The sequence below is a fragment of the Gouania willdenowi genome, chromosome 10 (genome assembly GCF_900634775.1).
Source record: "Gouania willdenowi chromosome 10, fGouWil2.1, whole genome shotgun sequence".
Classification (NCBI taxonomy): domain Eukaryota; kingdom Metazoa; phylum Chordata; class Actinopteri; order Blenniiformes; family Gobiesocidae; genus Gouania; species Gouania willdenowi.
This window is the reverse complement of record NC_041053.1, coordinates 5037158-5109246: the sequence shown is the minus strand read 5'-3', so window position 1 is coordinate 5109246 and position 72089 is coordinate 5037158. Positions and strand designations below refer to the sequence as shown.

The window sequence follows — 72089 nt, the reverse complement described above, 5'->3', positions numbered from 1 at the left end:
TGAAAAGAACCGAGACTCCTCTTTGCCTGGAATTGAAACACGAATTATATATTTTGTTAAAATTTGAGTCTGTCAGAGATTTTTCTTCTGATTGAAGTAAGTGAGTTTCTTGAAAGAAAACAATGTCTGCATTTAATCTTGATACATAATCAAATATCTTGATCTTTTTAGCCTGCGAGCGAATGCCACGCACATTCCAAGATGTTACTGTAAACTGAGACATGGAAAGGAGTGTGGTTTAGTCCTTACAATTGCGAGCATAACCAAGAGTCTGTGAGCATTTGTGCACAGCTGGGTCGTGATAGACTTCGATGCAAGAAAGAAAGAGAAGAAATGCTTATCATGCGATACCACCACAGGGTAAGGGGCTGGGTTGAGAAGGTTACTGAGAAGCACAAACACAACAACAACAACCAGTACCAAAAGAATAAAACACGCAACGGGTAATTATATAAAGCGTAGGAAGGGGGGGGGGGGGGTATTGAGTGGATGTGAAAGAAAGAAAAAGGTTAGGGGTTGGAGAAGGAAAGAGGTGACATGGGGGTAGAGAGTGTCCTGTGAAACTGTACGAGCCTATACGTGTTTACCAACATCTGAGCAAGCATACACACACATACATACACACACACTTAGTATATATACACATATCCATGATTTTATTTAATTTATCTTTTGAATTATTTCAATTATTTTAGATATATATATATATATATATATACATACATACATTTGGAATTATTATTGTTTATATTTCTTTTTTTTTTTTTTTTAATTTTGTTAACACATAGATATATATGGATATACATACACATAGAATACATATATACATATACACCCACACACATTTTACCTTTTAAATAGTGCTACCTTAACTTTTTTGTTTTTCTTTATATGTTTCATTTTATTTTTCTTAGTAGAGCCAGGGGGTGATGTTAGAATCCCTAAAAAGTTGGCCATCAATATAAAGCTTGTCTACGACCAGTTTGGAATTACGGCCTCTCCGTCGGTTTTCTTTGAAGATGGGGTATAAGGTTTTTCGGCGTTCATTTATTTCTCGAGGGAATTGATCATTCATGCCGAATTGCGTACCTTTAAGTTCCCTACCTTTACTTTTAACCTGGATTTTCTGTTGAAAGTGTTCAAATTTGGCAATGATAGGGCGTGGGTGGTTACCTTTGCGTGGACCGAGATGATGGACACTGTGAAAGGTGATGTTTTTCACGGTTTCTGCTGAGATTTTAAGCTCAGAAGACATGATGTTTTTCAGCAGAGCCTCTGGGTCGTCGTTGGGGGTTTCTGGAATACCTGAGAATATTACGTTGTCTCGCATACTGCGAGATTAGATATCCAGGACTGTCTCTTTAAGAAGCTTGTTTTCATTTTTTAGCTCTTTTACCTCCATGGTCACCGCAGATAAAGCCAAATGGATGTCTTGATTAACTTTCTGTAAGTCCTGAATTTGTTGGTATGCAAATTCCAGGCTGGTTTTCATTTCCTGAAAATCTTGGTGCAGCAAGTCGACCACACCCAGCCTCTTATTGATGGATTTTAGGACCTCGATGTGGGATTCTGCCTCCAGATCTGACGTGTCTGCTGATGTCGATTCATTTTTTTGGCGTTTTGCGGACTTACCTGATGTGCTCGGGGCTTTCGGTCCGGATTCCATTTTGTACTCGGCGTAATATCGGTCGATGAAGTCTTCGAGGTCCTCCACTCTGGCTGGTGAGAGGGCACGTGGTCGGCTCTCGTTTTCTGGCGTGGATTAAACGGTAAGAACTGTTAATATGTGCCAATAAACAAAGTTGGTATGCTAGTCAAAGCAGCGAGCCGCCATGTTGAATTTTCACAGACTGTCACGTGACTCTCAGAACATCTCGCGTGACTTACCGTGACGTAAGTGATGTCTATATGTCCTATGTTGCACCACATATTCTAAAATGTTGCAATATACATTCTACTATGTTGCACAATACGCTAGAAAATATTGCACCATATGTTCTAATATGTTGCAGCATATGCTCTAATATGTTGCACCATATGTTCTAAAATGTTGCACCATATATTTTAAAATGTTGCATCATATGTTCTCATAAGTTTAACAACATGTTCTAACATGTTGCACCATATGTTCTAATATGTTGCATCATATGTTCTAATATGTTGCATCATACGTTCTAAAAAGTTGCACAATACGTTCAAAAATGTTGCAGCATACGTTCTAATATGTTGCAGCAAATGCTCTAATATGTTGAAACATATGTTCTAATATGTTGCATCATATGTTCTAATAAGTTGCACCATATGTTCTAATATGTTGCAGCATATGTTCTAACTTGTTGCAGCATATGTTCTAATATGTTGCACCATATGTTCTAATACGTTGCATTATATGTTCTAATAAGTTGCAGCGTATGTTCTAATACGTTGCATCGTATGTTCTAATATGTTGCAGCATATGTTCTAATATGTTGCACCACATGTTCTTATATGTTGCTCCACACGTTCTAATACGTTGCATCTTATGTTCTAATATGTTGCATCATATGTTCTAATAAGTTGCAGCATATGTTTTAATATGCTGCCTGATACGTTCTAAAATGTTGCACCATACGTTCCAATAAGTTGCACAATACGTTCTAATATGTAGCACCATATGTTTTAATATGTTGCAGCAAACGTTCTAAAATGTTGCACCATACGTTCTAATATGTTGCATCACATGTTCTAATATGTTGCACCATATGTTCTAATACGTTGCACCATATGTTCTAATATGTTGCAGCATATTTTCTAATATGTTGCAGCAAATGTTTTAATATGTTGCACCATATGTTCTATAATGTTGCAGCATATGTTCTAACTTGTTGCAGCATATGTTCTAATATGTTGCACCATATGTTCTATAATGTTGCAGCATATGTTCTAATATGTTGCAGCAAATGTTCTAATATGTTGCAGCATATGTTCTAACTTGTTGCAGCATATGTTCTAATATGTTGCACCATATGTTCTATAATGTTGCAGCATATGTTCTAATATGTTGCAGCAAATGTTCTAATATGTTGCACCACATGTTCTAATATGTTGCACCACACGTTCTAATACGTTGCATCATATGTTCTAATAAGTTGCAGCGTATGTTCTAATACGTTGCATCGTATGTTCTAATATATTGCAGCATATGTTCTAATATGTTGCACCACATGTTCTTATATGTTGCACCATATGTTATAATATGTTGCAGCATACGTTCTAATACGTTACATTATATGTTCCAATATGTTGCAGCATATGTTCTCATTTGTTGCACCACATGTTCTAATATGTTGCACCATATGTTCTAATATGTTGCACCATATGTTCTAATATGTTGCAGCATTTGTTCTAACTTGTTGCAGCATATGTTCTAATATGTTGCACCATATGTTCTAAAATTTTGCATCATACATTCTAATAATTTGCACAATATGTTCCAATATGTTGCACCATATGTTCTAATATGTTGCATCATATGTTCTAATAAGTTGCAGCATATGTTTTAATATGCTGCACGATACGTTCTAAAATGTTGCATCATACGTTCCAATAAGTTGCACAATACGTTCTAATATGTCGCACCATATGTTTTAATATGTTGCAGCAAATGTTCTAAAATGTTGCACCATACGTTCTAATATGTTGCACAATACGTTCAAAAATGTTGCACCATACGTTCTAATATGTTGCATCACATGTTCTAATATGTTGCACCATATGTTCTAATACGTTGCACCGTATGTTCTAATATGTTGCAGCATACGTTCTAATACGTTGCATCATATGTTCTAATATGTTGCAGCATATGTTCTCATTTGTTGCACCACATGTTCTAATATGTTGCACCATATGTTCTAATACGTTGCATCATATGTTCTAATATGTTGCAGCATATGTTCTCATTTGTTGCACCACATGTTCTAATATGTTGCACCATATGTTCTAATATGTTGCAGCATTTGTTCTAACTTGTTGCAGCATATGTTCTAATATGATGCACCATACGTTCTAAAATGTTGCATCATACGTTCTAATAATTTGCACAATATTTTCCAAAATGTTGCACCATATGTTCTAATAAGGTGCAGCATATGTTCTAATATGCTGCACCATACGTTCTAAAATGTTGCACCATACGTTCCAATAAGTTGCACAATACGTTCTAATATGTAGCACCATATTTTTTAATATGTTGCAGCAAACGTTCTATTATGTTGCACCATACATCCTAATATGTTGCGCCATACGTTCTAAAATGTTGTACCATACGTTTTAATATGTTGCACAATACGTTCAAAAATGTTGCAGTATCCATTGTAATATAGACCCAGAGGTGGAGTAAAAGCGTCCCTATACTGATGCATAGGCTGTAAAATCACCAGTTCATCATTTTACCTGTTGTTAGAGCTACTGTCTTTACCAGGGAGATAATATTTATTACTGGTTATTGTTTTCTGGAGTTTTACTGAGATTTTTACTGGTGATTAGTTCATATCTCTCTTGCTCTCCGCGGTCCAATCTGACATCGTAGCCAGACGCACACACACACCCACACACACACATATGAGTGTGTCACACACGCCACTCAGTCACATTAAGGAAGGTTGCGGTCATAATACTTGGTGTATTAAAGAATGAATAAAAGATTGTTTTATCCCGTTCTTCTCCGTGTTATTATCACATTATAAAAAAGTTTAAAAAGAGCAGGAATTAGTGCTGGTCTCGAACGGTCTTGACGGACAATCCCGAGTCCTGGCAGCCCGAGTTTGAGACAAGACCGAGTCAAAATGCTTCAGAGTCCGAGACGAGACCGAGACCTTTAAAATTTGGTCTCGAGACCAAGACCGGTCTCGACTACTACAACACTACACTAGGAATTAACGCACCATCATGTTTATACAATATACTTTGACTTTTCTCCTGCTGAGTTTACTCTACAGCTAAAAAACAAACAAATGTCGGTTACACTTTAGTTGAAGGGGTATACATAAGCCTGACATTACACTGTCATTATTATGACATGACACATGTCATTAGCATTAATAAGGTGTCATGAAGTCTGTCATTAAGTGTCATTCGCAAAATTATGACACCTTTGGAGCTATTGAGGGGCGAAACACACTGACAATACTCACACTCCCATTCACTCCTATGGAGCAATCTCAAAATTCCATTCAAGAAAATGGTTATGTTTTTACATTGTGGGAAGAAATCAGAGCGCCCAGAGGAAACCCAGGAAAACACTCCGCACAGAAAGGACATAAGAGTCCACCCTAGGGTTTCAACTTCGGACTTTGTAGCTGTGAGCCAAACATGCTAGCCACTAAGTCACCGTGTGCAACATTTTTAAACATTCATAAATTATTTTCAATTATATTTACTTTTATTACTTGCGGTTAGTGTCATTGATGTCATTAGACCATTATAACTGTAAAATGTCTCTTTTCCATGACCTGAAGTAAAGTGAAACCCTTTGGAATAGTAATGACAATGTCATTATGTGTTATAACACAGTCAGATAATGTTATGACAGTAAAATGTCTCTTTTCCATGACCTGAAGTAAAGTGAAACCCTTTAAAATAGTAACTAAGATGTCATTATGTGACACAGTCAGATAAAATCATATTAATACCTTAACAAAAGCAACAATGAAGTCATGAAACATCGTTTTATTATTCAACAATTTGAAACGCGGGTTTTCACTTAAGTGTACTTGTACACTATTGGGGGGAGTTTCCCCCCAATTTTAAACATGGGATGACTTACCACCCACAGAGGGCCCCAATAACAAATTAACATAGGCTAAAATAAACCATCCAAAATACTGAAAAACTGTTATAAAACTTACAACTTAACTCAATTAAAAAAAACCAAAAAAAAAAAAAAACAAACAAATCAATAACACTTGTTCTTCAAGGTGAACTTCTTAACATTAATATGGGTTGTCACTTAAGTGTACTTATACACTATTGGGAGGAGTTTACCCCCCTTTTTTTTTGGCTGTGATTGTTTCAGCCATCTCTTTGGTTATAGCTCTCCTACAGCATTCTGCAAATTCACTGATCTTAGTATGGTCTCCATCACCGAGAAGCCCCTTGTAAACATCTGGAAAGGTGATAGCAAGCTCAGCAATTATTGCTGTTCTTGCGATTGTGTTGCGGTCAACATTGATCGCAGAGAAGGCCCTTTTCATGGATCCACACTATTGGGAGGAGTTTCCCCCCCAATTTTAAACTCTACTTGACTAGATTTTTAATGTCATGGAAAATTCTGCCCAAGACACCATTACGATGGCATATAGCTAACCAGTAATGCCACTCTATCATTTTGAGGTGAATCTTCAGTGACTCAGGGGTGCGATTACCTCTATGTCTCCAAATGTCACACTTATATTTCTGCCATGCACGCTCAATATGCTGAGTATGAGCACCAGTCTCAGGGTCAACAAAGTTATTTTTATGGCAGACAGAATACTGGCTATATCCGTATCGGGAAAGCTGGCCCTAGTAGGCACGCCATTCATCGGTGAGAATGAATGTTCTGGGTCTGATGTGCTTTTGGATGTGGCCAATAAGGGTTTTCCTTGATCGTTCCTTCACGAGTCTCAGTATTGGTCTTCTGGAATTACGATCAACCTCCAACATCCCAAAAACCCACTGGCGATCACGGCGCCATGTGTTCCCACAACGACCACGATGGTACTGAAAAAGGAAAGAGAATATACAGATATTTGAATTATATTTAAAAAACAAAGGATTAACTGGTAAAGAAAATTGCTTCCTTTGTAACCAATAAGCTCTTGATCTTAAAATTCAGTTTCTGTGACCACATAAATATTTGTACTGTTTTTGCATCTTGAAAAATTAGCCTTTCATTTACTTTTAAAAGGAAGGTTGCACATGCAGTGTAAACGCAGTGTGGTTTGAGTTGGGCACCAGATCTAGTATGAAAATTGCGAACTCAATTCCCATTGCTAACAACATGATAAAGTTGGAATCTCTGTCCTTCGAGTCTTCATCTGGCCACCTGATGATACCCTCAGTTATTCCTTCCCTCTCTACCTCAGGCCAACATATGGTGAGGATTCGGTCTGAAACATTATATGTCATTATATGTTCAGACAACATTATACAACATCATATTATATTGTTGTATACTGTTATGTTACAGATGTATGTTTGAGGGGTTGCTATTTTTACTTCAGTCAAACAAGTGTTAAATAGCTATACAGCAATTATTAATCGTGTTTGAACAGTTCAGATCCAACGCTGTGTTTTGAGGCAAGTGAAACTAAATGCTCTGGTATCCTATTCCTGGTTTCAGCGTGCATTTTGCACTTTATTTAGTAAAGAAAGTAAACAGGATATCGTACAATTAAGATTCTCTTTCCTGCTGGGCAATGGGGTTGGGCACACATCCCATGCCAAGGAAGGCTGTTTGATTGTCATCTAACACTTTATATAAGTAAACGTAAGCTTACTTTTCGTTTGTGGGTGAATTTGCTCTCATCAACAACAACAAAGTGATGGTGACCACCAATTTTCATTCCTCTCTTCCTTAGCCGCTTGACGCCAGCAACACATCCCTTCAAATATAAAAATATAATATTAGAACCTGACAAGAATATTTTATAAATATTATGTTTGCAAAATTTTAAGAGCAAAGGAGGTATGCACATACTGTACTAGTCAAATATGTATTTGCATTGCATGTGTCACTGTACCAAATTAATGTGTTGTGATGTTCAATCTTATTTCCTACAATGGGTTTTAATTATCAGTAACTTAAATTAACACTTTTACATAAATCAACAATTAAAACAATTCTTGTTACAAGCATCTAGTATATAACAAAACAACCTTTCTCAAAACTTTTGTCATTCTCGTCAATGTCTTGGAACTCGCTGCAATGCCATCTGCAATCATGGTTAAATGCTTTAACTGCAAACCTTGTGCAAACCTGAAATAGGTACAATAATTATGAGTGCAGAAAAGTAGTCAGGAACACTGTTAAAGGCAACGCAGGTACAGAAACTGCCTAGTAATAATAATAATAATAATAATAATAATAATAATAATAATAATAATAATAATAATAATCAAATCCACATTTGATCTGCTTGATTTTCAAAAGTGTTACCTGACAATGAACTCCAGCCATTTTGCCAAAGGGGTGTGAGACCTGGCAAAAATCGATCCTCTGCGTACAGATGCAGTGGAGGTTTTATGATGTGCACATACCCTGGGTAAGAAATATGCAACATTCAGATAAACTATAATGTAAGCATATCAAGCATACCTTTAATGTATTTACATGCATCAATGACAAATATGATGAGGAAAAGATTTATGTCAGTGTCGTTGGTTTAAAATAAATAAATAAATAAATGATGTATTATTTTTTCATAGTCCCTTTGTCTCTAACTGGATGATTACATGTTTGGATGTATTGTGATGTATATAATTATATAGATATTTTATATGTATCTGTATATTTCTGAAAATGTGTGTATCTATGAAATGAAAAGCATGGCCTTGGCATGCTCTATTGTAAAGTGACGGGAGATATTCATTGATTTGATTGATACAGTAATGCAGTGTTCATTGCAAAAGCATGTGTCGTCTGGACGTTTTTTTTTTTTTTGTGGCGTTAATTGGTGGCTAATAAATGTCCGTAGACTGTATCTTTACACTTTCACTATGGGCTGAACACTATTTTTGGAAGACAAAAATGAATGTTCTATATTCTATATACCTGCATATCATCTCAAATACTGCATACAATATCATATCGATAAGTTTAAACGTTTGTTGTGTTACCTTCTAGCTGCTGATAAAACTATTAACGGTGAGAACAGTGAAAACCTCAGTTGGTACAATATTCCAACCCAACTTTAACGAATATGATGTGAGCCTTGATAACTACAATACATTAAAGCTAGCTATTAAGCGCTGAGCTATACTTACCACCGTAACCCATCGCTCCGACGATATATAACCAGATCCATGTTTCTGTAGCATTTTGCGCATTTCATCTTCCTTTTCAGGATACCCCATTTCTGCATCCATCTAACTATTCTCCTTTTGCTCATTGTAGTATTGGCACGTCTCGTATTTTTTACAAGTCCTTGTAATAGTCGAGACATTGCAGCCTTTAAGTGCTTCCTAACGCGCTGTCTCGTCTTCCCTCCCGATTAAGCCGCGGTCTAATCAGTCGATAGGTCTAATATAAATGTGTTACTTTAATTTGTCCACATCCACATTGTTACTGGTCATTTTGATGGGCGGGGCAATGAAAGCCAAGTGTATCAGAGGTAAACAAATCAAACTTACCTTGCTGAGCCTCTTTGCGCGCAAACACCTTCCCAGCATGCATTTGTGCGGAGAGAGAAAGAGAGAGAGATCCGAGATACCGAAGAGCGTCAAGTGGAAGTCGGTAAGGTAAGTTGAACATGTCATAACATTTCAAATGTATGTTTTATCATCCATAACTACGAGTGTTTTCAAGTTTTAAAGCTTCTTCCTCTCGTGAAACTAAATGGTTTATATGATTAAAAACGGAGGATGGTGGCGATACGTTTGTAAAAAAAACCCAGCTAGGCCGGTTCAAGACCTAAGTGTGGGTGTGACTAATACCTGGGAAATGGCCACCTTCTCTTGAAGTAATGAAAACGTTCAGTACTCCAGTAAATAGGACCAACAAGCGGAGCAGTTTGACAAGAAGACTACGTAATCTGCTCTGATAATTTCCGTGTCCTTTATATAAATACTTTTAGTGAAAAGTAAATGTAGCCAGATTTAAATAATATTGCGTTGCATACAATTGATAAACAACATGTTTCATGTGACCTAGGCTTGTTCCATTACAGAATCTACTTTTTTTAAATTTATTTTTTACATGCATTTCCATAACAGTTGATGGCCAGCAGTAAAAGATTTGTAAAAAACAAAAATAAAAAACAATTATATAATAAACATTTCCCCCTGCATTTCTTGATATTTTTGTCAGATTGGCTCTAAGACATTTTAGGCCTGAGCAATATATCAAGATGCAAGATATGATGTGACTTCCCCCCGAGATACAGAAAATTACAATATTGCCTATGTCGAAATTACTATTAGTTGTAGATTAACAAAAGTACACATCAGGACTACTCTCAAATACAGTAGAATGTAAATGCTACGCCTGTGTCTGTTCTATTTGGGTAAAAAAAAAAAACAATAAATGACTTTATAAAGCCATTTTGTAATATATCAATGTTTTGATCTGCCACAATAATGTAATTTAATTGAAAATACCAAGAGTTGAGGGCATTTATCAGCAATTTTTAGGTGTGATTAAATAAGAGATTAATTAGATTAATTACAGAGCATGAATAAATAATCGCACATTTTTATATTGCTTTGGACTCCTGTCCAGGAACTTATTGTTTCCCTCACCGTCCACTGTACATCTCACATCACTGATAGTTCTAAACGTAAGATATGCTCCTAATGCACATGTGACTTACTTCCATGAAAGTAAACTGCAGGACCATGAGTTTAATGTCGCTGAGATGTAATGGTGTTTCTTGCTGTTTTTTCACAACTTCATGTAGATGGAAACTCGTTTCAGTAAAAAAGCACATGTTGCAGAGATGGAAGCAAATGAAACCAGTCAAGACCTGACGGAAGAGGTTAAGAAAAATGTAGCTGAACAGCCACAAGATAAGGAAGATGTCCCTCCTCAATCAAAGAAGAGACTGAAAATCATAAAAGGTTCGCCAAGGAAAAAATGTAAGTCTATTATATTTAATATATCTTGACAAATTTACACCTGCCACCATCCCAGTAAATTAATAATTTGCAATGCTCTATAAATGTCTGAAAACATAAAATCATGTTGTTTACCAAAAAATGTGCACAGGGGCACCAACAGGGACTCTGGAGTTTGCCAAACTCAAAGAACGAGCCAAGAAGGATCAACAGACGATTAAAATTCTTGAAGAACGCATTGTATACCTGGAGGAGACCAACAGGGAGCTGAAAAAGGACAAGGACTTCCTTATGTCCCAATTAAAGGCACCCTCTCAGTCACCTGTATCTTCTCAAATGCCAGGTACTTTTTAATGCAGTCAGGTGATATTCATGCAGTACTAAATGTTCATAGACGGACTAGATGTTCAGAAAAGTAATTAAGGAGGGAGCATGATAGCTGTGCTTTTGGTACAGGAGCTACGAAATGTGTTTCACCATGCAGGAAAATGTAATCAGGACATGGTAATATTAACATATAATAACGTTACAATTAATTAATTTGTTTGTCCATAATATCTGTTCAAATATAATATTTTTTTTAAAAACTTGAATATTACAATTTCAGTTAATCACATGAAAGTAGATTATCTTACTAAGGGTTGTATTACAAGATAACTAGTTCATTTAGCAAACACTTTTAACCAAAGCAATGTACAGGATTAGCTTTTAGGGTTTTGCCTAACACCAATGTGAACCAGTGACCCTCCAATTACCAGCCCGCTTCCTTAACCGCTAGTCCACCACCACTAGGATCACAAGTATTTTTTTCATATAGAAAATACAAGTGTCAGAAGATCACAATAATTTTAATTGACCAAAATGTGGTTATGATGCCATACAATTATGTGTATGGCATCAGTTTCATTTTTATAAATGGGTTTATAATGTTTTTCCTTTAGTGATATACATCCCTTTAGCCTCATTCAGAGGGCCTAAAGGCAGGCATACACTGTGCGATTTTTGGCCCATTTTGAGCCGATTTTTGACTCGATTTTTGGGATCGGGCCGAGTTTATACTACATCGTGTGTTATGCATCGTGTCGTATACATGGGGTCTCAAGAAGCGATTAACACCTCACAACCAGCTCCCGATCAGCAACCGTAGGTTGTAAGGAAATCAAACATGTTTGAAATCCAGTTGCTCCTCGTGAGGGTATCTCACAGTTGAAGCAGTGCCACGGAACGGCTTACCTTGAACTCTCACACTGTGCATGTGCAAACACCGTAGGACCGCTGTAAAATTGACTGACTATACTGACCACGTCTGTCCAGCTAGCCTCTGGTCCATCGCTTCACCAACTTTTTTTTTTTTAAAAGCTCTTTTTGCTGAGTTTTGCTAGAGTCTCTCCACTTTCTTCTTCTTCTTCTTCTTCTTCTTCTTCTTCTTCTTCTTCTTCTTCTTCTTCTTCTTCTTCTTCTTCTTCTTCTTCTTCTTCAAATTTGTACATTGCATTTCCGGAAACAAGACTTGAATGTTTTGTGTATGGACGTACAGTGTGAGCAGTCAGATTGTGTCATAGTGTTGGTCTGTACAGAACGTGAATCTTGAGCAGCGCACATTCAGACTCAGATAAGTCGCACAGTTTGAGCTGGAGCTGAGGACAACCATGGAAAAAATCGCACATTGTATCCAAGCCTTAACTTGAAGAAGTTAATTTTCTTCCATCCCTTGCTATTCCACATTTTGTAAAACGTCAGCGCCAAACCAGTGAGTTGTTTTTTTTGCTCCACTTTGACGTCAAAGAGAAGCATGCCTCCTTTTGACACTCATTGCTCCTCCTACCCTGCTTAAGAATGTGAGCAAGGTAAGAGGAGTGTACACAGGTAAAACAAATAGCCCACAGTGTTTATTGGAAATAGGCCCTTTTGTCAGGTTTTTTACTTATAAAAGTTGTTCTCCAACTCCCACCTTTTACAGGATCTAGAAAGACGGCTGAGGTTCTTTCTTCATCTCCATCTTCAGGGTCTCCCGCCCCCTCCTCAAACTCCAGCTCCTTTTCTTCCTCCGAATTAGAGGAGATGGAGAAGAAGAAGAAAAAGAAAAAAAAGAAGTCCAAGGGACACATCGATGCTCAAAGCCGTTCAAGAAGTAAGCAGTCATTAATCATTTATACAAAAAATATTTGTTCCCACTTATGTGTAACCGTATTTTCATAAATGTTTTGTTATTTTTGTTTGTGTTATGTTACTTCACCCGATGGAGTCATTCGCCGCTACAAAAAAAGCAATGAAGAAATTTTCTAAATGTGGATCCATGAAAAGGGCCTTCTCTGCGATCAATGTTGACCACAACACAATCGCAAGAACAGCAATAATTGCTGAGCTTGCTATCACCTTTCCAGATGTTTACAAGGGGCTTCTCGGTGATTTTTAAAAAACCCTGAGGCTTCAGCTTGATTTGCATTTGTTGATCTAAACCTACAGCACCAAAAGTATAAAAAAAACTCTACAAAACTTATAAAGCAGTGGTCACCAACGTATCTAGATCTTTGAAACATTCTCTGTTGATCCTAAATGTATTGTAAATAATAGACATAAACTACATCCAGGCTGATTAAAGTTTTGCATGCACCTCTTTCTCTCTCGATCCACTGCTTGTATTTTTAAGCGTTAGTGGCTGCATTAAATTGACTAATTGGATCAATGAATGATTCAGACACATTAACTAAGGCTCTACCAGGCAGTGTTGTTTTCAGCAGCCATCTTAGTTTTAGTCTTATGGACAAAAACCTGTATTAGTTTTAGTCTTATTGGCTGAGAATGTTCTTAGTTCTATCTTTTTATATATTAATGCAACTTGAATGAAATGTGAGTGGATAAGCATAACAACTGATATGATCCATTTGTCTACCATTAACAAAATACTGTCCTCATATTAGTAAACATTAAAATAGGTCACATGCCTTTACTTTTGGTGTTGACATTAAATTGAATAATGAAAGTAGAATTGAAGTTGATGTGTTGTATAACTTTCAAAGCAAGACAGCTATGGCTGTTGATAATTTGTTAGTTACAGTGTTTACTTGGTTAAAAAATGTTGGACGAAAACATTTCATGCAATTCAAATACAAAAACCCTGAATAAAAGGCTGCATAATGCACGTCACCAAAGTGGTGGTCAAGGATCTTGGGCTTAAGAGTGAGATACTTACAATAGTGAGCAATGGCATTACTCTCTGACAGACAGAAGCCGTCATCTCCCTTGTAGGCAGGTACCTGAAATCCAACACACCCATGTAAAGTTTATGATTTAGGGTCATTTTTTCCAGTGACTAGTGCAGATGTGTAACAGAAAATACACAAAATGACAGTAAAATACACAAACAGCTAAAAATGAATCAATATCACTCCAAAAACACACAAGACTACAAAAGTAGCCAGAAATCTATAAAACAACAAAAATACAAAAAATAAAAACCATTAAAAACAGTTGATACGCTCCCGCTGATGGCTGGGCTGATGGCTGCAGTTACACTAACCACTAGGGATTCACTCAACTCCCGATACGATTCAATTCACGATACAGGGTTCACGATACGATTCTCTCACGATTTATTTTACAAAATGGGACTGTAGACAATTTTTTTTTTGGGAAAAAAACTAGAAAATACTGAATTATTTTCCTTTTATTTTTCATTGTCAAAAGAATCCCTTGATAAACTATTCAAAACAATGCAATTTAACTAAAAATAAATCATGAATGAAATAAATAAAGGAATAATTCAAATAAAAATTTAAAAATTTAAATTCTGGTTCTATAATAAAAAATGCAAAACTGCATTATAGTTCTTTTTCTTTTTAAAAGTGCAACTGAAAATGTATTTTGTACCTTAACAATTGGACTTTAAAAAAAAAAAAAAACCGTGATTACACTGATTTACGCCATATTTGTTTGGACCAGCAGAGGGCGCTGGTAACACAGTGGTCGGTTGGCATGCAGAAATTCTTGCAGTGAAGAAGAGAAGCTATGCTAGCAGACAGAGCTAATAGAAAAATGTGACTTTTACAGATATTCAAGTAATATTACAGATATTCTTTCGGTTCTAAAGGGGTAATGAATCATTTATTAACATATTTAAGAGTAGAAGGCAGCCAGAAAGAAAGTATTAGCAGACTCCGCCCGCCGCCTACACTTGTGGATAGCGCCCTCTGCTGGTTAAAAAAAGTACTGCAATTCAATTTTCAGAAAATCGATATCAACCGTGATACCTATGAATCGATTTTTAACTGCCTTACGATTAATCGTTACATCCCTACAAACCACTATGGAGTCTGATTTATAAATCCTGCCCTATGCTCCTTTAAGGATCCGTTGGAACCCTGTGAACATAATCTGTTTTTATTGGTACCCTTTGTTACAAAAAGTATTGATTGTGAATCAAGAATGAGTTTGAATCAAATCATCACCCCAAGAATCAGAATTGAATCAGAATTGAATCTTGAGTTGTTGGAAGATTAATTTTACATCATTAATAATTACTATCTAATCACAATATGGATCAATACAACTTCCAAGTGTAATGAAAATAATGAATCAGACCAAATCTACACCGTAACAGCCCTATGTACTTAAAAATGAATAGTACGGACTCACCTTTCCCAGAGAGAAGCTGTTAAGGAAGGCTGGGGTGCGGTTTGTCAGCCCAAAGGTGAAGGCAGGGTAGCTGCTGCCAACTTTGAGCTGAGCTCCGCTGTACTGGGCTGTGATCTGGGTCTTGAAGGCTCGCCAGTTCTCTGGGTAGGTGAAGAGAGTCTGAGAGGAGCAGGAAGACAGGGTTCAACATTTAAAACAAGCAAGGGTAAAAACTAAATCCAATGCATTAAAAATAAATATAATAAAAATCTAGACGGATGCATATTCAATCATCTTGCATTCTTTAAAATAACAGTCATTAAGGTTATTTAGCATCCAACAGCACCATGACTGAATGAATAAATGAACTGTTTGGTCATTCAATTCTAAAATGACTAAAAAGTGCAGCATCTATTGAATAAAAAACTAGCATACTTATCCATAATCCATACTGTTCATTATGGGATAGTTATATTAGCTGGAAACTCTTGTAAAGGGAAATACTTAGAAAACCTTCAGCATAGCTTTAAAAATGGCTAATTATTGGCTGCATTTCTTAAAGACTGTGGCTATTGATACGTTATATGTATCCATAGACTTCAACTCTATGCATACAAAGCCCCTCACTGGCCAGTTTAGGTCACGTGATAGATGCACTACGTGACTTAAAGGCTGCGTCCGAGTAATCCCTCCTATCTCCTTTCCTATCCACTTTTCTATAACCCCGTGGATGACGTCACAGGGTTAAGGAAAGGTGTTAGGAGAGGAGTTAGGAAAAGGTGATCACGTTTGTTTTGACGATCAGACGCACTTCCACTAGGTGATGTAATAATCCTACAGCCACGCCTCCTTTCATCATAAAATTCTAACGCTCTTTTATCATAAAAATCTACTGCTCTTTCATCATAAAAATCTAATCTTCTTTCATCATAAAAATCTAATGTTCTTTCATCATAAAAATCTAATGTTCTTTCATCATAAAATTCTAATGTTCTTTCATCATGGCCACCACCTTAAACACTTTCAGGGGTTAAAGAAAAGACACTATCTCTAGACACTTTCTTTCTTATAAAACTCACACAAAAAACATTATTTTGGGCTAGTAATGTCTATTACAATGCTGCTCTGGCTATAGAGCCTTTATCCATATCCTTACAGTCTCTTCCTCAGTTTCAAGGAATCTCTCATTCCGGTATGAATTTTAAATTGTCCCTTTATGCAGATGATTTGCTTTTATACGTTTCTGATCCTACTCTTAGGGTTCCCTCGATTAAATCGTTGTTGGAAAAATTCAGTTTACTCTCAGGATACATAGTTAATTTACTTAAAAGTGAATGCTATCCAGTAAATTTGTTAGCTTTTGAGTTGAACCAGACAGATATTCCATTCAAACTTAGCCCCTCTGGATTTAAATATCTAGGAATCAACATCACCCGCACTTTACCTTCCTTATACACAGCTAATTTCACCCCATTGATTAACCAAATTAAAGCAGAATTTCAGAGGTGGGGCTCCCTGCCCTTATCTCTTTTGGGTCGAATAAACACAGTTAAAATGATATTTTTTCCCCGGTTTCTCTTTCTATTTCAATGTATTCCGCTGTTTTTGCTCAAAAAGTTTTTTAAGACTCTCAACCATCTTATAATATCTTTTTTGTGAGAAGGCAAGAACCCCAGAGTGAGGAAATCTCTATTACAAAAGATGACATTTTGTGGTGGGCTTGCTTTGCCTAATTTCCTACATTATTATTGGTCATCTCACATTCATAAATTGACCTATTGGCTCCGGTCACAAGACTTGTTGTGGTGCAAACTTGAACACTTGTGTTGTTCCTCATTATCACTGGAAGCTCTGTTGTCTTCTTCTCTTCCAATTAATCCCTCTAAATATACATAAAGTCCTGTGGTACAGTCCTCTTTGAAAATATGGTCACAATACAGGAACCATTTTAAGTTTCTTTCAGCATCAATAACAATGCCAATCATGAAAACTCATCTGTTTCCCCCCAGTCTCACTGACGCTACATACATGCAGTGGAAAAATGCTGGCATCAAAACTTTTAAGGACCTCTATAAAAATGGTACCTTTTTAAGTTTTTCTGACCTATGCTCAGCAAGGGGACTTCCAGCCACTCATTTGTTCTGCTACTCTCATTTTTAGAGTTCATAAATGTATCTATACTTAGAGCCTGATACATTTTTTTTTTTATTGTGAATTGAATTAATTTGTGTTATTTTTATTTTATTTTTTTATTGACATTTTGACAAACCTTTTATTTTGTACGGATGCCTTTGTGGAAAATAAATTAAGTTCTAATTGTGGAAGATATAATTTTTTCTTTTTTTGGTTTCTACATGAGATGTTTACTGTATGTAAGAAAACCAACAATAACCGTGGGGGTGTAAGTAACTAATAACTTTTACTTTGATTACTATTTAATTGAGCTACTTTTTACTTTTACACGAGTAAAATGTTCATTAGTTTTCTATTGTTGTATCAGACGCTGCCTCATTGGTAGTAATTATGCCTGATGTAACAGTCCAGACATAAATCCACAATGAGGAGTAAAATGTGTGTGTGTGTGTGTGTGTTTGCATTATTTATTTTAATATATTTGATCTTCTGATGATAATATAACATACATTTAATCACAAAAGGCAGCTTCGAACAGATCAATGTTGACAGGTTGTCATGGCAACTCAGGCTAACATGGAAGCTCAATGTTGACAGGTTGTCATGGCAACTCAGACTAAAATGGAAGATACATGTTGACAGGTTGTCATGGCAACTCAGGCTAAGATGAAAGCTGCAGAATCTACACCAATCTACACTCCGTACACCGTCAGAAACTAATAAAGAAGCTTTAATAACATCGATTAACGTTGACCAGCAGATGTCATCAGTGAGCAACGTTTGAGCTCAAGGTGAGTTTCTAATAATAATGTCAACTTTAATGACTAATTTAGTGATTTTCCACAATCCAGTGTGTAAATACTGCTTGTTTTAATCTAAATGTATTTACATATATAGTCATAATCTTGTGTGAATGAGCTGATATTGTTAAGATCTTTGGAACGATTTTGTCATAAAAGCTCTATTTAAATCTGTTCGTTTTAACATTTAACATTTAGTCTGAATTGGATCATTATACACAGTGTGTGTGTGTGTGTGTGTGTGTGTGTGTGTGTGTGTGTGTGTTAGCGGCATATAATAACGGAATGTCTCACTGCATGTAAAGCTAGGGTTAAGAATGAATGAACCATTTGATTCCTTTTTTAGACAATCAACTTTTGCTTTTTAGAAAACGGAAATTGCATCTCAGGAAATGTGACTCGTAAATATAAAAATGAATAAAACACAAGCAGAATAACATAACTTTCTACTTCTGCCAAGTCCAAACATCTTCTCAGATATCTATAACTACATAGATATCTTTATTTGAGGAACATTGAAGATCACTTGAACTAAAGTTTAGACTTGGTGACGTGACGTTTTCCATATCTTTAACTTTCATTCTACCAAGTCCAAATGAGGTTTGAGATAAATGTGATGTTCATTTTGAAAAAAAAAACATAGGATTGAAGAGCAGATATTTCTAACCAGTTTCCAGGTTAGAGATTAAATGTGTAAACAGTTTGCCATTGGTTTCCATCATCTACCACCCACCACTAAAAGTCATGTGATGTGTGATATCATCGAAGAAAGGTCTCTACTGTTCATGGGGAATGTTTTTTTTAAATATAAATTAGCTGTGAATGGATTAAAAAAAAAACATTCGATTGCAAATCTGACTAATTAATCACAATTAATCACAACTTGTGAATTTCAATCATAAGTTACACTGAAATTACAATCAATCAATCAATCAATCAATCAATCAATCAATCTTTATTTGTATAGCGCCAAATCATAACCAATGGTATCTCAAGACACTTTACAGTAGAGCAGTCTTAAGGACGGACTCTTCATTTTATGGATACACACATATGCATATATACGTATATACACATACATATGTATCTCACACCCAACATGAATTCATCATGGCGGCAAGGAAAACCTTCTGTTAAGCAGCAGGAACCTTGTGTGGATCCCATTCCTATGATGAACAGCCATCCACGTTATGCTGTGTTGGGTGTGTGCAGAGGAAATGGTGGAAACAGAGTTGTTGAGACTCTGTAACTCCACACTGAGGATCCCACGGACCTGCAAGACAAAAGCCAGAAGGAGTAAAGGAGCAAACACACAAGGGAAGAAGCAGACATAGAGGGAGTGTTAGAGAGAGGAATGGGACCCTCTCCGGTCCCTCTCTAACCTAAATGACCTCTCTCTTAACGCCCTCTCCAACCTCTCTCCAACCGAGCATGCCAGACCCCCCCCAGGCAGTCTATGCCTATTGCATCTTAATTATGAGCTATGAGCTGGTTCCTAACTAAAAGCTTTACCAAAGAGGAATGTTTTGAGCCTAACCTTAAAGGTAGAGAGGGTGTCTGCCCCCCGAACCGTGGTTGGTAGATGGTTCCAGAGAAGTGGGGCCTGATAACTGAAAGCTCTTCCTCCTAAACTACTTTTAGAGACGAATGGAACAACGAGTAGTCCAGCATTTTGAGAGCGTAGTGTTCTGGGGGGATTGTATGGCACTACAAGCTCCTTGAGATAGACTGGTGCCTGTCCATTTAGGGCTTTATAAGTGAGAAGAAGAATCTTGAATTCTATTCTATATTTTATGGGAAGCCAATGCAGAGAGGCTAATACAGGAGTAATGTGATCTCTTCTCTTAGTTTTAGTCAGTACACGTGCTGCAGCATTTTGAATAAGCTGAAGTGTCTTAAGCGACTTGCTCGGGCAGCCTGCTAAAAGAGAATTACAATAATCCAGTCTAGAGGTAACAAAAGCATGGACTAGTTTTTCGGCGTCGCCCTGAGACAGGATAGATCTGATTTTAGCAATGTTACGGAGATGAAAGAAGGCAGTTCTTGAAGTTTCTTTTATGTGAGAGTTGAAGGATAAGTCCTGATCAAATAGAACCCCAAGGTTTCTAACAGTTGTGCTTTGCGCCAGAGTAATGCCATCTAGGGCAGTTAGGCTAGCATAGGTTTCTCTAAGGTGTCGTGGGCCCAGTACAATGACCTCAGTCTTGTCTGAGTTGAGAAGAAGAAAATTTTGGTCCATCCAGGCCCTAATGTCCTTTAGACAGGCCTCAAGTTTAGATAGCTGATTTGTCTCACCTGGCTTCATTGATACATACAGTTGGGTATCATCAGCATAGCAGTGAAAGTTAACAGAGTATTTTCTCATAACATTACCAAGGGGGATCATATAGATACAGAAGAGGATTGGACCTAGCACAGAGCCCTGAGGAACCCCGTAGCTTACTTTAGTGTACACAGAAGACTTATTATTCACGTGTACAAACTGGTACCTATCAGATAGGTAGGACTTAAACCAGTTTAGGGCAGTCCCTGTGATTCCAAGTAATTTCTCTAATCTCTCTTGTAGAATATAGTGATCTATAGTGTCAAAAGCTGCACTAAGATCTAATAAAACCAGCACTGAGAATCGTCCTTCATCTGAAGCCCAGAGTAGATCATTAGTTACTTTAACTAAAGCAGTCTCTGTGCTGTGTTGAGCTCTAAAACCTGACTGGAAGTCCTCGAACAGGCTGTTGTTTTGAAGAAATTCACAGAGCTGAGCTGCCGCAACTTTCTCAAGAATCTTTGAAATAAAAGGAAGATTATATATAGGCCTGTAGTTTGCTAAAGTGCTGGAATCAAGAGTAGGTTTTTTGAGAAGGGGTTTGATTACAGCTACTTTAAAGGACTGTGGCACGTAGCCTATTGATAGGGATATATTTATTGTCTCCAACAAAGATGGGCAGACTAGGGGAATAATTTCTTTAAACAGCTTAGTTGGGATCGGATCTGAAAGGCAGGTCGATGGTTTGGAGGATGAAATAATAGAGTTAAGTTCCTGAAGTCCTATATGCGTGAAACAGTTTAGGTTAGGCCTATTTACATTTAATGGTACAGCAGGCCCAGGTGAAGGCAGGGAGTGACTAATTTTATCTCTAATCTTATGAATTTTATTGTTAAAAAATGTCATAAAGTCCTCACAGCTGAGGGCTAGAGGAATCATGGGCTCAATAGAGCTCTGACTTTGTGTTAGCCTGGCTACAGTGCTGAAAAGGTACCTCGGATTATTTTTATTTTCTTCAATTAGTGAGGAGTAGTATGTAGATCGACTATGTCGTAAGGCTGTCATGTATTTACTATGGCTTTCTTGCCAGAGTATTCGTGACTCCTCTGTTTTATTGGAGCGCCACATTCTCTCTAATTTACGGGTTGTTTGTTTGAGTGTGTGAGTTTCAGAGCTCAACCACGGAGCTTTCCTCTGATGTTTAATAGTTTTTTCCCTCAATGGGGCAATTGAGTCTAAGGTGGATTTTAGTAGACTAGCAGAGCTATCGACAAGCAGATCCAGTTGAGAGGGGTTATAATTAATGTCATAGTTATTTATTGGATGGTGCACTGAGTTTAAGGCAGCAGGAATGGCCTCTTTAAATTTAGCCACAGCACTATTGGACAGATTTCTACTCGTAACTATTTTATTGCACAGTGCGAGATCCTCTAGGATAATGTTAAAAGATATTAAAAAGTGATCTGATCGCAGAGGATTTTCAGGGTAGACTTTTAGTTCATTAATATCAAGGCCATATGTTAGAACAAGATCAAGAGTATGATTTAAATGATGAGTAGCTTCATTAATAGTTTGAAAAAAGCCAACTGAGTCTATTAGGGTCATAAAGGCTGAGCTCAGGCTATCACTATCTTTGTCCACATGGATATTAAAATCTCCTACTATCAGTATTTTATCAGAACTGAGGACTAAGTTTGATATAAACTCAGAGAATTCTGATAGAAATTCAGAATAAGGGCCTGGAGGACGGTAAATTATCGCAAATAAGACTGGCTGGCAGGTTTTTGATTCGGTATGAGATAAATTTAGAACCAGGCTTTCAAAGGAAGTGTAACTGGCCTTTGGTTTAGGATAGATTAGGAGAGAGGAATGATAAATAGCTGCTACACCACCTCCACGGCCTATGTCTCGTGGCATATGAGTATTTAAATGACTGGGAGGAGTGGCTTCATTTAAACTAACATATTCATCTTGATACAGCCATGTTTCGGTTAAACAGAATAAATCAAAGTTATTTTCTGAGATAAGGTCATTTACTAGTAGAGATTTGGATCTCAGTGATCTAATATTTAATAGAGCACATCTAATGGTTTTATGTTTTGGTGTTTCTAGATTTGAGAGTTTAATTTTTTTCAGATTTTTATAATTGATAGCTCTTTTATTTGATTTTATGTTAAAATCATTGTGAAATTTGGGTCGGGGGACTGACACCGTCTCCATAAAATAATATTCATCACCATCACAGCAGTTGCCATGGCGATGAACACAGCTATCATAATAGCAATGGGAGGGAAACTGTCCTAAGGCAAGCGCAGAGGGGCGTGGAGGACTCCCCCTCTGTAACATGGTCTCATTCATGAGATGTCATAACAGTGACTGTGCCATGTTTTCTGATAGTAGAGATGCTCCCTCCAAAGTAGGATGGATTCCATCTCTTCCTATCAGGTTCGGTTTTCCCCAGAAGGATCTCCAATTATCAATGAAGCCCACCTCGTTTTCTGGGCACCACCTCGATAGCCAGCGGTTAAATGATGACATGCGGCTATACATGTCATCACTGGTCAGATTTGGTAAGGGACCAGAGAAAATTACGGAGTCCGACATTGTTTTAGCATAAGCACAAACTGATTCAATGTTCACTTTGGTTGCTTCCGACTGACGACGTCGGGAGTCATTAGTGCCGACATGGAGGACTATCCTATCAAACTTACGATTACTCTTTGCCAGCAACTTTAGATTTGATTCTATGTCGCCCGCTCTGGCCCCTGGGATGCACCTCACAATGCCCGCTGACTTCGCTAGCTTCACGTTTCTCACTATGGAGTCGCCAATTATCAGAGTTTGTTCCCCGGTGAGTGTGTTGTCCTCACGGAGGGGGGAGAACCTGTTTGAGACGTGAACATGGTGGTGTCCCGAGCGGCTTTTTGACCTTCGACTATGCTTACCACGGACAGTAACCCACTCATTGCTGGCCGGGGGGGAAGCTAAGCTAGCGCTACCACGGTCCGCACCGGCTAGGTCCTGCTTGCTAGCTTCTGTTTTGGTATCAGGGGTGCGGAACCGCTTCTCCAGATTGTTGATCCTCGCCTCCATATCTAACAGTACGCTACACTTTATGCAACTACCATTGTCCCTAAAGGAGGACGAGGAGTAACTAAACATCTGACACACTGGGCAGGAGAGCGGAGGGGAGGAGAGAGAAGCCATAGGTGCTAAATTTAAGCTAAGCTAAGCTAAGGATCAAAAAGGAAGTTTAAAGGAGATTACACTGCCAATAAGAGGCGGGATTGCTTTTTACTTAACCTTCGTACGTTTAACTCTACGGTAAAACAAGTGTTTTCAAGGCTAAAATATCAATGACAACAAGTTTGATTAGCGTTAGCAGAACACAGTAGTAGAGCGCTGCAAACAGCGGTAGAGTGTAAACAGGAAATGATCGATACGTCACCACGTCAGCACGTCACCAGCGTCAGCACGTCATCAACACGACTCTTTCCGATAGTGCTAGCCTTACGTGTATTTATAAGTTACATTTGAGGCAGAATGTGTAAATTCATTTGTTTTCCCAAACAAAATCACTGAGAAATGTGTGGTCCATGCAGACTTTAAAGGTTTGTGCTATGTTAAACTTCAGTCTGTTATTACACAATATATTGGTTATTTTAAAGAAAACAAGATTGTACATTCAAATAAAGTGTGCAAAAAATCTAACTCTATAATTTAGAGTTCCAGTGTCAATATGAGAGAACCTTAGAACTAATTTGAACCTTAAACATTCAAACTATTGCACTTTTACATTCAGCTGCTGAGGCACAGCCGACTGTCCACATTACTACAGGTGGACTGAATCAATGCTAAATACTAAAGGTGATCTCAGTGAGATAGACTCAGAAACATTAGTAAAGGAACACTCCACAACAATGAGAGAGTTCTGTTAATGTGCTGCTTGTCTCTGTCCCTCAGTGTGTGAACATGTCTACTGCCTGCAACGGGATGTCTGAACATCACTTCCTGTGCTCCATCTGTCTGGAGGTGCTCAATGATCCAGTCACCACACCATGTGGACACAACTTCTGCAAAACATGCATAAGCACATGCTGGGATACCAGTACCACCAGCAAGTGTCCCGTGTGTAATCAGGTGTTCAGCACTAAACCTCAGCTGAAGGTCAATATTATGATGCGTGAGTTGGTTTCTCAGTTCAGACGTGAATCTGAGCGTAAAGCAGCAGCTCCAGGAGAAGTTCCCTGTGACGTCTGCACTGGAACCAAAGTAAAGGCCCTGAAGTCCTGCCTGGACTGTGTGTTTTCCTACTGTAAGACTCACCTGGAGCCGCATCTTACAGCATCAGGCCTGAGAAGACATCAGCTAGTGGAGCCTGTGAAGAACCTGGAAACCAGGATGTGTCCAAAGCACAGCAAACCTCTGGAGCTGTTCTGTCTGAGCGATCAGACACGTGTCTGCTTGATGTGTTCTGTTTTGGAACACAGGAGTCACCAGTTTGTCCCTCTGGGAGAAGATCTGTTTGAAGACAAGAAAGTTTATCTTCAGCAGATGATCCAGAAGAGACGAGAGAAACTGAAGGAGATCAAAGAGTCAGTGAGGATCAGGAAGGACGCTGCAGACAGAGAGATAGCTGAAGGTGTGGAGATGTTCACTGCTCTGATGAAGCTTGTTCAAAGAGGCCTGAACGAGCTGATAGAGAAGATGGAGGAGCAACAGGAAGCAGAAGAGAGAGAGGCTGATAGTTTGATCAAAGAGCTGGAGGAGGAAATCTCTGAGCTGATGAAGAGAAGCTCTGAGGTGGAGCAGCTCTCCCACTCTGAAGACCACCTCCTCCAACACTTTTGCTCCCTGAAAGCTCCTCCAGCCACCAAGGACTGGACAGAGGTCATGGTCCGTCCATCATCATATGAAGGGACTGTGCTGAGAGCTGTGACTCAGCTGGAGGACACACTCAGTGACAAGATGATGAAGATGAAGATGTTAGCCATGAAGAGGCTGCAGCAGTTTGCAGTAGATGTGACTCTTGATCCTCTTACAGCTCATCCAAACCTCGTCCTGTCTGATGATGGAAAACTAGTTTGCCACAGTGATGTGTGGAAGAACCTTCCAGACAACAAAGAGAGATTTTCTCCTAGTGTTAATGTTTCAGGGAAGCAGAGTTTCGGTTCAGGCAGATTTTACTTTGAGGTTCAGGTTAAAAGAAAAACTAAGTGGTATTTAGGAGTGGTTAAAGAATCCATCAACAGGAAGGGATACGCCCCTCTGACTCCTAAGAATGGTTACTGGACTTTGATACTCAGAGATGGAAAGTTGTATAAAGGATGTGAAGATCCTTCAGACATTCTTCATCTGAAGTGTGTTCCTGAGAAGGTGGGTGTGTTTGTGGACTATGAGGGGGGTGTGGTCTCCTTTTATGATGTTGATGCTGCAGCTCTGATCGACTCCTTCACTCACTGCTGCTTCACTCATAAACTACACCCATTCTTTAGTCCCTGTTTAAACGATGGTGGTAAAAACTCAGCACCTCTGATCATCTGCCCTGTCAATCAAAGTGAATGATCAGTGTCATGATGAAGTCTCACCAACAATAGATTCAATGGTTCTCTGCAACCATTCACTTCTCCAGGTTGGTTACGCACTCCATCCAACCTAACATGTATGTTTCTCAACAGTGGGAGGAAACATTTTATTAAAGAAACTTCACATTTGGTGTTTGGATTGTTTTATGATCAGTTGAAAGGTGTTAGTTGCTAGTAAAATAGGAACATGATGATTTTTTCTATGAAATGTAATGGAAAAAAAATGCTCAGGTTATCTAAGGAGTTTTTGTAAGTCCATCTAAGTTTAATTTATAATTGTGTTGAGTATAACTGTGGTACATTTTGTTTCCAAGTGTTGTATGTGGGTATAAATGTTGTTTTTTGTCATATTACTTTTGAAACCTACATGTAAAAGAGGGTGATTGAACCTCAAAGAAGTATTCTATGTTTATCCAGGGTTACTTAATTTTAATTGAGTTTAACTGTTTTGTTTTTTATTTATTTCTCTCTGAGTTTTATTTCAAGAAAAAAGACTTGTAAAGATCACATGCATTTATATACTGTATTACTGTATCTGTCACAGTGTGTTGTATGCCACCCTTTGTAAACTTTGTGTGATTGTTCAAACAAAAATACAGAAAAATAAAAAATGTGGTGAAAATAAAACATTTGCAAATTTCCTTTTTTAAGTCACTATTACTCTTCCTCATTAACTTACCCTTTAATTAAAGAGAAACCGTGAAGTTTTGGTGTTTAAGAAGTGTTTATCACACTGGTAGCCCTTTGGATTATTCACTAGTTTTAAAGTAGCTCCATGTTTCACAAAGGTTGGTGAGTTGTTCTTTAGATCAGTGGTTTTCACGGCACGACCGCCAAAATAAAGGTTCCAGAAAGCGGGGACCCCCACTGTAGCAGAAGGTGGTTGAACACAGACATGAACTTTGAAGAACAGTCATGTGGAGACAGGATCATCTATAAGGGGGAATAAAGGGGAGAGATTTTTGGGGTCCATCCATAAAGTACGCAAAATGATGGTCCATTGTTCTATGAATCTGTGATAACCACATTTATAATATAATATAATATAATATAATATAATATAATATAATATAATATAATACAATACAATGTAATGTGATGTAATATAATATAATATCCACTGTTATCCAGGAAGTTTACTATCATTATAGTCATCTTAAAGAAATCCTTTTATTTAATTAGACAAAGTGACCAAAATTAGGAAAAAGGTGGTGACATGGGTTTTTAAAACCACAGAAATGGGTTAAAAGTAGCAAACTAGAGTGGGTAAAAACTGACAAAAAGTGTTAAAAGGGTTTCAAATTGTCAATATTGGAACAATTAGTTGAAACTGGCTAATAATGGGTATGACAATTTGTGAATGTGGTTAAATTGGCCAAAAAGCATGGACTATATTGAAAAGAGGTTAAAAGTGACAATAATGGGTCAACATTTGTCACATTAGGTGGAAAAGTGGTGGAAAGGGTTTATATCGGCTGAAAATGTCTGGAAAGTGAAAACACGTGCACAAAAGGCATTGAAATAAGATTGAGAAGTGTCAGAAATGGGAGTGATGTAGCAAAAATGCTTTAAAAGGAGCAAAAATATGGCAAGAAAAAGTGATGAAAACATGTTAAAATATGGCAAGTTTGGTTTAGTTGCAGAAAAAGGGTAAAAATGAGCAAAAAACGTGGTCCTTGCTTTAGATACTGGTTCCAGGCTGCTGTGGTGTGTGCAGTCTCCTCTGTGCCCACTAGGTGTCAGCCTTCCTCTGCTAACAGCCTGACTCTTTGGATGGAGGTAAAAACCTATGTTTAGCTACAAAAAGTCCCTTTATGCACTGTTAAATAATCCCAATATGATTCTGAAATCTACAAACCAGTGACAATAAGCTGTTTCCTGGTCAGAATACCAGTTGTGAGTGAAGAAGAGGAATTTAAAAGTTAATGAAGCTCCGTGAGTGAAGCACGTATTGTGGTTATCCTGCTACATGCTAACAATAATTAGGACTTTACTGGTTTAAAAACAGGTGTTAATCTGTCCAGGTATTCTCCCTAAAACCAGTCGGAGGGATGACAATTATGTTTCTTTGTTTGCTGTACTATAGTGCACTTTGTAACACTAAAACAATGCTAAAGTAGATACTATTAGCTAGCGGCCACCAGGGACGAGCAGAGCAGCACAACCGGAGACCCCCCACGGCAACCCCCAAACAGTCATAATTATGAGAAAGAAAGTCATAATTATGAAATGAAGTCATAATTATGAGAAAGTCATAATTATGAAATAAAAAGTCATAATTATGAGATAGAAAGTCATAATTATGAGAAAAAAAGTAATAATTATGAGATACTTAAACACTTTTACAGCAGCTTGTTCATGTGGTGAGAAGACACTGAGAGATGGCTGATAAGACTATCAAAGACTACTTTAGACGGGGATTTACAAATGATGAAATACTTTGTTTGCTTGCAAATTCACATGGAATTTTTCTGAGTAAACGCACCCTTGAAAAAGGATACTAAGCAAAAAGAGGCTCTGGCATCGAAAGGATAAAACTGATGTGCTGAGGTAGCACAGTTTATTGAACAACAAATGAAGATTTCTGGTCAGTGCCATGGGTACAGATGGATGTACCAAAAATGTTGGCTAAACGGAATTGTGACTGACAGTGAAACTGTTCAAATATTGCTAGGTTCTGTAAACCTTCTGATGAAGGTGGCTTATTGTTTTGTAGAAATATTGGCCAAAGACAAAACTAATCCTTTAACACATTTTGAATTGCATGAAGACATGGAGTTTGGAGTGGACTGGACCAAACCATGTGGTTATTGACAGCCTAATGATTTGGTCCCACCTTGTGGATGAAGCCATATAGGTCTGTTAAAATAAATAGAAAACTAGAATGTAACACACAAGTTTTATCTTTACATTTTCTGAATGATTGGGCTTAAAACTGCAACTTGGATTTTTACAGGTGCATCCTGAAAATTTTGGAAAAGTAAATTTAAAAGTCTTATATTGTAGATTAAATACACAAAGTGAACAGCAGCTCATGAAAAGCAATACTCCAGTGCCTTAAAATAAGAATGACATTAAAGAAAAAAAATATAAACAAAATTCTCACATTTTATGAACAGCAACAATTAAACAATTTCACTGAGTTAACATTCAGAAACAAACACGCCAGATTTTAAGTGCACAGTTGAAAACTATTCTGTCATTGGACCATTCCAAACCCAGCGTAAAGCTGCATTAATTTGGTTATATAGTAACCACAACTTAAATTTTTGAGTGGCCATCTTGAAAAATGGCTGCCATTTTGAGTGGCCAATGCCTTTTTCCACAGTAGTTTCCCTTAGAAAGTATGTCTGCCAAATTTCATGCTTTTTACCAAAGTGACCGATTTTTTTACTAATCTGCTGCTTTACTAGGTATTAATGAAATGTGGTATACACTAATATGATTTCCTACAATCGGAAGTTAATTCTCCATAAATTAGAGAGGAAAAAAAACATGTTTATTGGAACCAAAAATACAGCCTTAGAATTCACTTCAGAACACTATATGAAACTTGTCAACAACAAACACCAAACACAATGTTATAAGCTTTTAAATTGGTTGTAGTGGTTTTGTATGGGAGCTCTTGACTTGTACGTAAGGCTGACATAAGGTTGCAACACCTCGAGTAAGTCACTTAAAAGAGGGCAGAGCTTATGCGAACATCCTGGAGCCACGAAGACCACAAGTGTAAGAAAGATGATCAACACGCTCATCAGACAAAGGTCCAGCTCCAACCAGAAGAAGATTCCTCCTTCTCCTCGTTTGGACAGCTTTGATCATCGCTGAGGAAAGCATTGAACACAATGAAAAATGGTTCAAAAAAAGTGAAACATTACAGTAAAAGACTGGATGTAAGAGTAAAAGCTGAGGTACCGTTGCTGATGTACAACAGTAGGATTTGTCTGATCCTCATGCTTTGTGTGTCTGCAGGAGGAAACTGAACCTGACAGGTCAAATATAGCAAGCTGGCTGACAGTGCAGTAGGGCTGGTGTGAGCTCTCCATTTATCTCAGTCTGTCGCTGATAATGCAGTGATCCACTCAACCTAAATACATCTTGCCACTTTCTTTGTTATTTTTGAGCACTTTTTTCCGTTTTGGTCCCAGTTTGAGAGTCAAACGTGCTCCATTTACCTGTGCCTCTTACATCTGCTCGTTCAGGCATGGATGCAGTCACCAACAAAACTTTGATCGATACCCTACAGCAGGGGCGTCAAACTCAAATACACAGTGGGCCAAAATTTAAAACTTGAACAATGTCGCGGGCCAACATTGAACAAATGAACATTTTAATATGGACCCAAACATGTTTTGCTTTAACATTGAATATGGAACGAGCAACGCTTATTACTATACAATATAATCAATACAATAGTGCAGCCATGCAAAATCGAATTTCAAATAAAAAAAAAAACACATCAATGGCATTGATTTATTAATGAAATTTAAATAAAAATTGTATGCCTCTTTTCTATTTGCAGCCTTCTGATTTAAATATCAAAATAAACTTTTTCCGCAGGTTAATAATTTCAAAAATTAAACAACAAAAATAAATCAATCAACCATTCAAGCCCATGCCTTGGAGTAGCAAGAAAAAGTGCATAAAGAAAAGGGTAATTATTGCTCTGTTTGCTACACACTGATCTAATCTGATGTGTCCAAACCAGATACCTGGCATCTCTTCTTGGATGCTAGTTCATCAATGTCTGGGCTCAGGTTCTGAGCTGAGGAAATCCTCAGTAAAGGTGTTCATCAGTCAGACGTCAGAGATGTTTCGGTCATCTTCATAGAGGAGAAAAGTTGCTCACATAGATAAGTGAAGCGTGAAGTCGCTATGACTACTGTCCGTTTATAGTTGAGCGTTTGGGTCCTGTCCTGATTGACGCGCCAAAACAACAGCAGTGCATTATGGGATTCGTAGTGTTAGCGGTGAATGCGCTGTACACTTCCTGGTTTTGCCGGATTTGTCTATAATACTGGCGGGACAGCTCTAGTAGTCATTTGGGATTGCCTCGCGGGCCAAATATAATTACACTACAGGCCAAAGCCCGCGGGCCAGAGTTTGACACCCATGCCCTACAGCAATTCAAAAATGATTTGTCTCACTTTGACTCTAAACTGGACTGCATTCAAAGCAGCATGGATTCTATGAAAGAGTCGCTCGTGTCGATGGGTGCTAAAGTCGGTGAGCTGGAAGCCAGGGTTCCGAAGGCCGGGACATGATCGGCTTTGCCGGTCAGTTCCTCACTCAACTCTTTGGTAAAGAAAACCTCCCTTCTCCTTTGGTCATCGAGAGGGCACATCGATCTCCAGGAATGATCGGACATGATTCCAAAGCAGGTCCTCGGCCAATCATTGTAAAGTTCCTTTACTTCCAGCATAAGCTCAGAGTTCTCCATCTCTCCCGCGACAAAAAGGAGCTTGTGTACAATGGAGCCAGAGTGCATATATATTCTGACTTCAGTGTGGCACTGATGGAGAAACGCCGCTCATTTAATGCCGCAAAGAAGAAGCTCCGTGACCTGGAGATACAGTGCAACTGGGTCTATCCCTCTACTCTTCGAATCCATGCAGACAACGGCAAATTCCTACTGCTCCGTTCTCCTGATGAGGTGGAGGTGTACATCCGTAACGTATCCAAATGATCCACACGACTCTGGTCTGTAAACCTTCTTTCTGCGTGTCACTTATATTTAAGTTTCTGAACTGCTGCGGCTGACTGTTGACTGTTGTGCACGCTGTTCTCTGTTTGCCGTAAACGGTGGCTGTCGTGATTTAATCACGTGATGCATATCCCGTCTATTTGACTGTTTGGAGCAGCAGATTTGACTGTTATAAAGTCAATAATATTAATGGTTGAGTAGTTTCTGTTTCTGTTACATTAATTAGGGTTTATTTATTTTTTTCTCTAACTAATCCTATGTCATTGATTGATATACATTTTGGTATGCTATCTAGTCTAAGAAGACTTTCCCTAATTTAATATTGCAGACTGAGATTTCTGTTTTGTTTTTGTTGCTGTTTGTTGTTTTATGTATTATGTATGTATGTGTGATTGTGTGGTGGTGTGGAAGTGTATGTATGATTATAAGTGCTCTTGACTGGTTCTTCTCACTGTTATTTGTTTTTTTTTCTATATTTTCTTTTTTATTAAGTATGGTTAATGGTCTTAAAGTGATTCATGTGAACATTAGAAGCTTACTTCCTAAAATCGACCAATTGAGAGCCTGGATAACTCACAATAAACCTAGGATTAATACAATATCTGAAACATCGCTTTCTTCTAGCATCTCTGACAATGATGTTCATCTGGAGAATTATACTTTGTACAGAGCAGACCGAGGCTCTAGAGGCGGCGACGTAGCCACCTTTATAGCATCTAATCTTCAATCTCTGCTTATTCACCCAAAAGAAAAACCAGTGCATTTTGAAAGTCTGTTTGTAAAAGTTATTTTACATGAAAATAAAACAATTAATAATTGCTAATATTTACAGACCTCCTAACTCCCCTTCTGATTCCGTGAAAAATATATTGTCTACAGTTTCATCCTTAGGCTGTAATAATGAGATGATATTACTGGGTAGTGTTGTGGTAGTCAAGACCGGTCTTGGTCTCGAGACCAAATTTTACAGGTCTCGGACTCGTCTCGGACTCTGAAGCATTTTGACTCGGTCTTGTCTCGGACTCGGGATTTTCTCTCAAGACCGTTCGAGACCAGCACTAATTCCTGCTATTTTTTATAATGTGATAATAACACGGAGAAGAACGGGATAAAACAATCTTTTTTTCATTTTTTAATCCACCCCGAATAATGAACACAACCTTCCTTATTGTGACTGAGTAACGTGTGTGACACACTTGTGTGTGTGTGTGTGTGTGTGTCTGGCTACGGTGTCAGTTTGGACCGCGGAGCGCAAGGGAGATATGAACTAATCACCGGTAAAAACTCCAGAAAACAATCACCAGTAATAAATATTATCTCCCTGGTACACACAGTAGCTCTAACAACTGGTAAAATGATAAACTGGTGATATTACAGCCTGCGAATGCAGTACGCACTTACTCCGCCTCTGGGTCCTAGTGCCAGAGAAGGCTGTTCCGTTTACCGAGGTCTGTCTGTGTTTAATAAGTTCGTGTGTGTCAGCATGTTTATGCCTCTGTCCTTCCACTCTTTTCATTATATCCATGTCTTTTAAGGCTTTTATTACATAGTGTCGGCTGTAGTCCGGGCCGCCGCCATCTTGGATTATGTCGTCACCAGCGCAAAATCACCACAAGTTGCGCAAGCCAGAATGACTCAAATACCCGTAAAGAGGTCTTATATTTGTCATGAGTCTGCTTAGTTAGTTATGGTTTACCTCCTTATTCACTCCCTGTTCCTTGATTTTGCCTGTTCCTGTCCATGTTTTCCTGCCTGCCCACTTTTCCTGCTCTCCACAGCTGCTCCTCATTCCCTCGTCAGGTTGGAGGAGGATATATATACTCCCTCTGTTCTGTCAGTCTCTTGCTAGATGGTCAACCCGTTAAGAGAGACTTTAGTGTGAATACCTGAGTTTTCCCTCTTCACTTGTATTTCTATAGCTTAAGAAAAGAAAAAAAAATGTGCAAAAAGGAGTTTTGAATGCATTTTTATTCATCCCCATGACTCATTTTCTTTCTTTTACTTTCTCCAGTGAACAATTTAAGACAATGTACAATACAAAAATATGAAAAATAACATAACCCATTCAACTAATTAGCACATGTAGGGCAGTATGCAAGTGCACAGCCTTTGCAGATATATTTCTTACACCTGCAGCACACAGTATGTGTTTTACAGTCCTTCTTTTGAGGGCAGACATCTCTTCCTCTTACTTGCCCTAGCTGGGGAAGTGGCTGTGGTAACTGGATCCTCAGGTTGATCAGGAGCTCCTGCACTCTGAATAGCTTTCACAACTGCTGCTGAGGCTTCTGTGCGGGGGACATGCTTCCTTCTTTCAATGAGTGGAATTACAAGTGCCTTTCCTAGTTGCTCCAGGAACACCCTCCTCTTGTTCTGCTTACGAGACATCCAGGTCGTGTTGATCTCTCTCCAAATCACAAAGACATTGTAGGAGGAAACATCAATGATGTTGTGGAAGATGACCAGGGGCCAGCGGGCAGTCATCCTTCTGCAGCTGTATGTTCCAATCACCTTATCTAGATTGTCCACACCTCCTTTGTTGCGGTTGTAGTCTAGGATGATGACTGGCTTCCTGTCCTCACGATCGCTAATGTCACCCTCTGCGTGCAGTGTGCTCAGAAGAACTACATTCTTGTTTTTCTTTGGGAGGTAAGAAACTAGAGTGGTGGTGGGCGTGAAGGCAAACTTTGTTGAGAAGACCTCTCTCTCCTTTGACGCAAGCAGTGCAGGTGGGAGCTCAGGCTTGTTCTTTCGAACTGTACCAACCATTGTGATCTTCCTCTTCAGGAGCTGCTGTCCGAGTTCATAAGAGGTGAAGAAATTGTCACATGTCACATTGTGACCCCTCAGTCCCTCTGTCACATCAAGCACAACTCGCATCCCCTGGTTCTTCTCTGGGCATCCACTGGTCTGCTTCCCGATATAGACTTGCATTTTCCAAGCATAGCTTGATTTGGCATCGCAAGCCACCCATGACTTGATCCCATAGGCCTGCTAAGTAGGCCTGCAGGTCATTCTCATCCATCTTTTTCCAGCTGTCTCCATATTTGCGAAAAACCCTCCAGATTTGTCATCTCCAGGATTATTTTTTCTATTGCAGGTGTGATAAACAGGTAGGATGTAGAGACAATGTCATGGGCATGAGAAACGGCATACCTTGTGGGTCCTGGGGTCATCTTTATGACGTTTTGTTCTGCATGCCTGCCGTGTTGGTCATATGCTGCTGAGGACCATGTTATTTTGCCATTTTTTGAAAGGAAAGTCTCTCTTTCAGCTTCAGGTATTTTCTGATACATCCTCCACTTCCTCTTCTGAATCAGAGTTGTCTTGCTGGACATCTGAAAAACTTAGCTCTAGAGCCTCTCCAACTTTATAACGCACACTCATGGCTTCAGCACAGACAGAATTTGGGGTCGTGTCATCTGCTGCACCTTTATAACCTCTGGAAATCCACAGAAAAAGAGCTCTGCAGTCTGCGAGAACGCCTTTGTGTTGTTTACGTCTGCTACTGTCTTGTTCACGTTTACTATTAATTGATCTGAGACTGATCAAAGGCACAGCTGTCCGCGAGAAGCCCACCTGATTTGTCTTCTTTACTTCTGCTACTGATTGATCTGAGACACAACTAAAACATTGTTACATTCTGTGGTGTGTAAATAACTCTGTGACCTTGATTTCAACTCTTTTTGCCTCACGGGTCATTTTGACCCGAAGACCACCTTTGTACCTTTTTTTGTACAGCTTACATGGAAATATGAATAAAAGCAACATTTCACTTTTTCTACTGTTGGTGCCAATCTAGGAAAAGTCATAAAATTTCAGGTTTAAAAAATATTGTTTAGGGGATTTTTTTTTGGTTTTTAACACAGTGGCGGGTCATTTTGACCCGAGGACAACAGGAGGGTTAAACTCCTAGAAAGTATTGAGAGTTGGAAACCTTTGTTAATTGAATATCCTAGTTACATTACAGTAACCATATTAAACTATATCAACTAAGTGAATTAATAAAAATAACCTGTGTAAAAGCTTTTTCAAACTAAAAAATGATCTTGTGAAATCTGTGAGCTGTTGACCTGCACAACTCAAAGAATCAGAATCAAGAATCATTATTTCTTGGCAGAAATACTTTTAAACACTTACTGTACATTCAGCTGACATAAAAATCTTATTTTCAAATATGTAGAATAATTGTAAATTTACCAGTAGCAGTAGTAGTTTTAATATTTTAGTTATTTTTTTGCAGGCACCTTTTTTGTTCGTCAAATGTATTTAAAATAATCTAAAATTAAAAAGAGAATGTTATTTAACTGTCGAACCTTGTCATAATTGTATTTATTTATATATTTTTTTAAATTGAAAAAAAAATGTTTATGGTCTCGCCTTGTCTCGATCTCGGCTTGGCTTGGTCTCGGTGCATTCTGGTCTGGGATAGTGTGGTCTTGAACACAACACTACTACTGGGTGACTTTAACATAAACTGGTTGGCTCCTTCCTCTGCATCTGAGCCAAACATTTTTAATAGCTCAAACTTTTCCCAGTTGATTATTGACCCTACAAGAATTAGTCCCACATCACAATCTCTTCTTGATCTGATCTTAGTAACTCACCCTGAGCGCTTTTTAGACTCTGGTGTGTTTTCTGACTGTTTTAGCGATCACTGTATTGTGTATTGTATATGGAAAATTAAACCTCCACGTCTCCCCCAAAAATTATTAAAGTTCGTAGATCAAAATGGTTAATAGTGAAAACTTTATTAATGATATTTTAAAAATTAACTGGGACAAACTTTTTTTTAATACCTTCCATAAATGAAGCTTGGGACTATTTTTCCTCTGAACTTCTAAATGTTATTAATCTTCATGTTCCATTTACAGAAATCAGAGTTAAAGGAAGCCATCTTCCCTGGGTGAATGGAGAACTCCTCAGTCTGTTTAGAACAACGGGATAAGGCCTGGTCAACTTTTAATCACACTAAGCTTGCTGCTGACTGGGATGTATATCGACACTTGCGAAATATATGTACCACGCAAACTAGAAATGCAAGATCAATATATTACAAAAACAGTCTTACAAATAACTTTAAACAACCTAAACAGTTTTGGAAGCAAATAAACAAATTATCAGGTAAATCTAACTCTGCAACTCATAATATGCTTATTAATGATGTAATTACTAATGACTCTGGTGCGATTGCTTCTGCCTTTAGCCAACATATTTCACAACTTCCACAGGTCCATTCTCCTCCCTATGCTTCACTTTCTTCCTCTGATGCTCCATCTTGCAGCAGTTTCTCATTCAGTAGGGTAAGCCCAGCTGTAGTAGAGCAGATCATAAATGAACTTTCTCATAGCAGTGTTGGTCCAGACGGCATTGAGACCAAGTTTATCAAGCTTGCCTCTCATGTTCTATGTTTTCCTCTAGCCGATCTGTTTAACTTATCATTTAGTACATGTGAAGTTCCCTCTGCCTGGAAATGTGCAAAGGTCATCCCCCTGCATAAAGGGGGTGACACTAGTATTATAAATAACTATAGACCAATCTCTATGTTTAACAGTATTGTTAAAGTCTATGAGAAAATAGTCTTTAATCAACTATCTGAACACCTCTCAACCAATAACCACTTGTCTCCATTTCAATCTGGCTTTAGAAAACACTTCTCTACTACATCTGCTTTATTAAAATTTACCAATGATATTTTTTCTGGCTTTGACAATAATCTGCTTACTGGTGCTTTATTTATAGATCTCACCAAAGCGTTTGATATGGTCGATCACTATTTGCTTTTAGACAAGCTTCATTCTATAGGCCTGGATAGGTCTTCGCTCCTCTGGTTCAATTCTTACCTTCATCATCGGCAGCAGTGTGTATTTTACAATGGCAGCTACTCTGAAATTTCATTTATTGAGAAAGGTGTTCCACAGGGTTCTTCTCTTGGCCCACTTTCATTTTCAATATTTATTAATCATCTCCCTTTTGCATGCAATGACTGTAACATCCAACTTTATGCTGATGACACCGTGATTTATTCTGCAAAATCCAATATCTCTGATATTAATCACTCTATTCAGCATGACTTTAATGCAGTTCAATCCTGGCTACAATCTAATAAACTATTACTCAATAACTCTGAATCAAATTTTATGTTGTTCCAGAAGCGGGTTCGCCCAGTTTCAGCCAATGAGATTAAACTTACTTTTTCTGATTTGTCATCAGTCCCAGTTGTTGATCAGTTTAAATATCTTGGTCTATGACTAGACTCCTCACTATCATTTAAAACTCATATACAAACTACTACAAACAAAATTTCTTATCGCTTAAAATTGCTTTATCAATCAGTTAATTGTTTTAGTTACTCAGTTAGAAAAAGGATAATTTTACAATTGATTCTTCCCATTTTTGATTAAAGTGATATTATTTATCAAAACACCACTGCCACGATTCTCCAACCACTTAATGTCACTGACAATAGTCTGTGTAGATTTATCCTCCGCTGTCCCATTAGAACTCACCACTGCCAAATGTCTGAACATTTGTCATGGCTCTCTCTGGCATCTAGACGACAGCTTCACTGGCTATTATTTATATTTAAATGTATTAATTTAAGTTTTCCTGATTATTTCAAACAATATATAATTCCTTTCAGATTGTCATACAGTTTACGTCATGCTGATCAACCATATCTTGTAGTCTCTAGAGTCAAAAAAGAAGTCGGTAAATTTTCATTCAAATATAAAGCTCCACTTGACTGGAACATTCTCTCATTACCGATCTGCTGTCTAACCTCTGTCTCTGTTTAAAAATGCTCTTATCCTCCATCTCCAGAATATCTGTCAGTGTTTTTGATCATAGGCTATGTAACCTAAACCTTTTGATTAATATAATCTAATGAAAGCTCTTACTATCTTTAGATAGCTACCTTTAATGATATCACTTTTATTACTTATTTATTTTTTGTATAAAATATTTACTGTTTTGAACAACTGGCAAATGTAAACTGTTTGTGTGTGGGTGTGTGTGTATGTGTGTCTATCTATATTTTGTTGTATTTATTATTTTTGAAATACTGAATTCCTGTATTGTCTGCTCTGCTGTATCTGTCATCTTATGTAAGTTGAGGACCCCCTCAAAAACGAGATGTTCCATCTCAAGGGGCATATCCTCTAATAAATAAATAAATAGCTGATATACACTGATGAAGCAGCTTTACAAGGTTTCAACAGCGTCCAAACTGATCTTACCTATTCTATATTTTTAATTGGTCTAAAGCTGAATACTAAAACGTTGTTACTAATTTGTGTAAGAAATGTCCTTGGAGACCTTTATATTAACTTTTAGCCTTAAACACATGAAATATCCCTCAATATGTGGAAATCACCATTTTGGAGATTACAGCCAATCAGCTTTCACATATCATGTTCTTGTCTCGTCAGGATTACTGTTCCTATCCTAGAAATTGCAGTGAGTCTATTGAGACTCAACATGTCAGTCTGGTGCTTTAGGGCTTGGTTATGTGTCATCAAGTTTTATTTATTTATTTTTTTTTATTTATTCAGTTCATTTCCGACATGGTTGCATTCACAGAAATTCATTTGACATTCAGAGCAAAATCACATCATTGTTTTTTTTTTTTTTTTTTGTTTTTGTCCTTTTTCATGCCGGAAAGGGCGACGGAAAAAAGCATTATGCTTATCTAGATCCGTCCCCTAATTTGAACACAGATAATTTTACATCCAACCTCGTTTCTTCCCTTTTTTTTTTTTTTGTCCTCTTTTTTTTTTTTTTTTTTGTGATGTGTTCTCGTCTGCAGTCATTGTTCCTGTTGTTACTCCTCTTCACAATCTTTTTCCTCCGTATTTCCACGAGCTTTCTTTTCCAGTCGTTGTTTACGTTCCTCCAACTCTCCAAACGTGAAGTTCTTCAATGGAGAGTTGACTTGAGATCTGTATGCATGTAGAAATGTCCTCCTCGTTTTCTCCTTAAATTCAATCAATCTCAATCAATCAATCTTTATTTGTATAGCGCCAAATCATAACCAATGGTATCTCAAGGCACTTTACAGTAGAGCAGTCTTAGGGACGGACTCTTCATTTTATGGATACACACATATGCATATATACGTATATACACATACATATGTATCCCACACCCAACATGAATTCATCATGGCGGCAAGGAAAACCTTCTGTTAAGCAGCAGGAACCTTGTGTGGATCCCATTCCTATGATGAACAGCCATCCACGTTATGCTAAGGCTAATACAGGAGTAATGTGATCTCTTCTCCTAGTTTTAGTCGGTACACGTGCTGCAGCATTTTGAATCAGCTGAAGTGTCTTAAGCGACTTGCTCGGGCAGCCTGCTAAAAGAGAATTACAATAATCCAGTCTAGAGGTAACAAAAGCATGGACTAGTTTTTCGGCGTCGCCCTGAGACAGGATAGATCTGATTTTAGCAATGTTACGGAGATGAAAGAAGGCAGTTCTTGAAGTTTGTTTTATGTGAGAGTTGAAGGATAAGTCCTGATCAAATAGAACCCCAAGGTTTCTAACAGTTGTGCTTTGTGCCAGAGTAATGCCATCTAGGGCAGTTAGGCTAGCATAGGTTTCTCTAAGGTGTCGCGGGCCCAGTACAATGACCTCAGTCTTGTCTGAGTTGAGAAGAAGAAAATTTTGGTCCATCCAGGCCCTAATGTCCTTTAGACAGGCCTCAAGTTTAGATAGCTGAATTGTCTCACCTGGCTTCATTGATACATACAGTTGGGTATCATCAGCATAGCAGTGGAAGTTAACAGAGTATTTTCTCATAACATTACCAAGGGGGATCATATAGATACAGAAGATGATTGGACCTAGCACAGAGCCCTGAGGAACCCCGTAGCTTACTTTAGTGTACACAGAAGACTTATTATTCACGTGTACAAACTGGTACCTATCAGATAGGTAGGACTTAAACCAGTTTAGGGCAGTCCCTGTGATTCCAAGTAATTTCTCTAATCTCTCTAGTAGAATATAGTGATCTATAGTGTCAAAAGCAGCACTAAGATCTAATAAAACCAGCACTGAGAGTCGTCCTTCATCTGAAGCCCAGAGTAGATCATTAGTTACTTTAACTAAAGCAGTCTCTGTGCTGTGTTGAGCTCTAAAACCTGACTGGAAATCCTCGAACAGGCTGTTGTTTTGAAGAAATTCACAGAGCTGAGCTGCCACAACTTTCTCAAGAATCTTTGAAATAAAAGGAAGATTAGATATAGGCCTGTAGTTTGCTAAAGTGCTGGAATCAAGAGTAGGTTTTTTGAGAAGGGGTTTGATTACAGCTACTTTAAAGGACTGTGGCACGTAGCCTATTGATAGGGATATATTTATTGTCTCCAACAAAGATGGGCAGACCAGGGGAACAACTTCTTTAAACAGCTTAGTTGGGATCGGATCTGAAAGGCAGGTCGATGGTTTGGAGGATGAAATAATAGAGTTAAGTTCCTGAAGTCCTATATGTGTGAAACAGTTTAGGTTAGGCCTATTTACATTTAATGGTACAGCAGGCCCAGGTGAAGGCAGGGAGTGGCTAATTTTATCTCTAATCTTGTGAATTTTATTGTTAAAAAATGTCATAAAGTCCTCACAGCTGAGGGCTAGAGGAATCATGGGCTCAATAGAGCTCTGACTTTGTGTTAGCCTGGCTACAGTGCTGAAAAGGTACCTCGGATTATTTTTATTTTCTTCAATTAGTGAGGAGTAGTATGTAGATCGACTATGTCGTAAGGCTGTCATGTATTTACTATGGCTTTCTTGCCAAAGTATTCGTGACTCCTCTGTTTTATTGGAGCGCCACATTCTCTCTAATTTACGGGTTGTTTGTTTGAGTGTGTGAGTTTCAGAGCTAAACCACGGAGCTTTCCTCTGACGTTTAATAGTTTTTTCCCTCAATGGGGCAATTGAGTCCAAGGTGGATTTTAGTAGACTAGCAGAGCTATCGACAAGCAGATCCAGTTGAGAGGGGTTATAATTAATGTCATAGTTATTTATTGGATGGTGCACTGAGTTTAAGGCAGCAGGAATGGCCTCTTTAAATTTAGCCACAGCACTGTTGGACAGATTTCTACTCGTAACTATTTTATTGCACAGTGCGAGATCCTCTAGGATAATGTTAAAAGATATTAAAAAGTGATCTGATAGCAGAGGATTTTCAGGGTAGACTTTTAGATCATTAATATCAAGGCCATATGTTAGAACAAGATCAAGAGTATGATTTAAACGATGAGTAGCTTCATTAATAGTTTGAAAAAAGCCAACTGAGTCTATTAGGGACATAAAGGCTGAGCTCAGGCTATCACTATCTTTGTCCACATGGATATTAAAATCTCCTACTATCAGTATTTTATCAGAACTGAGGACTAAGTTTGATATAAACTCCTTGGGGCTTTCTCGGGTGTGTATGGGGGGGGCGATGGTTGCCTCTCGGTTTGGGATCTTGGGGGCGTTCGGGGGGCTGCTTGGCCGTGTGGTGGTCGCCGGGGGCCCCCGGGTTGCCCGCTCTTGCTGCTGGCCTGGCTGCTTCCGGGGCCCGGGGGCGGCTCGTGGGTTTTGCAGTGGCGGTTCTTGGAAATACATTTGTCATGGATGCACTGGCCTTGGGCTGTGGGATAACACTCATACTGGGCTCAACCACAGACACGTTGTTCCCAAATACCTGTTCTATGGAATTTCCACTCACTTCTTCCTCTGCTCACAGCCACCACCATTATTCCTAAGCCGCACACTGGTCACCAAACTGGCTTGATAACTCAACAATAAGCACAATATACACAACCACAATTTCACATCGCATCACTTGAAATCTATCGACTACTCCCCACCCATTCCATTTCCTATCTTGTATTCCTCTTCCCTGTTAACTTCCCCACCCCTCTCCAACCCCTCACCTTGGTGTAACACTGCCCTCTCTTTTTTTACATCCTCCCTTTAATAAAGTATTTCTTACCCTTCCCTAGGGAGGGCTGGTGATGGTCACAATTATGCAATGAAATAAATAAATTTATTTAATTGCAATAACAAAATATGCATTGCTGTTAAAAGATTGCACTTCTTGTAGTGTTAACCTTCGACAGAATGTGCAGACAAAAAAAAAAAAAAAAAAAAAAAAAAAAAAAAAGATATAAACTCAGAGAATTCTGATAGAAATTCAGAATAAGGGCCTGGAGGACGGTAAATTATCGCAAATAAGACTGGCTGGCAGGTTTTTGATTCGATATGAGATAAATTTAGAACCAGGCTTTCAAAGGAAGTGTAATTGGCCTTTGGTTTAGGATAGATTAGGAGAGAGGAATGATAAATAGCTGCTACACCACCTCCACGGCCTATGTCTCGTGGCATATGAGTATTTAAATGACTGGGAGGAGTGGCTTCATTTAAACTAACATATTCATCTTGATACAGCCATGTTTCAGTTAAACAGAATAAATCAAAGTTATTTTCTGAGATAAGGTCATTTACTAGTAGAGATTTGGATCTCAGTGATCTAATATTTAATAGAGCACATCTAATGGTTTTATGTTTTGGTGTTTCTAGATTTGAGATTTTAATTTTTTTCAGATTTTTATAATTGATAGCTCTTTTATTTTTATTTGATTTTATGTTAAAATCATTGTTTCAATAAACAATAATCTGAACGATAATCTGAACAATAAATTGTTTCAGATTATCTGACTGTTGTGTCTCTGCGTCAAGACTGTTCCAGAGGTTCATGGCTCTATACACAGTACTATGTTTGCCAACGTTTGATATGACCCTGTTTGGTCTAAACACATTATTATGTCTGAATTCATAGGGATTTTGATTGTATGTGAAACGTTTTTGGATTTGATGTGGTAATTTTTTTGATGAAGCCCTAAATGCGTGTATTTGTGTGTTGTAGTGTATTATTTCTTGCAGTTTTAGGTATTTTGACTTCTCAAATAAATCGTTTGTGTGTGTGTTGTGTGGTACTTTATGTAAAATTCTTATAGCTTTTTTTTGTTGTTTAAATAGTGGTTCAAGATACGTTTTGTAGTTATTACCCCATATTTCAGAGCAGTAATTTAAGTGCGATGCTATGAGTGAAGAATAGATTGTTTTAAGTGATTTGGTATGTAGGATTTGTTGAAGCTTCCATAGGATGTAACTGCTTTTGGCAACTTTGTTTTTAACTATTTGTATTTGTTTTTAACTATTTGTATATGTTTTTTCCATGTCAGCTTGTCGTCCATCCACACTCCTAGTACCCGATATTCTTTTACTTGTTCTATTATTTCCATGTTTAGTTTCAGTCTTATATCTCCTGTTTTTTTTCTCTTTCCAAAGTTAATGAATTTTGTTTTACTGACGTTTAGGGCTAGTTTATTTACATCTAACCATGTTTGAATTTTTAATAGTTCCTCATTTGTTGACTCTATTAGAGTTTTAATGTCTTTGCCTGAGCATAGAATGGTTGTGTCATCTGCAAACAACGTTAGTTTGAGGCAATTTGTGACTTTGAAAATGTCGTTTATGTATAGAATGAACAGTTTTGGCCCTAAAATTGAACCCTGTGGAACACCACATTGTATAGTTTGGCATTTTGATGTGTGTTCTTCAAAGTCAACATATTGTCTCCTATTTGTCATATAGCTTTTAATCCATTTTAAGGCGTTGCGCTTTATTCCGTAATTTTGAAGTTTTTCTTCTAGAATATCATGATTAATTGTGTCAAAGGCTTTTTTTAGGTCCAGAAAAATTCCGAATACAAATAGTTTTTTTTCTAATGCTTCTCTTATATTCTCCGTGATGTCAACTATAGCCATTGCTGTTGAACGTCCTTTTCTAAACCCATATTGTCCTTCATGTAGTATATTATTGTCTTCTATAAATTTGTCGAGTCTGTTCATGAACAGTTTTTCCAGAATTTTTGATAGTTGTGGTAATATTGATATAGGTCGATAATTAGTGAAATTACATTTTTCTCCACCCTTGTAAATCGCTCTGATTTTTGCAATTTTCATTTTTTCTGGGAAAACACCATTCTTGAATGATAGATTACTTATATATGTTAGTGGCGGGGTTATTTCAGCTGTTATGGTTTTTATTAGACTCATAGTTAGATTATTAACGTCTCTGGATTTTTTTGAGGTACAGGTAGTGATTATTCTGTCCACCTCTGCTTCTGTTACTTCTTCGAGTACAAGGTACTTATCAATGTCTTTCTTCTCATTGTCAAAATGGTTCCATTTGAGTGTTGGGTGTTTATTTATCTCTTTCTCTATGTCTTTTCCAGTATTTATGAAAAAACTGTTGAGTTCTTGTGCTATTATGTTTTTATTGTATTCTTTTACATTGTTTATTATAAAATGGTCTGCATTTTTTTCTTTGCATTTACGCATGGTTATGTTGTTTATTATTTCCTACAATTTTTTGTTTTTGTTTTTATTCTCTTTTAATTGTTTTTCATAATATTCTCTTTTTTTTTCTCTTAGTAAATTATTAACTTTGTTTCTGTATTTTTTATAACGTATTTCTGCTTTTAATGTTTTTTCTGTTATATATTTTTTATATAATATGTTTTTCTTTTTGCATACGTTGGCTATTTTCTTATTAATCCATGGTACATTGTTTATTTTACTTTTGGTTGTTATTTGTTTCAAAGGGCAGCATTTATCGTATATTGTCGTTATTGTGTCTGTAAATGTGTCATACGCTACGTTCACGTCTTCTTCCTTGAAAACACTCTCCCACGTCTGTCTTTTTATCTGTTGTTTAAAGTTTTCTAGTTGTTTTTCTCCTTCCAGTCTCCTGTATGTCTGTGTGTTATGATTTTCACGGTTCTTCTTCTCTTTTGCGTTTAGTATCATAAATATTGGTAAATGATCAGAGATGTCATTTATTAATATACCACTCTTTATATCTGTGTTTTGTATGTTTGTGAAGATGTTATCTATCAGTGTTGAGCTGTGTTTATTAATTCTGGTTGGTTGCGTTATGAGAGGTTTTAATCCATTTGTGTACATGCAATTGGCAAAGTCTTCAATGTGTGTATTTTTTAAAGGATTTAAAATGTTTATATTGAAGTCTCCACATATCAGTAATCTCTTATTTTTGATTTCTTCTATCATTTTGGTTAGTTTCTCATTAAATATGTCTATTTTACAGTCAGGTGCACGATACAAACAGCAGATTATTATCTTACGTCCCTCTGGACTTGTAATTTTCACTGTTATACATTCCATTACTTCTTCCACAGTTAAACTCAAAGACTCTATAATCTCCATATCTATATTTTCTTTTATGGATAGTGCTACCCCTCCTCCTGGCTTATGTAATCTGTTCTTATAGACAAATTTATATCCTTTTATCATAAAATCCATGCCTTTTTTTTCATTCATCCAAGTTTCTGATAGTGCTATTATGTCAAACCTATACAAAGTAGAGATGTAATCCTTAATGTCTTCAAAATTTGCATACATACTGCGACAATTACAGTGAACAAGTGACAGACCTTTTTCCTTCTTATTTTCCACTTTGAAGTCATTCTCTGTGTAGTAATGGCTGTTCGTGTATTGTTTCCAATGTGAAAAGTTGTTTGGGTCCACTTCGTCTACTTGATTAATCTCCCGTTGTTGATGTTGATGATGTTGCGGATGAGTTTTAGTGATTCTGTCCATATCCATGATTTTTATCAGTGTTCTTGACTTTTAGGCACCTCATTCGTATTTTTCCAGGTCTTCCATCCTTTGGACTAGAACGGGTTTTCCATTTTCTCCTCCTGGGGGTGTGATGTAAATCCTGCAGCCTCTGGTCCAGTTTTTCACAATTTTTCCTCCTTTCTTCAGTTGGCGTGCTTTCCATGCGATACTTGCATTCTGCTTCGTCAGGTTCTCGTTCATAAACACCATCGTTCCCACAAGTTTTCTTCCTTGTCTCATTATTTCAGCTTTATATTTCACGTTGGTGAATGTAATTTTCACATCTCTGGTGTCTTTGCGTTTTGGCAGCAGCTGGCAGTAGTTGATGATGTCTGGGTTCACTTCAATGCCTTTCGAGTCCAGGTAATCAATCACCTGTTCTTCAATCGATTTTTCGTCTTCGATGGTCGGATCCTCTGTTTGTCTTGTTGCACTGGCGTAGCTCCTTGGCCTTATCTTTAGGCCCGTGATGATGACATCCTTTTCTCTTTCTTTTCTTTCCAGATCTTCAACCCTCGCATCCAATGTTTTTATCTTTTCTGCATTCTTTACATTTTCTTCTTTCAGTACCTTGACATCATTCTCCAGTATTTTCAATGATTTCTCCAAGGCATTCGTCATGTTCTCCATCTTCGTAGATAGTTCCTGTCTTAAGGACATGAGATCCTGTCTCATCTCCTGTTTCATGTCCTTAATCATTTCTTTAAGCTCTTCTTTGAATAGCTTAAAGTTCTCTTCCATTTTTGGTGGCATGTCTGGGCCCAGTTTTCTCTCTTCAGATGCAGCTGGTCGCTGCTCGCTGGTAGTCAAGGTCGCGTTATCAGACGGGAGTATAGCTTTCCCGGAGAGCTCTGAAAACACATCTGCTCTCTTCCTTGGCTCAGGAAGAACTGAGCCAAGGAAGAGCTTATGAGCCAACGTCATAAGTTCCTGGGACGTTATGACGTTATTATAAGACCAGGAACTTTACAGAGGGACAGATGTTGACATTACACTTACACGGAAAATGCAAGATCAGACTTAAAAAGCCAGTTCAATACCGCGCTCAATACCGAGAGGGAGCCGTAATCTAAATTAAAATGAACGTTTGCAACTCCAAATTACTCCAAAAATAATGGATGCTCACACTTGGAGTATTTGGAAGTCGTTGACAAAGTTTCAGGTCAAACACATACCTCATCGGGGAGATATTCACTCCATGCACGCATACATAACATTCTTGCTTTTATAGGTAGATAGCAGCTTCTAACTCAGCTCTCATTCCTACAAGGAGATGTTTCATATACTAGTCTTTCACTTGGGGTGTTTATCACTTTAACAGTGAGTTTTAGATCAATTTTGGGTTACAGCTAGTGATGCACTGAAATTCCAGCCACCAAAAATAGCATTTTCAGTTGAGATGACGTCAGCAAACACCACACCCAGCGCGCCCTTGTCTGGAAAAAGGACAATGTGTCCGTGGAGCGGCCGTATTTCAACACATGAAAAGTTCACTTTCAGGTGAGATTTGAGTTTCTGTTTCAAGTTGGCACCACAGGTACGTACAGCCCTCTGTGTCGGCACACGGACTCCTACAGCACAGCCTGAGGCGTGGCTTTAGAGCAGGGGTGGGCAAACTTTTTGGCTTAGGGGCCACATGGACTTTTAAAAATTGACAGACGGGCCGGGTCAGCACCCGATGCATACATACATTCTTCTTCTTCTTGTTTATAGTTCAAATTTATAAAACTTCATAACAAATCAACCATATGCTACAGATTTGCAACTTTCACCCAAATTTTGCCCCAATTCTAAAGAAACATTTGTACATTTATGGAGAGACAGGCCTGTTAGTAGAGCAGTGATTCTCAAAGTGTGTGGTAGAGAATGGAGACATTTTCAATTTCATGTCAATCTTCTTAAAAACCCTTTCTTCATTGACAATAAAGATCATTAATAGGCAAATTTAGAATCCTAAAATGAATCAGAAATTAAAAGAACATTCAATTAAGACTGCATTAGATATGCGACTGGGATCAAAATGTAACGTGGAACTAAAATGCAAACTTTTAAAGCTGATTTAAGACGTTTATTTACTTTATTGTTTTCATGAGGTTTTTGGCACAGATTTGTTTTTTTATGCAGGGAAATAATTTCATTTAGTTTTTCAGTTTTTATTTATTTATGAAATATACTTGCATTATGAAACATGATGATACTTATTCCCTGTTAGTTCATTTCATACTTTTACTGAATTTCTTTCTTTTTTTTTTTGGTTTTCTACTGCACGTTTTACATTTGTTTTTTTTTTAATTCAGATAATGAGTTTAATTTAGTTTTTTGATTTATTATGAAATATTATATTACTTGTTCCTTGTTGGTTCAACACATTTTAACATGTGTTATTTGTCAGAATTATTTGGGGGGCAATGGGCACAGGTGGGACTTGAAAGTTCACATAACACACACACACACACTATATATATATATATATATATATATATATATATCAGGCACATGCAGTCAGGGTAGGCAAGGTAGGCAGTGCCTACCAAGGGTGAATTTAAATGAATGACATATTCATTTAAAAAAAAATTTTTTTTTCATTTTTCATTTATTTATTTATTTTTAATCATAATTTTTTTTTTTCAATTTCCGATAGCCTACAGGGCCTATAAGTTCGAAAGTGTCAGCATTTTTGTGCTTTTCATAGCCCAAATGAGTGACTAAACATTGCTATGCACCTATTTCCTGGAACGGCAGAGATGCTGCACACTCCTGTATTACGAGGAGGAGGACACGCCTCTCCCGAAGGCACACTGCTGCTCTGCCTTTAGCGGCTAAAGTTTAGCCCCATATCACGTGAACGGATGTTTGCGCATGCGCAGTCAGTTTCCCACGGACCCACTATGAAAAACCATTTACGCAAAAAGGCAAATCGCTACCCTGCCTTTGGGCGTAACCGTGCTATGTTAATCCAATACGTACGCACAGTGCATAGTGAATACAAAACAGATATCACGTGGCCGCATCTAGTGGGCGGGATTGCACTACAGGTTGGATGACAGCGATGGAGAGGATAAATACATTTTCACAACTTTCTTTTGAAGAAAAGCGACAGCTTTTAAAAGATGGGAGACCAACACCTGAGCTACCAGACCTTCAGCAAAAGAAACGTCAGAAAAGTGTGTGGACTTTCCAAAGTGAATGGTACAGATGGAAGGAATGGCTTTGTGGATGCGCCTCACGGAACCGGCTGTTCTGCTTCTGGTGTTTGCTGTTTGGCGGCCGTGGCATCACCGACAAGGTCTGGTCTGCTGAAGTTGGTGTTGACCATTCCAGCCACCACAACATCGGTGGAGAGGTCATTTTCTGCTTTAAACGCATCAAAACTTACAGCCGCAACAGAACAGAGCAAGGAAGACTTTCATCACTGGCTCTCATATCCATTGAGAAAGAGAGACTCATAAAGCTGAAGGCCAAGACAGCGGACTTTTACACTGCTGTGATCGACATCTTTGTCCAGAAAGACAGGCGCATGGACTTCATCTTCAAATAAAGTAAGTCTAAAGTTTAATCTCTCTCTCTCTCTCTCTCTCTCGTGATTACAGCGGTGGTCATTGTGCGAGCTGAATGGTGTGTGTATATGGTAAAATATGGTGTTTATGAAAAAATAACAACGTAAATAGCATGACGTAAGAGGAAGAGGTGCTGCACATTTTGAATATGTGCATAAACTTATTGTTGTAAAGGTTTTGGGTGTTGCGTGAATTTGGGGTGCAGACGTGGTTTCAGCACCGCAGACAGCTCCGCCGTCTGAGTCGTTGTCATTTTTTCCGTGTTTCCAACACAAACAACGGATGCGCTGCTGTGACATGATATATATCTTATTGGGAGAGGAGGCTATATTGAAAATTGCCATTGCTGTCTCATAATGATTGCACTTCTTGTAGTGTTGACCTTTGACAGCATGTGCAGACAAGGGGAAAAAGAAAGACAGGAGAAACAAAAGAAAGTCATTTGTGGTCTTGATTTGCAACGCCGTGCCTACCCAACCTTAGTGGTCACGGCACGTCACTGATATATATATATATATATATATATATATATATATATATATATATATATATATATATATAGTGTGTGTGTAAAAGTAGCTCAGTTAAATAAAAAGTATTTGCATGAAAAAACCCTCCAACATAATTTGTTTTGAAACTTTTGAAACATTGATTCAAGACATTTTAATGACAATTAAGGCCTTATTTTTAGATTCATGAATTGAATGTATTTTAAGACTTTTTAAGGATCCACAGGAACCTTGTACCAGACCTGGAAGTCTAACATCCAGGCATTTGACTTTTTGGCCGACGCGACTTATGTGAGGATTTTTCCAGTAAAAGAGTAAAATTCTTGGAAAGCGACTTATATACAGGTGTGACAATAGCTCTATTCCATATTTACAGAAAACCCTCAAAATTGATTTTAAAACCTGTATAATGTCTACAACGTTTTGCCATTTGGCAGAGGGGTGTGCCAACACAAGGATAATATTATCAAATGAGGACAAATGTCCAAAATAATAAAGCATTACTACTTCACAGAGTGACTGAGGTCAATCTTTAGGGATTAATGTGTTTTACCTGCCCAAAGGCAGGGGAACTATGACCTTTACAAAATATCTTTATATCGTATAAGGAAAACATTTGACTTTGTAGTTAAAAGATTTTTAAAAAACCCTGAGGCTTCAGCTTGATTTGCATTTGTTGATCTAAACCTGCAGCACCAAAAAAATAAAAAACTCTACAAAACTTATAAAGCAGTGGTCACCAACGTATCTAGATCTATGAAACATTCTCTGTTGATCCTAAATGTATTGTAAATAATAGACATAAACTACATCCAGGCTGATTAAAGTTTTGCATGCACCTCTTTCTCTCTCGATCCACTGCTTGTATTTTTAAGCGTTAGTGGCTGCATTAAATTGACCAATTGGATCAATGAATGATTCAGACACATTAACTAAGGCTCTACCAGGCAGTGTTGTTTTCAGCAGCCATCTTAGTTTTAGTCTTATTGGTTGAGAATGTTCTTAGTTCTATCTTTTTATATATTAATGCAACTTGAATGAAACGTGAGTGGATAAGCATAACAACTGATATGATCCATTTGTCTACCATTAACAGAATTGTTACGACTGAGGTCGGTGTGTCTGTCTATGCTGTGTGTGTGTGTGCTTTGGTGGGGGTGTCTTGTCAGCCTATCATCTGGGATTCATTCCACCTGCGGAGGAAGGGATAGAGTGACGGGTCCCTTCCTGATTGGTCAAACCTTCACAAGCCGACCAGTCAAAAAGGAGGAGACAACGCTACCTGACGGGGCGCGGCGGGGCAGAGAGAGGCGCATCGTGTCACTCTTCACTGGTCTCATCCATCGGAGCAGACAGCAGTCAGGAGTGTGGGACAAGTTGTGAGAGACTTTTGAGCGGCCATATTTTGTTTGTGTTTATTTTGGCCCACAGCTCCCTCCTTTAGTTAATTCTCTTTTGTGTTATAGAAAATTGTGAATAAATAATTGGAAACTTAGGTTTTGTCGATGTGTCTGTTTGAGACCAGGAAAAGGTGGCACACCGTCATCTTACGGTCCAGTTCTCCTAGGCTGGGCCGTAACATGAATTGGGGGCTTGGCCGTTAGTTTTTTTCTCCCTTCGAATTTTTTAGGCGCAGTGGTGAAGTTTTTTTTCTGGTTGGTATTTTTCTCTTTAGTGTGGGAGGAATTTAGGAAGGGAAATGGCAGATTTCTCTCTTGGGAGAAATTTGATAAATGTAAAAAAGTTGATTTATTAATGATTGCAAATCAGTTTAGTTTTAATGTGTCCTATCAGGCTCGAAAAGCAGAGATGCAGTCTGTGTTGGCTAAACAGCTGGTTGACGCTGGTGTGCTTCCTGCACGGGGCGGTGTGAGTGAACCGGTCGGCGGCGCACGCCAGGTGGATGCAGCGAAACCGATGGGTCCCGCTGAGTCCCCGTCTGGTGTTGACCGAAAATCGGCCGTGACATTTCTGACAGGGATGTCTGCAGAAGATCTCCGCCTGACCCTGGCGATCAAAGAGGCGGAAGTGAGACACCAAGAGCTGGAGGTGCAGACGATGCAGCTCCGCCTCCGAGCTATGGAGCTGGAGAGGAGCCAGCCTCCCGTCTCCATGCCACAGTCCAGCCCGCACAGTGCACCTGTTTCTTCAGGTGGGTTTGACATGAGCCCACACATTTGGTCTGGTTCCTCCGTTCCGTGAAGCGGAGGTTGACTCGTGTTTTAGTGCTTTTGAGCGCATAGCTGCAGCTCTCCAGTGGCCTGCAGAGTTTTGGTCTTTGTTACTTCAGTGTAAACTTGTGGGAAAAGCACAAGATGTGTGTGCTAGTTTATCCTTAGAGCAGAGTTTAGATTATCAAACGTTAAAGAAAGCTGTGTTCCAAGCATATGAATTGGTGCCTGAGGCATATAGACAGAAGTTTAGAAAAGTTGACAAGTGGTGTCAGGCAACTAACGTTAGAACTGTGGAAGAACTGTGACACGCGCACAGGCTCGGAAACTTGCCGATATTGACTTGTCTGAGTCGTTCATGGTAAAATTGGATGAAAATGTTAAATTTGATTGTGTTGAGCCTGTTGTAAAACCTGAAAATCAGTCTACTTGTCATAATGAAAGTTCATTGTTCTCTGATGAAGCTGAATGTAAATCGAGAAATGTTGATTTCTGCACAGAAAAGCGATCCCACGTTGACTTTGTGTTTCTCTTCTGCCACAGTCTCTGCTAGCACATTTCCAGCTTTCTTCTTAGAAAATGGGGTCCTGATGAGGAGGTGGAGACCTGATACGGATGAGTTACGTGCTGTAAATCAGGTAGTGGTGCCAACTGAATACCGGCCCCAAGTTCTTAACCTTGCACATGATTGCACCTTGGTATTAAAAAAATGTACCAACGTGTGGTGCGAAATTTCTTTTGGCCAGGTTTGAAAGCAGATGTTGCTATATACTGTAAATCGTGCCACACATGTCAAATTGCTGGAAAACCAAATCAGCCTGTTCCACCAGCCCCTTTGCATCCAATTCCTGTTTTTGGGGAACCGTTTGACAAAGTGATTTTAGACTGTGTAGGACCGTTACCAAGAACGAAATCTGGACATAAATACATTTTGACTTTAATATGTTCAGCTACTCGTTTTCCCCATGCCATAGCTTTACGATCCATTAGAACCAAACCAGTAATAAAAGCCCTTGTACAGTTTTTTTCTACATTTGGCTTACCTAAGGAAATCCAGACTGATCAAGGCACCAACTTCACATCTAAGTTGTTCGCACAAGTAGTTAAAGAACTGAACATCAAACATAGAAAATCCAGTCCTTATCATCCGGAGTCTCAGGGAGCCTTAGAACGTTTTCATCAAACCCTTAAATCCATGTTGCGCAAATTTTGTTTGGAGAGTGAAAAAGATTGGGATGAGGGTTTACCTTTGTAAAGTAGCCAGAAATCTAGCCAGAAATCTATAAAACAACAAAAATACAAAAAATAAAAACCATTAAAAACAGTTGATACGCTCCCGCTGATGGCTGGGCTGATGGCTGCAGTTACACTAACCACTATGGAGTCTGATTTATAAATCCTGCCCTATGCTCCTTTAAGGATCCGTTGGAACCCTGTGAACATAATCTGTTTTTATTGGTACCCTTTGTTACAAAAAGTATTGATTGTGAATCAAGAATCAGTTTGAATCAAATCATCACCCCAAGAATCAGAATTGAATCAGAATTGAATCTTGAGTTGTTGGAAGATTAATTTTACATCATTAATAATTACTATCTAATCACAATATGGATCAATACAACATCCAAGTGTAATGAAAATAATGAATCAGACCAAATCTACACCGTAACAGCCCTATGTACTTAAAAATGAATAGTACGGACTCACCTTTCCCAGAGGGAAGCTGTTAAGGAAGGCTGGGGTGCGGTTTGTCAGCCCAAAGGTGAAGGCAGGGTAGCTGCTGCCAACTTTGAGCTGAGCTCCGCTGTACTGGGCTGTGATCTGGGTCTTGAAGGCTCGCCAGTTCTCTGGGTAGGTGAACAGAGTCTGAGAGGAGCAGGAAGACAGGGTTCAACATTTAAAACAAGCAAGGGTAAAAACTAAATCCAATGCATTAAAAATAAATATAATAAAAATCTAGACGGATGCATATTCAATCATCTTGCATTCTTTAAAATAACAGTCATTAAGGTTATTTAGCATCCAACAGCACCATGACTGAATGAATAAATGAACTGTTTGGTCATTCAATTCTAAAATGACTAAAAAGTGCAGCATCTATTGAATAAAAAACTAGCATACTTATCCATAATCCATACTGTTCATTATGGGATAGTTTTATTTGCTGGAAACTCTTGTAAAGGGAAATACTTAGAAAACCTTCAGAATAGCTTTAAAAATGGCTAATTATTGGCTGCATTTCTTATAGACTGTGGCTATTGATACGTTATATGTATCCATAGACTTCAATGCATCTTCTATACATACAAAGCCCCTCACTGGCCAGTTTAGGTCACGTGATAGATGCACTACGTGACTTAAAGGCTGCGTCCGAGTAATCCCTCCTATCTCCTTTCCTATCCACTTTTCTATAACCCCGTGGATGACGTCACAGGGTTAAGGAAAGGTGTTAGGAGAGGAGTTAGGAAAAGGTGATCACTTCAATTCATTTATTTAATTGCAATAATAAAATATGCATTGCTGTTAAAAGATTGCACTTCTTGTAGTGTAAACCTTCAACAGCATGTGCAGACAAGGTGAAAAAAAAAAAAAAAAAAGGAAAAGGTGATCACGTTTGTTTTGACGATCAGACGCACTTCCACTAGGTGATGTAATAATCCTACGGCCACGCCTCCTTTAATCATAAAATTCTAACGCTCTTTTATCATAAAAATCTAATGTTCTTTCGTCATAAAAATCTAATGTTCTTTCATCATAAAAATCTAATGTTCTTTCATCATAAAAATCTAATGTTCTTTCATCATAAAATTCTAATGTTCTTTCATCATGGCCACCACCTTAAACACTTTCAGGGGTTAAAGAAAAGACACTATCTCTAGACACTTTCTTTCTTATAAAACTCACACATTATTTTGGGCTAGTAATGTCTATTACAATGCTGCTCTGGCTATAGAGCCTTTATCCATATCCTTACAGTCTCTTCCTCAGTTTCAAGGAATCTCTCATTCCGGTATGAATTTTAAATTGTCCCTTTATGCAGATGATTTGCTTTTATACGTTTCTGATCCTACTCTTAGGGTTCCCTCGATTAAATCGTTGTTGGAAAAATTCAGTTTACTCTCAGGATACATAGTTAATTTACTTAAAAGTGAATGCTATCCAGTAAATTTGTTAGCTTTTGAGTTGAACCAGACAGATATTCCATTCAAACTTAGCCCCTCTGGATTTAAATATCTAGGAATCAACATCACCCGCACTTTACCTTCCTTATACACAGCTAATTTCACCCCATTGATTAACCAAATTAAAGCAGAATTTCAGAGGTGGGGCTCCCTGCCCTTATCTCTTTTGGGTCGAATAAACACAGTTAAAATGATATTTTTTCCCCGGTTTCTCTTTCTATTTCAATGTATTCCGGTGTTTTTGCTCAAAAAGTTTTTTAAGACTCTCAACCATCTTATAATATCTTTTTTGTGGGAAGGCAAGAACCCCAGAGTGAGGAAATCTCTGTTACAAAAGATGACATTTAGTGGTGGGCTTGCTTTGCCTAATTTCCTACATTATTATTGGTCATCTCACATTCATAAATTGACCTATTGGCTCCGGTCACAAGACTTGTTGTGGTGCAAACTTGAACACTTGTGTTGTTCCTCATTATCACTGGAAGCTCTGTTGTCTTCTTCTCTTCCAATTAATCCCTCTAAATATACATAAAGTCCTGTGGTACAGTCCTCTTTGAAAATATGGTCACAATACAGGAACCATTTTAAGTTTCTTTCAGCATCAATAACAATGCCAATCATGAAAACTCATCTGTTTCCCCCCAGTCTCACTGACGCTACATACATGCAGTGGAAAAATGCTGGCATCAAAACTTTTAAGGACCTCTATAAAAATGGTACCTTTTTAAGTTTTTCTGACCTATGCTCAGCAAGGGGACTTCCAGCCACTCATTTGTTCTGCTACTCTCATTTTTAGAGTTCATAAATGTATCTATACTTAGAGCCTGATACATTTTTTTTTTATTGTGAATTGAATTAATTTGTGTTATTTTTATTTTATTTTTTTATTGACATTTTGACAAACCTTTTATTTTGTACGGATGCCTTTGTGGAAAATAAATTAAGTTCTAATTGTGGAAGATATAATTTTTTCCTTTTTTGGTTTCTACATGAGATGTTTACTGTATGTAAGAAAACCAACAATAACCGTGGGGGTGTAAGTAACTAATAACTTTTACTTTGATTACTATTTAATTGAGCTACTTTTTACTTTTACACGAGTAAAATGTTCATTAGTTTTCTATTGTTGTATCAGACGCTGCCTCATTGGTAGTAATTATGCCTGATGTAACAGTCCAGACATAAATCCACTATGAGGAGTAAAATGTGTGTGTGTGTGTTTGCATTATTTATTTTAATATATTTGATCTTCTGATGATAATATAACATACATTTAATCACAAAAGGCAGCTTCGAACAGATCAATGTTGACAGGTTGTCATGGCAACTCAGGCTAACATGGAAGCTCAATGTTGACAGGTTGTCATGGCAACTCAGACTAAAATGGAAGATAAATGTTGACAGGTTGTCATGGCAACTCAGGCTAAGATGAAAGCTGCAGAATCTACACCAATCTACACTCCGTACACCGTCAGAAACGAATAAAGTAGCTTTAATAACATCGATTAACGTTGACCAGCAGATGTCATCAGTGAGCAACGTTTGAGATCAAGGTGAGTTTCTAATAATAATGTCAACTTTAATGACTAATTTAGTGATTTTCCACAATCCAGTGTGTAAATACTGCTTGTTTTAATCTAAATGTATTTACATATATAGTCATAATCTTGTGTGAATGAGCTGATATTGTTAAGATCTTTGGAACGACTTTGTCATAAAAGCTCTATTTAAATCTGTTCGTTTTAACATTTAACATTTAGTCTGAATTGGATCATTATACACAGTGTGTGTGTGTGTGTGTGTGTGTGTGTGTGTGTGTGTGTGTGTGTGTTAGCGGCATATAATAACGGAATGTCTCACTGCATGTAAAGCTAGGGTTAAGAATGAATGAACCATTTGATTCCTTTTTTAGACAATCAACTTTTGCTTTTTAGAAAACGGAAATTGCATCTCAGGAAATGTGACTCGTAAATATAAAAATGAATAAAACACAAACAGAACAACATAACTTTCTACTTCTGCCAAGTCCAAACATCTTCTCAGATATCTATAACTACATAGATATCTTTATTTGAGGAACATTGAAGATCACTTGAACTAAAGTTTAGACTTGGTGACGTGACGTTTTCCATATCTTTAACTTTCATTCTACCAAGTCCAAATGAGGTTTGAGATAAATGTGATGTTCATTTTGAAAAAAAAAACATAGGATTGAAGAGCAGATATTTCTAACCAGTTTCCAGGTTAGAGATTAAATGTGTAAACAGTTTGCCATTGGTTTCCATCATCTACCACCCACCACTAAAAGTCATGTGATGTGTGATATCATCAAAGAAAGGTTTCTACTGTTCATGGGGAATGTTTTTTTTAAATATAAATTAGCTGTGAATGGATTAAAAAAAAAACAATCGATTGCAAATCTGACTAAATAATCACAATTAATCACAACTTGTGAATTTCAATCAGAAGTTACACTGAAATTACGTGTATTTATAAGTTACATTTGAGGCAGAATGTGTAAATTCATTTGTTTTCCCAAACAAAATCACTGAGAAATGTGTGGTCCATGCAGACTTTAAAGGTTTGTGCTATGTTAAACTTCAGTCTGTTATTACACAATATATTGGTTATTTTAAAGAAAACAAGATTGTACATTCAAATAAAGTGTGCAAAAAATCTAACCTATAATTTAGAGTTCCAGTGTCAATATGAGAGAACCTTAGAACTAATTTGAACCTAAAGGTGATCTCAGTGAGATAGACTCAGAAACATTAGTAAAGGAACACTCCACAACAATGAGAGAGTTCTGTTAATGTGCTGCTTGTCTCTGTCCCTCAGTGTGTGAACATGTCTACTGCCTGCAACGGGATGTCTGAACATCACTTCCTGTGCTCCATCTGTCTGGAGGTGCTCAATGATCCAGTCACCACACCATGTGGACACAACTTCTGCAAAACATGCATAAGCACATGCTGGGATACCAGTACCACCAGCAAGTGTCCCGTGTGTAATCAGGTGTTCAGCACTAAACCTCAGCTGAAGGTCAATATTATGATGCGTGAGTTGGTTTCTCAGTTCAGACTTGAATCTGAGCGTAAAGCAGCAGCTCCAGGAGAAGTTCCCTGTGACGTCTGCACTGGAACCAAAGGAAAGGCCCTGAAGTCCTGCCTGGACTGTGTGTTTTCCTACTGTAAGACTCACCTGGAGCCGCATCTTACAGCATCAGGCCTGAGAAGACATCAGCTAGTGGAGCCTGTGAAGAACCTGGAAACCAGGATGTGTCCAAAGCACAGCAAACCTCTGGAGCTGTTCTGTCTGAGCGATCAGACACGTGTCTGCTTGATGTGTTCTGTTTTGGAACACAGGAGTCACCAGTTTGTCCCTCTGGGAGAAGATCTGTTTGAAGACAAGAAAGTTTATCTTCAGCAGATGATCCAGAAGAGACGAGAGAAACTGAAGGAGATCAAAGAGTCAGTGAGGATCAGGAAGGACGCTGCAGACAGAGAGATAGCTGAAGGTGTGGAGATGTTCACTGCTCTGATGAAGCTTGTTCAAAGAGGCCTGAACGAGCTGATAGAGAAGATGGAGGAGCAACAGGAAGCAGAAGAGAGAGAGGCTGATAGTTTGATCAAAGAGCTGGAGGAGGAAATCTCTGAGCTGATGAAGAGAAGCTCTGAGGTGGAGCAGCTCTCCCACTCTGAAGACCACCTCCTCCAACACTTTTGCTCCCTGAAAGCTCCTCCAGCCACCAAGGACTGGACAGAGGTCATGGTCCGTCCATCATCATATGAAGGGACTGTGCTGAGAGCTGTGACTCAGCTGGAGGACACACTCAGTGACAAGATGATGAAGATGAAGATGTTAGCCATGAAGAGGCTGCAGCAGTTTGCAGTAGATGTGACTCTTGATCCTCTTACAGCTCATCCTAACCTCGTCCTGTCTGATGATGGAAAACAAGTTTGCTACAGTGATGTGTGGAAGAACCTTCCAGACAACAAAGAGAGATTTTCTCCTAGTGTTAATGTTTCAGGGAAGCAGAGTTTCGGTTCAGGCAGATTTTACTTTGAGGTTCAGGTTAAAAGAAAAACTAAGTGGTATTTAGGAGTGGTTAAAGAATCCATCAACAGGAAGGGATACGCCCCTCTGACTCCTAAGAATGGTTACTGGACTTTGATACTCAGAGATGGAAAGTTGTATAAAGGATGTGAAGATCCTTCAGACATTCTTCATCTGAAGTGTGTTCCTGAGAAGGTGGGTGTGTTTGTGGACTATGAGGGGGGTGTGGTCTCCTTTTATGATGTTGATGCTGCAGCTCTGATCGACTCCTTCACTCACTGCTGCTTCACTCATAAACTACAGCCATTCTTTAGTCCCTGTTTAAACTATGGTGGTAAAAACTCAGCACCTCTGATCATCTGCCCTGTCAATCAAAGTGAATGATCAGTGTCATGATGAAGTCTCACCAACAATAGATTCAATGGTTCTCTGCAACCATTCACTTCTCCAGGTTGGTTACGCACTCCATCCAACCTAACATGTATGTTTCTCAACAGTGGGAGGAAACATTTTATTAAAGAAACTTCACATTTGGTGTTTGGATTGTTTTATGATCAGTTGAAAGGTGTTAGTTGCTAGTAAAATAGGAACATGATGATTTTTTCTATGAAATGTAATGGAAAAAAAATGCTCAGGTTATCTAAGGAGTTTTTGTAAGTCCATCTAAGTTTAATTTATAATTGTGTTGAGTATAACTGTGGTACATTTTGTTTCCAAGTGTTGTATGTGGGTATAAATGTTGTTTTTTGTCATATTACTTTTGAAACCTACATGTAAAAGAGGGTGATTGAACCTCAAAGAAGTATTCTATGTTTATCCAGGGTTACTTAATTTTAATTGAGTTTAACTGTTTTGTTTTTTATTTATTTCTCTCTGAGTTTTATTTCAAGAAAAAAGACTTGTAAAGATCACATGCATTTATATACTTTATTACTGTATCTGTCACAGTGTGTTGTATGCCACCCTTTGTAAACTTTGTGTGATTGTTCAAACAAAAATACAGAAAAATAAAAAATGTGGTTAAAATAAAACATTTGCAAATTTCCTTTTTTAAGTCACTATTACTCTTCCTCATTAACTTACCCTTTAATTAAAGAGAAACCGTGAAGTTTTGGTGTTTAAGAAGTGTTTATCACACTGGTAGCCCTTTGGATTATTCACTAGTTTTAAAGTAGCTCCATGTTTCACAAAGGTTGGTGAGTTGTTCTTTAGATCAGTGGTTTTCACGGCACGACCGCCAAAATAAAGGTTCCAGAAAGCGGGGACCCCCACTGTAGCAGAAGGTGGTTGAACACAGACATGAACTTTGAAGAACAGTCATGTGGAGACAGGATCATCTATAAGGGGGAATAAAGGGGAGAGATTTTTGGGGTCCATCCATAAAGTACGCAAAATGATGGTCCATTGTTCTATGAATCTGTGATAACCACATTTATAATATAATATAATATAATATAATATAATATAATATAATACAATGTAATGTGATGTAATATAATATAATATCCACTGTTATCCAGGAAGTTTACTATCATTATAGTCATCTTAAAGAAATCCTTTTATTTAATTAGACAAAGTGACCAAAATTAGGAAAAAGGTGGTGACATGGGTTTTTAAAACCACAGAAATGGGTTAAAAGTAGCAAACTAGAGTGGGTAAAAACTGACAAAAAGTGTTAAAAGGGTTTCAAATTGTCAATATTGGAACAATTAGTTGAAACTGGCTAATAATGGGTATGACAATTTGTGAATGTGGTTAAATTGGCCAAAAAGCATGGACTATATTGAAAAGAGGTTAAAAGTGACAATAATGGGTCAACATTTGTCACATTAGGTGGAAAAGTGGTGGAAAGGGTTTATATCGGCTGAAAATGTCTGGAAAGTGAAAACACGTGCACAAAAGGCATTGAAATAAGATTGAGAAGTGTCAGAAATGGGAGTGATGTAGCAAAAATGCTTTAAAAGGAGCAAAAATATGGCAAGAAAAAGTGATGAAAACATGTTAAAATATGGCAAGTTTGGTTTAGTTGCAGAAAAAGGGTAAAAATGAGCAAAAAACGTGGTCCTTTAGATACTGGTTCCAGGCTGCTGTGGTGTGTGCAGTCTCCTCTGTGGCCACTAGGTGTCAGCCTTCCTCTGCTAACAGCCTGACTCTTTGGATGGAGGTAAAAACCTATGTTTAGCTACAAAAAGTCCCTTTATGCACTGTTAAATAATCCCAATATGATTCTGAAATCTACAAACCAGTGACAATAAGCTGTTTCCTGGTCAGAATACCAGTTGTGAGTGAAGAAGAGGAATTTAAAAGTTAATGAAGCTCCGTGAGTGAAGCACGTATTGTGGTTATCCTGCTACATGCTAACAATAATTAGGACTTTACTGGTTTAAAAACAGGTGTTAATCTGTCCAGGTATTCTCCCTAAAACCAGTCGGAGGGATGACAATTATGTTTCTTTGTTTGCTGTACTATAGTGCACTTTGTAACACTAAAACAATGCTAAAGTAGATACTATTAGCTAGCGGCCACCAGGGACGAGCAGAGCAGCACAACCGGAGACCCCCCACGGCAACCCCCAAACAGTCATAATTATGAGAAAGAAAGTCATAATTATGAAATGAAGTCATAATTATGAGAAAGTCATAATTATGAAATAAAAAGTCATAATTATGAGATAGAAAGTCATAATTATGAGAAAAAAGTAATAATTATGAGATACTTAAACACTTTTACAGCAGCTTGTTCACGTGGTGAGAAGACACTGAGAGATGGCTGATAAGACTATCAAAGACTACTTTAGACGGGGATTTACAAATGATGAAATACTTTGTTTGCTTGCAAATTCACATGGAATTTTTCTGAGTAAACGCACCCTTGAAAAAGGATACTAAGCAAAAAGAGGCTCTGGCATCGAAAGGATAAAACTGATGTGGCTGAGGTAGCACAGTTTATTGAACAACAAATGAAGATTTCTGGTCAGTGCCATGGGTACAGATGGATGTACCAAAAATGTTGGCTAAACGGAATTGTGACTGACAGTGAAACTGTTCAAATATTGCTAGGTTCTGTAAACCTTCTGATGAAGGTGGCTTATTGTTTTGTAGAAATATTGGCCAAAGACAAAACTAATCCTTTAACACATTTTGAATTGCATGAAGACATGGAGTTTGGAGTGGACTGGACCAAACCATGTGGTTATTGACAGCCTAATGATTTGGTCCCACCTTGTGGATGAAGCCATATAGGTCTGTTAAAATAAATAGAAAACTAGAATGTAACACACAAGTTTTATCTTTACATTTTCTGAATGATTGGGCTTAAAACTGCAACTTGGATTTTTACAGGTGCATCCTGAAAATTTTGGAAAAGTAAATTTAAAAGTCTTATATTGTAGATTAAATACACAAAGTGAACAGCAGCTCATGAAAAGCAATACTCCAGTGCCTTAAAATAAGAATGACATTAAAGAAAAAAAATATAAACAAAATTCTCACATTTTATGAACAGCAACAATTAAACAATTTCACTGAGTTAACATTCAGAAACAAACACGCCAGATTTTAAGTGCACAGTTGAAAACTATTCTGTCATTGGACCATTCCAAACCCAGCGTAAAGCTGCATTAATTTGGTTATATAGTAACCACAACTTAAATTTTTGAGTGGCCATCTTGAAAAATGGCTGCCATTTTGAGTGGCCAATGCCTTTTTCCACAGTAGTTTCCCTTAGAAAGTATGTCTGCCAAATTTCATGCTTTTTACCAAAGTGACCGATTTTTTTACTAATCTGCTGCCTTACTAGGTATTAATGAAATGTGGTATACACTAATATGATTTCCTACAATCGGAAGTTAATTCTCCATAAATTAGAGAGGAAAAAAAACATGTTTATTGGAACCAAAAATACAGCCTTAGAATTCACTTCAGAACACTATATGAAACTTGTCAACAACAAACACCAAACACAATGTTATAAGCTTTTAAATTGGTTGTAGTGGTTTTGTATGGGAGCTCTTGACTTGTACGTAAGGCTGACATAAGGTTGCAACACCTCGAGTAAGTCACTTAAAAGAGGGCAGAGCTTATGCGAACATCCTGGAGCCACGAAGACCACAAGTGTAAGAAAGATGATCAACACGCTCATCAGACAAAGGTCCAGCTCCAACCAGAAGAAGATTCCTCCTTCTCCTCGTTTGGACAGCTTTGATCATCGCTGAGGAAAGCATTGAACACAATGAAAAATGGTTCAAAAAAAGTGAAACATTACAGTAAAAGACTGGATGTAAGAGTAAAAGCTGAGGTACCGTTGCTGATGTACAACAGTAGGATTTGTCTGATCCTCATGCTTTGTGTGTCTGCAGGAGGAAACTGAACCTGACAGGTCAAATATAGCAAGCTGGCTGACAGTGCAGTAGGGCTGGTGTGAGCTCTCCATTTATCTCAGTCTGTCGCTGATAATGCAGTGATCCACTCAACCTAAATACATCTTGCCACTTTCTTTGTTATTTTTGAGCACTTTTTTCCGTTTTGGTCCCAGTTTGAGAGTCAAACGTGCTCCATTTACCTGTGCCTCTTACATCTGCTCGTTCAGGCATGGATGCAGTCACCAACAAAACTTTGATCGATACCCTACAGCAGGGGTGTCAAACTCAAATACACAGTGGGCCAAAATTTAAAACTTGAACAAAGTCGCAGGCCAACATTGAACAAATGAACATTTTAATATGGACCCAAACATGTTTTGCTTTAACATTGAATATGGAACGAGCAACGCTTATTACTATACAATATAATCAATACAATAGTGCAGCCATGCAAAATCGAATTTCAAATAAAAAAAAACACATCAATGGCATTGATTTATTAATGAAATTTAAATAAAAATTGTATGCCTCTTTTCTATTTGCAGCCTTCTGATTTAAATATCAAAATAAACTTTTTCCGCAGGTTAATAATTTCAAAAATTAAACAACAAAAATAAATCAATCAACCATTCAAGCCCATGCCTTGGAGTAGCAAGAAAAAGTGCATAAAGAAAAGGGTAATTATTGCTCTGTTTGCTACACACTGATCTAATCTGATGTGTCCAAACCAGATACCTGGCATCTCTTCTTGGATGCTAGTTCATCAATGTCTGGGCTCAGGTTCTGAGCTGAGGAAATCCTCAGTAAAGGTGTTCATCAGTCAGACGTCAGAGATGTTTCGGTCATCTTCATAGAGGAGAAAAGTTGCTCACATAGATAAGTGCTGACGAACATGGAGAGCATCTGAGCAGCTTGGGTGCGGAGCTGAGGCATTGTGTCAGGGATGAACTGTGGAAACTGTGCGGCGCCCACAGCATCATACTTTGACTTCAGCGTGTCATTACACTGGAGGTCAATCAGCTCCATTTGGAGGTTGGTTGGTGCGTTTTCCACATCAACTGCAAAGGGATTACTGAGCAGTTCAAACCTACATTTCTGGACATCAAAGTCGGAAAATCGCCGGCTAAACTCAGCGCCAAGTACACTGAGTTTTTCAGTAAACTGTGCGCATGGGAACACGGCGGTAGAGATCTGCTTTTTATGGTTTGGCAGCAGGGAAAATAGCTAAGGTTTCCTTGAAGCATCTGATTCTCCCACAGACACAGTTTAGTTTTAAAAGCCCTCACTGCAGCGTACATGTCTGTGATGATGCGCCCCCGCCCCTGAAGCTGCAGGTTCAGTGCATCGAGATGGCTCGTGATGTCACACAGAAAGGCCAGCTCACACAGAAACTTTTGCCCCCGGAGCTCTGCTGTGTCCTTCCCTTTGCTTTCCAGAAACTGACATATTTCCTCACGCAGCTCGAAACATCTGTTCAGTACTTTTCCTCGGCTTAACCATCTCACCTCTGTGTGATACGCGTCTGCGTATTCCGAATCACATTCCTCCAGAAAAGACTTAAACCAAGATTCAGACCTTTGGCTCTTATAAAGTGAACTACTTGTGTTGCTGTGGTCAAAACAGAGGAAGCCCTAAATGGACAGGCACCAGTCTATCTCAAGGAGCTTGTAGTGCCATACAATCCCCCCAGAACACTACGCTCTCAAAATGCTGGCCTACTCGTTGTTCCATTTGTCTCTAAAAGTAGTATAGGAGGAAGAGCTTTCAGTTATCAGGCCCCACTTCTCTGGAACCATCTACCAACCACGGTTCGGGGGGCAGACACCCTCTCTACCTTTAAGGTTAGGCTCAAAACATTCCTCTTTGGTAAAGCTTTTATTTAGGAACCAGCTCATAGCTCATCGTTAAGATGCAATAGGCATAGACTGCCGGTGTGGTCTGGCACGCTCGGTTGGAGAGAGGTTGGAGAGGGCGTTAAAGAGAGAGGTCATTTAGGTTAGAGAGGGACCGGAGAGGGTCCCATTCCTCTCTCAAACACTTCCTCTATGTCTGCTTCTTCCCTTGTGTGTTTGCTCCTGTACTCCTTCTGGCTTTTGTCTTGCAGGTCCGTGGGATCCTCAGTGTGGAGTTACAGAGTCTCAACAACTCTGTCTCCACCCTTTCCTCTGCACACACCCAACACAGCATAACGTGGATGGCTGTTCATCATAGGAATGGGATCCACACAAGGTTCCTGCTGCTTAACAGAAGGTTTTCCTTGCCGCCATGATGAATTCATGTTGGGTGTGGGATACATATGTATGTGTATATACGTATATATGCATATGCGTGTATCCATAAAATGAAGAGTCCGTCGTTAAGACTGCTCTACTGTAAAGTGTCTTGAGATACCATTGGTTATGATTTGGCGCTATACAAATAAAAGATTGATTGATTGATTGATTGATTGATAACATGTTCCATCTTTAGGGCTTTGCCACACAGTGATTCCTGATGTATGATACAGTGATAAACAGTTAGCTCACCTGCACAGTTTTCTTCCCGCATCTTCTCCCGAACCCTGTGTAACAGCTGCGAACTCTTCAGCCACCCGTTAAGTGAAGACAGGACTCAGCTTGGAGTTGATCACTTTACTGCGATAGACACAAAACGCATATCTTTTTTAGTGTCTTCATTAAAAGCAGCACACCTGGCTCCCTACAGAAGCAAACAGCACAATAAAATAGCTGCTCAATACAAATAACGTGATAATGACGTCATTACACGAGGCCCTAGTTAGCTAACTGCAGTTATTAGCAGACTTCTCAAAAGTACCAAAACACAAAGTTAGCTCACAAATCAAATTCAAAACAGGTCCATAACATTACAAAACATAATCTTAACAACATATATGAGGTATTATACAACCACAGTCGGCAAAAATAATAAAATAAACGCGAAGTAACAACCTACCCTCATCAGCACCGTTTATCCCACAGCAGCTTTATTTCATTGTGAAAGTTGTAGCGTGAAGTCGCTATGACTACTGTCCGTTTATAGTTGAGCGTTTGGGTCCTGTCCTGATTGACGCGCCAAAACAACAGCAGTGCATTATGGGATTCGTAGTGTTAGCGGTGAATGCGCTGTACACTTCCTGGTTTTGCCGGATTTGTCTATAACACTGGCGGGACAGCTCTAGTAGTCATTTGGGATTGCCTCGCGGGCCAAATATAATTACACTACAGGCCAAAGCCCGCGAGCCAGAGTTTGACACCCATGCCCTACAGCAATTCAAAAATGATTTGTCTCACTTTGACTCTAAACTGGACTGCATTCAAAGCAGCATGGATTCTATGAAAGAGTCGCTCGTGTCGATGGGTGCTAAAGTCGGTGAGCTGGAAGCCAGGGTTCCGAAGGCCGGGACATGATCGGCTTTGCCGGTCAGTTCCTCACTCAACTCTTTGGTAAAGAAAACCTCCCTTCTCCTTTGGTCATCGAGAGGGCACATCGATCTCCAGGAATGATCGGACGTGATTCCAAAGCAGGTCCTCGGCCAATCATTGTAAAGTTCCTTTACTTCCAGCATAAGCTCAGAGTTCTCCATCTCTCCCGCGACAAAAAGGAAGCTTGTGTACAATGGAGTCAGAGTGCATATATATTCTGACTTCAGTGTGGCACTGATGGAGAAACGCCGCTCATTTAATGCCGCAAAGAAGAAGCTCCGTGACCTGGAGATACAGTACAACTGGGTCTATCCCTCTACTCTTCGAATCTATGCAGACAACGGCAAATTCCTACTGCTCCGTTCTCCTGATGAGGTGGAGGTGTACATCCGTAACGTATCCAAATGATCCACACGACTCTGGTCTGTAAACCTTCTTTCTGCGTGTCACTTATATTTAAGTTTCTGAACTGCTGCGGCTGACTGTTGACTGTTGTGCACGCTGTTCTCTGTTTGCCGTAAACGGTGGCTGTCGTGATCCAATCACGTGACGCATATCCCGTCTATTTGACTGTTTGGAGCAGCAGATTTTACTATTATAAAGACAATAATATTAATGGTTGAGTAGTTTCTGTTTCTGTTACATTAATTAGGGTTTATTTATTTTTTCTCTAACTAATCCTATGTCATTGATTGATATACATTTTGGTATGCTATCTAGTCTAAGAAGACTTTCCCTAATTTAATATTGCAGACTGATATTTCTGTTTTGTTTTTGTTGCTGTTTGTTGTTTTACGTATTATGTATGTATGTGTGATTGTGTGGTGGTGTGGAAGTGTATGTATGATTATAAGTGCTCTTGACTGGTTGTTCTCACTGTTATTTGTTGTAAATCGCTTTATTCTTTTTTTTCTATATTTTCTTTTTTATTAAGTATGGTTAATGGTCTTAAAATGATTCATGTGAACATTAGAAGTTTACTTCCTAAAATCGACCAATGGAGAGCCTGGATAACTTACAATAAACCTAGGATTAATACAATATCTGAAACATCGCTTTCTTCTAGCATCTCTGACAATGATGTTCATCTGGAGAATTATACTTTGTACAGAGCAGACCGAGGCTCTAGAGGCAGCGACGTAGCCACCTTTATAGCATCTAATCTTCAATCTCTGCTTATTCATCCAAAAGAAAAACCAGTGCATTTTGAAAGTCTGTTTGTAAAAGTTATTTTACATGAAAATAAAACAATTAATAATTGCTAATATTTACAGACCTCCTAACTCCCCTTCTGATTCCGTGAAAAATATATTGTCTACAGTTTCATCCTTAGGCTGTAATAATGAGATGATATTACTGGGTAGTGTTGTGGTAGTCAAGACCGGTCTTGGTCTCGAGACCAAATTTTACAGGTCTCGGTCTCGTCTCGGACTCTGAAGCATTTTGACTCGGTCTTGTCTCGGACTCGGGATTTTCTCTCAAGACCGTTCGAGACCAGCACTAATTCCTGCTATTTTTTATAATGTGATAATAACACGGAGAAGAACGGGATAAAACAATCTTTTTTTCATTTTTTAATCCACCCCGAATAATGAACACAACCTTCCTTAATGTGACTGAGTAACGTGTGTGACACACTTGTGTGTGTGTGTGTGTGTGTGTGTCTGGCTACGGTGTCAGTTTGGACCGCGGGTGATATGAACTAATCACCGGTAAAAACTCCAGAAAACAATCACCAGTAATAAATATTATCTCCCTGGTACACACAGTAGCTCTAACAACTGGTAAAATGATAAACTGGTGATATTACAGCCTGCGAATGCAGTACGCACTTACTCCGCCTCTGGGTCCTAGTGCCAGAGAAGGCTGTTCCGTTTACCGAGGTCCGTCTGTGTTTAATAAGTTCGTGTGTGTCAGCATGTTTATGCCTCTGTCCTTCCACTCTTTTCATTATATCCATGTCTTTTAAGGCTTTTAATACATAGTGTCGGCTGTAGTCCGGGCCGCCGCCATCTTGGATTATGTCGTCACAGCGCAAAATCACCACAAGTTGCGCAAGCCAGAATGACTCAAATACCCGTAAAGAGGTCTTATATTTGTCATGAGTCTGCTTAGTTAGTTATGGTTTACCTCCTTATTCACTCCCTGTTCCTTGATTTTGCCTGTTCCTGTCCATGTTTTCCTGCCTGCCCACTTTTCCTGCTCTCCACAGCTGCCCCTCATTCCCTCGTCAGGTTGGAGGAGGATATATATACTCCCTCTGTTCTGTCAGTCTCTTGCTAGATGGTCAACCCGTTAAGAGAGACTTTAAACTCCTAGAAAGTATTGAGAGTTGGAAACCTTTGTTAATTGAATATCCTAGTTACATTACAGTAACCATATTAAACTATATCAACTAAGTGAATTAATAAAAATAACCTGTGTAAAAGCTTTTTCAAACTAAAAAATGATCTTGTGAAATCTGTGAGCTGTTGACCTGCACAACTCAAAGAATCAGAATCAAGAATCATTATTTCTTGGCAGAAATACTTTTAAACACTTACTGTACATTCAGCTGACGTAAAAATATTGTTTTCAAATATGTAGAATAATTGTAAAATTACCAGTAGCAGTAGTAGTTTTAATATTTTAGTTATTTTTTTGCAGGCACCTTTTTTGTTCGTCAAATGTATTTAAAATAATCTAAAATTAAAAAGAGAATGTTATTTAACTGTCGAACCTTGTCATAATTGTATTTATTTATATATTTTTTTAAATTGAAAAAAAAATGTTTACGGTCTCGGCTTGTCTCGATCTCGGCTTGGCTTGGTCTCGGTGCATTCTGGTCTGGGATAGTGTGGTCTTGAACACAACACTACTACTGGGTGACTTTAACATAAACTGCTTGGCTCCTTCCTCTGCATCTGAGCCAAACATTTTTAATAGCTCAAACTTTTCCCAGTTGATTATTGACCCTACAAGAATTAGTCCCACATCACAATCTCTTCTTGATCTGATCTTAGTAACTCACCCTGAGCGCTTTTTAGACTCTGGTGTGTTTTCTGACTGTTTTAGCGATCACTGTATTGTGTATTGTATATGGAAAATTAAACCTCCACGTCTCCCCCAAAAATTATTAAAGTTCGTAGATCAAAATGGTTAATAGTGAAAACTTTATTAATGATATTTTAAAAATTAACTGGGACAAACTTTTTTTTAATACCTTCCATAAATGAAGCTTGGGACTATTTTTCCTCTGAACTTCTAAATGTTATTAATCTTCATGCTCCATTTACAGAAATCAGAGTTAAAGGAAGCCATCTTCCCTGGGTGAATGGAGAACTCCTCAGTCTGTTTAGAACAACGGGATAAGGCCTGGTCAACTTTTAATCACACTAAGCTTGCTGCTGACTGGGATGTATATCGACACCTGCGAAATATATGTACCACGCAATATATTACAAAAACAGTCTTACAAATAACTTTAAACAACCTAAACAGTTTTGGAAGCAAATAAACAAATTATCAGGTAAATCTAACTCTGTAACTCATAATATGCTTATTAATGATGTAATTACTAATGACTCTGGTGTGATTGCTTCTGCCTTTAGCCAACATATTTCACAACTTCCACAGGTCCATTCTCCTCCCTATGCTTCACTTTCTTCCTCTGATGCTCCATCTTGCAGCAGTTTCTCATTCAGTAAGGTAAGCCCAGCTGTAGTAGAGCAGATCATAAATGAACTTTCTCATAGCAGTGTTGGTCCAGACGGCATTGAGACCAAGTTTATCAAGCTTGCCTCTCATGTTCTATGTTTTCCTCTAGCCGATCTGTTTAACTTATCATTTAGTACATGTGAAGTTCCCTCTGCCTGGAAATGTGCAAAGGTCATCCCCCTGCATAAAGGGGGTGACACTAGTATTATAAATAACTATAGACCAATCTCTATGTTTAACAGTATTGTTAAAGTCTATGAGAAAATAGTCTTTAATCAACTATCTGAACACCTCTCAACCAATAACCACTTGTCTCCATTTCAATCTGGCTTTAGAAAACACTTCTCTACTACATCTGCTTTATTAAAATTTACCAATGATATTTTTTCTGGCTTTGACAATAATCTGCTTACTGGTGCTTTATTTATAGATCTCACCAAAGCGTTTGATATGGTCGATCACTATTTGCTTTTAGACAAGCTTCATTCTATAGGCCTGGATAGGTCTTCGCTCCTCTGGTTCAATTCTTACCTTCATCATCGGCAGTAGTGTGTATTTTA

The 72089-nt window shown here is 38.2% G+C and overlaps 2 pseudogenes; both read left to right on the top strand.

Annotated features, from left to right (window-relative positions):
* Positions 1–25481: 25481 nt before the first annotated feature.
* LOC114471281 (E3 ubiquitin-protein ligase TRIM21 pseudogene) lies at positions 25482–26667 on the top strand (annotated as a pseudogene).
* A 33083-nt stretch (positions 26668–59750) lies between these two features.
* LOC114471524 (E3 ubiquitin-protein ligase TRIM21 pseudogene) lies at positions 59751–61005 on the top strand (annotated as a pseudogene).
* Positions 61006–72089: the final 11084 nt, after the last annotated feature.